We start from the raw sequence: 72,089 nt of genomic DNA, 5'->3' as shown, positions 1-72,089 counted from the left end.
GCAGCTAAAGAGAATTGAAGAGTGTTGTGTGAATAATTTGCACTATTGATCTGAAACACCTCACAGCTCTGGGCTCTTGAGAATATCGATACTGGTGATATACAGTATCCAAATAAGTAGAAAGTGTCTCTTTCTCTTAAAAAACATTCCTGAGAAACTCCGGGCCTGATTTACTAAGGCTGTAATCTGCACCATTGTGCGATAAAGCAAAGAGACCTTACTCTGGTTTACTGCTAGCTAACGTGATACACACATGGAAGACTATGGGTACATTAATTCACTAAAGTTGATCAATAAAGTTGATTGCACATTCCTAAAGTCATAACAGACAATTTCATTGTGTATGCCTCCTTATGACATATTAAAAACTGAACCCTGGGCATATACATTATAGGGAAATGGATTTTAGACACATGACCATTACACTTACTCTATATTGTCAAAAGTATTGGGACACCTGCCTTTTAGACGCACAAGAACTTTAATGGCATCCCAGTCCGTAGGGTTCATTATTGAGTTGGCCCACCCTTCGCACAGCTTCAACTCTTCCGGGAAGACTGTCCACAAGGTTTAGAAATGTGTCTATAGGAATGTTTGACCATTCTTCCAGAAGCGCATTTGTGAGGTCAGGATCTGATGTTGGACGAGAAGGCCTGGCTTGCAGTCTCCACTCTAATTCATCCCAAAGGTGTTCCATCGGGTTAAGGTCATGACTCTGTGCAGGTCAGTCAAGTTCCACCACCCCAAACTCGCTCATCCCTGTCTTTATGGACCTTGCTTTGTGCACTGGTGTGCAGTTATGTGGAAACTGTTCCCACAAAGTGAAATTGCCAAAAATGTCTTGGTATGCTAAAGCCTTATGAGTTCCCTTCAATGGAACTAAGGGGCCAAGCCCAACCCCTGAAAAACAACCCGCACCCTATAATCCCCCCTCCACCAAATGATTTGGACCAGTGCACAAAGCAAGGTCCATAAAGACATGGATGAGCGAGTTTGGGGTAAAAGAACTTGACTGGACTGCACAGTCCTGACCTTAACCTGATAGAACACCTTTAGAGCTGAGACTGCGAGCCAGGCCTTCACATCAGTGCCTGACCTTACAAATGTGCTTCTGGAAGAATGGTCAAACATTCCCATAGACACACTCCTAAACCTTGTGGACAGCCTTCCCAGAAGAGTTAAAACTGTTATAGTTGCAAAGTGTGGGCCAACTCAATATTGGTATCCCAATACTTTTGACAATATAGTGTATATGAGCTTGTTGGACTTCCTGTACTGTAATTATTGGCATAAACATGGAGCTTGTCCCCCTTAGTGGCTCTAATAGCCTGATTTACTAAGGCTGTGATCTCAACCTTTGTGCAATAAAGAAAAGAAACCTTTTTTTGGCTTACTAATAGCCAACAGGATGCACACATGGAAGACTATTTGTATGTGAATTCACTAAAGTTGATTAACAAAGCTGATTGCACACTCCTGTAGTCATAACAGCCAATTTCCAAGTGTATGCCTTACCATGTCATATTTAAACCTCAACTGGGGGTATATACAGTACACTGTATGGGAAATGGTTTGTAGAAACCTGACCACCCCACTGATTGTGGCTGGTTGGACTTCCCAGTCTATAATTATAGGCGCTAGCATAGAGCTTGTCTCCCTTAGTGGCTCCAATAGTCTGATTTACTAAGGTGGTAATCTCAACCATTTTATGATAAAGCAAAGAAATGTAACATTGTCTTACCAATAGCCAACATGATCTACACATGGAAGGCTATGGGCACGCAAATTCACTACAGTTGAACAGTAAAGTTTATTGCATTTTCCTAAAGTCATAGCAGCCAATTTCCAAGTGCATGCCTTCTTATATCATTGTTAAAGTGGAGTTCCACCCAAAAGTGGAACTTCCGCTCATTTGTCTCCTCTCCCCCTCTGGTGCCACAATTGTCACCTTCCGGGGGGAGGGGGGACAGGATACCTGTCTTTGACAGGTATCCTGTTCCCATTTCCAGGAGTCCGGGCCGCGGCCCGTGACATCACCACGGGGCTCCCTCCTCTTCTCCCTGTCGCCAGTAGGAGAGAGGAGCGGGGCCTCATGCATGCGCAGTAGGGTTCCCGGCGTGAAGCCGCAAGGCTACACTGCTGGGTACCCTTACCTGCAATGGTGGCGGCAGGACCCGACAGCTGATAGAAACATCAGCTGCGATGCCGAGATCGCTGGACTCCAGGATAGGTAAGTGTCCTATTGTTAAAAGCCAGCAACTGCAGTATGTATAGCTGCTGGATTTTTTTTTTTTTTTGGGCGGAACACCGCTTTAACTGAACTTTGGGCATGTGCACTATAAGGGAAATGGTTTGTGGGCACCTGACTATCACACCTATAAGAGCTTGTTGGACTTACTAGTCCATAATCATAGTCATTAACATGGAGTTTATGGATAATGGTTATAATGGCATCCAATCTTCTGGGGAGACTTTCCATAACATTTTGCAGTGTGTCTGTGGGAATTTGTGACTATTCAGTCAAGACAGCATTTTTAGGTCAGGTACCAATGTTGGAGAAGAGGACCTGGCTTGCAATCAGCTTTCCAATGCATCCCAATGGTGTTTAGTAGAGTTGAGAACAGAGCTCTGATAACAGTCTCATCAAACCATGCCTTTATAGAGCTAGTTTTGTGCACCTGAAGTCAATAATTATATATGTATAATGCCCATTATGTCTATGCTCCTAACCACTTCACTACTGGGCACTTTCCCCTTTCTGCCCAGGCCAATTTTCAGCTTTCATCGCTGTCGCACTTTAAATGACAATTGCATGGTCATGCAACACTGTAACCAAATTAAATTTGTATAATTTCCTTCACACAAATAGAGCTTAGTAAGTACTAGTCTGGGGAATAGATCAGGATTTATTTTTTTTACACATTATGATTTTTTATACCAGTGAATTTCACTGATATAAGCAACCATTTTTACTGACTGAAACTAATCCATTCAGTGTATTTTGTTGTGATTAGCTGTAATTGGCCACAGCTAATCACATGGTACAGATGGGCTGTGATTGGCCCTCTCTGCACTGTGTAATCACTGTGACCAAATACAGCTAGCAACACAATTGTAAACAATGAATGGCATGAAAGAAGCCATCCATTGTTTACAATTGTCATGTGATCTTCTGTGATTGCTCACAGTGATCACAAGGTACCGACACAGCCAGTGACAAATCGCCCCCACACGAGCACGAGGCATGTTCCTGGGAGGACGTCATATGGTGTCCACCCAAAACAACAAAAGCTCCGCCCGGTCATCATTTGATTATAGGCAGGAACTAGTTAAGAGTATGGTATTTTAGCAAATAAGAGGTTGGCAATCTGCAAGATTGAGGGACTGGACAGACAGGGATCACTTTGATAACTTGAACATGTATTGGAATATATATAAACTAAGAATCACCATTTTAATGCATGTATTGGAATATATGTAAACTAAGAATCACCCTTTTTATGCACAGATAATGAGAGTTTTTATGCAAGAGTTTGAAAAAATTGGACAATACGGAAGGCTGAATGCTGAAGAATTGATGCTTTTGAACTATGGTTTCGGAGAAGACTCTTGCAAGTCCCTTGGACAGCAAGTACATCAAATCAGTCAATCTTGAAGGAAATCAACCCTGAATATTCACTGGAAGGACAGATCCTGAAGCTGAAACTCAAATACTTTGGCCCCCTATACAAAAAAAGGTCACTGCCCCCACCTAGGGGGCACTGGAAGGGCAAACGCATGTAAAATAAAACCAAAGAATTTCCAAGCTCAACTTACCAACCAGCCTGTGACCAACCGAACTGACCTGCCTAACAGTATGCGTTAAAAACCAGGGGTTTAGTTACACACATTTGCAAATACATGCATAAACTGCAGGCCACGACAAGGCACCCTGTATCCTGCAGACCCTAACTCTAACTCTGAAGAGTCTCCACAGTGGGAGCACATGCATTCTAATAGATAGATGAAGGGCAGATGACTGGAGGGAGCCCAACCCTCCTTAAAGGCGCAGGAGCACACTGGACACCCAGCACATTGCACAATGGCAGCAAAGGTGTCAGTGCATTGCCTGACCAATATGTCAACAATACAAAAAAAGGTCACTGCCCCCACCTATAACTGGTCTTCACAGCAAGGAGCACTGGAAGAGCAAACACATGTAAAATAAAAGCAAAGAATTTCCAAGCTTAACTTACCAACCAGTCTGCGACCAACTGAATTGACCTGCCTAACAGGTAAGTTGAGCTTGAAAATTCTTTTGAAAATATCTCGATTTCTACTTCTCAGCACAGGTCAATAATTTGAAGAACAGGGATGCCTGCTGTAACCCTTTTTAGTAATATATATATATATATATATATATATATACTGTATTATATTTTTTTACAAAACCATCAGTCTTAGTTGGCCACACTGACACATTAACTCCCTATAGACACAAACAAGAGAGAAACCTTTACAGAAAACATTTGGCTATAGATCCACTTAATACAGTAGTTATTTTGAAAGATTGCTGACTATATTGTCAGATATACAGATGGCTATAAGAGGTAGGATCTATGAAACTGTAAATTAAATACAGTAATGTAAAAATGAAACAGCAAGCAAATGAAATAAATCACATCTTTTTTTTTTCCAGGCAAGTGTTAATAACTCTAAATGTCTATTATATAAAATACACCTTGGTTTATCTCTAATAGAAATGGAGAATCAATAGAACTCGATTCCGGTCTAAATAAATTCTATATAACGCGGGTTATTCTGGGTCACCATCCAGACAGCATACAAACCATAAATGTAAATTCTCCAAAATGTCATAGAAAGTAATTGCGTTCAACTTGGCAAAGTTAAGAATTGATGGCGAGCTACAGCGCGGCAGTTCACCATGTCACATTGACTACTGAAAAATAACAGATGGCAGCATTAGTTGTGGTTTTGAACTAGGAGTCATAAGGTCAGCAAAATTAAATTGGAAAGAAAGAGAAATAATTGAAAGAGAGAAAAAAATATAGCAAAGTAACTTTTAATACGAAACGGTTATCTTGGTAATTTTAACATATTTTGACATGTTGTTACCCTTCAAAAACTGCTGTTCCAAGCCTAATTCAGAACATTCATGATTAAGACAAAAAAAAAAAACGTTGTCTCTGAAAAAAAATATGACAACTGTTATTAAAAAAACAAAAAGAGAGAAGGAAAAGTAACTATTCTTGAAAAGAAAAGTAACTAACAAAAAAAGACATTGTGCAAGTAGCATTTATACCCAAACTAAGCCCTTAAATCATTTGTTTTGATCAAATTAAAATTCCGAATAAAGGATCTCCCTGTAAAAAAATGATAGTTGGATCTCCTGCTGCCTTTGCTGCTAAACACTTTAATCAAAACATTTTCCACTTGAAACCTGCTGAGAAACCACACTTTTGGGATTGTCAAGTGCCTTGTTTCCCTGCTGAGCTCTGTGGTTCCCTTTGTTGACCTCCACATCACTACCATGTCTTGTAGTGGCATGGGGTCGGAGAGGACAACAACTGAGCACAACGGGGGACCACGTGTTGGTTTCTCAGCAGACTTCAAAGAAAGATTTACATTTTGTACTCATAAGTAGGGATGAGCTTCGTGTTCGAGTCGAACCCATGTTCGACTCGAACATCGGCTGTTCGATCGTTCGCCGAATTGCGAACGTTATGGGCCGTTCGCGCTAAATTCGTGTGGCGCGTCACGGCCCATAATTCACTGCGGCATCGCAGTGCATTGCTGGCTGATGATTGGCCAAGCATGCACTATGACCCGCATGCTTGGCCAATCACAGCGCTGTCAGTAGAGAGAGCTGTAATTGGCCAAAGCCAGGGTGGCTTTGGCCAATTATGGCTCAGGGGATTTAGTACACACCCCACACTATATAAGGCCGCCTGCACGGCGGCCCTGTGTAGTGTGTGTTCCGGTGTGCTGAGAGATAGAGAGAGAGAGAGACAGTGTCATTTGATTTGAGTTAGATAGATTAGGCAGAACAGTCAGTCAGTTAGCTGCACTTACAGTGTATTGTGTATATATATGCATCCCAGGTGTTGCATATATATATATACACTGTATTCAGTTTAGCTAGATCTGTTCCTGTTATCTTCTATCTAGACTATTTACATTTAATGCAGTGCGTCCTGCTCACAGTGTTCAGCTAGATCCGTTCCTGTTAAATTCCTACTGACCGGCAGGCTTGTCTGGTTACAGTATATAAAGCTACCTGAAGAAAATTACAGGTGTTCTATTTGATCCTATTAGTACCACGGTCAGGCAGCTAGACTATTTACATTTAGTACAGTGCGTCCTGCTCACAGTGTTCAGCTAGATCCGTTCCTGTTATCTTCCTACTGACAGGCAGGCTTGTCTGGTTACAGTATATAAAGCTACCTGAAGAAAATTACAGGTGTTCTATTTGATCCTATTAGTACCACGGTCAGGCAGCTAGACTATTTACATTTAGTACAGTGCGTCCTGCTCACAGTGTACAGCTAGATCCGTTCCTGTTATCTTCCTACTGACAGGCAGGCTTGTCTGGTTACAGTATATAAAGCTACCTGAAGAAAATTACAGGTGTTCTATTTGATCCTATTAGTACCACGGTCAGGCAGCTAGACTATTTACATTTAGTACAGTGCGTCCTGCTCACAGTGTACAGCTAGATCCGTTCCTGTTATCTTCCTACTGACAGGCAGGCTTGTCTGGTTACAGTATATAAAGCTACCTGAAGAAAATTACAGGTGTTCTATTTGATCCTATTAGTACCACGGTCAGGCAGCTAGACTATTTACATTTAGTACAGTGCGTCCTGCTCACAGTGTACAGCTAGATCCGTTCCTGTTATCTTCCTAATGACAGGCAGGCTTGTCTGGTTACAGTATATAAAGCTACCTGAAGAAAATTACAGGTGTTCTATTTGATCCTATTAGTACCACGGTCAGGCAGCTAGACTATTTACATTTAGTACAGTGCGTCCTGCTCACAGTGTTCAGCTAGATCCGTTCCTCTTATCTTCCTACTGACAGGCAGGCTTGTCTGGTTACAGTATATAAAGCTACTTGAAGAAAATTACAGGTGTTCTATCCCAGCTTAGTGCAGCTACAGGCCATTAGTATGTCTGGAAGGCCAAGAAGGAGAGGCAGACAGTCACAAGCCAATAAGAGAGGGCAAGCAGGCTCTGTGTCTAGTGCTGGTCGTGGAGACGGTGCATCCTCATCAGCACGTGGCCATGGGACACGCTTGGCCTTTTTTTCGGCAGCTGGCCATGTTGAGCCGCAACATGCGAAAGACTTGGTCGAGTGGATGACCAAGCCGTCCTCATCCTCCTCATCCTCTCTCACCCATGCCCAGGGTGCTTTGTCTGGCAAAGCAGCGGCCTCTTCCCTCAGCTCAATGTCATCAGTGACTCCTTCCCTAGCTCCACCATGTCCTCATGAGGATTCCCTCGAACTGTTTGACCACAGTGTTGGGTACATGCTCCAGGAGGATGCCCAGCGTTTGGAAGGCTCTGATGACGATACTGAGCTCGATGAAGGCAGTAACATGAGCGCGGACAGAGGGGGTGCCCAAGAAGGACAGCAATCTGGCAGTCATGCTCCCCCTGCTGCAGCATACTGCCAGGTTTGCTCCAGTGATGAGGAGGGAGGGGATGATGAGGTCACTGACTCAACGTGGGTGCCTGATAGGAGAGAGGAGGAGGAGGAGGAGGAGGAGGAGGAGGAGGAGGCGGCAGCACATCACCAACGAGGCAGGATGCCCTCCAGGGGCCAGCCTAAGGGCAGCACATTGACTGCATCACACCCCAAAGCTCCACATGTGCAGGGCGCTGCAGTCTCTGCGCGTTATTCAAAAAGTTCTTTGGTGTGGGCCTTTTTTGAGACGAGTGCATCAGATCGCACCGCTGCTATTTGCAACATATGTCTCAAGCGTATCTCGCGTGGCCAAAATATCTCCCGCTTGGGTACCACATGCTTGACCAGACATATGTTGACCTGCCATGCAGTTCGTTGGCAAGCGTATCTAAAAGACCCACACCAAAGAACAAAGAGGATCTCTCCTTGCTCCTCATCAGCTGAGATTTCCAACCCCACTAGACCTTCAGTCCTCTCTGAGACCTGCAGTGAGAGGAATGAAGGTGTAGAATTAGGTGTGTCACAGCCAAGTACTTGTGGGCAATCTGCTTTTGGTACACCGACGTCAGATTGTACCAGGCAAATTTCCCTGCCCCAGCTGCTGCACCGCCGAAAGAAGTTTGCTCCCAGCCATCCACATGCCCAGCGGTTGAATGCTAGCTTGGCAAAATTGCTAGCACTTCAACTGCTGCCTTTTCAGTTGGTAGACTCTGCCCCCTTCCGTGAGTTTGTGGAATGTGCGGTTCCTCAGTGGCAGGTACCCAAACGCCACTTTTTCTCACGGAAGGCGATTCCGGCTCTCTACCGGCATGTGGAAGGCAATGTCCATGCCTCGCTGGACAGGGCGGTCAGCGGTAAGGTGCATATTACCGCTGACTCATGGTCCAGCAGGCATGGACAGGGACGTTACCTAAGTTTCACGGCGCATTGGGTGACTCTGCTGGCAGCTGGGAAGGATGCAGGACAAGGTGCAGTAGTGTTGGAGGTTGTTCCGCCACCACGCCTCCAAAATGCTGATTGTGACACACCTCTCTCCTCCACCCCCTCCTCTTCTTCTTCCTCCATGGCCTCTTCCTCGGAACCAGCGGTGCTCCGTAGGCGTTCAAGGGGCTACGCAAGTACGCAGGCCAAAAGATGCCATGCGGTGCTTGAGCTGGTGTGCTTGGGGGACAGGAGCCACACTGGGGCAGAGGTTCTGTCAGCTCTGCAGGGGCAGGTTCAGAGGTGGTTGACGCCACGCCAACTTAAGGCAGGAATGGTGGTTTGCGACAATGGCACCAACCTCCTCTCTGCCCTCCGACAGGGACAAATGACCCATGTGCCCTGTTTGGCTCACGTCCTTAACTTGGTGGTGCAGCGGTTCTTGGGCAGGTACCCGGGCTTACAGGATGTCCTGAGGCAGGCCAGGAAAGTCTGTGTGCATTTCCGCCGGTCATATAATGCCAGTGCTCGGCTGACGGACCTCCAAAAGGAGTTTAACCTGCCCAAGAACCGCCTAATCTGTGACATGCCCACCAGGTGGAACTCAACGTTGGCCATGCTGCAGCGGCTGCACACGCAGCAGAGGGCCATAAATGAGTACCTGTGCGACTATGGCACCAGGACAGGGTCAGGGGAGCTTGGTTTTTTTTCCCCACGCCAGTGGGCCATGATCAGGGATGCATGCACTGTCCTGTCACCATTCGAGGAGGCCACGAGGATGGTGAGCAGTGACAGTGCATGCATCAGTGACACTGTCCCCCTTGTCCACCTGTTGGAGCACACGCTGCGTGGAATAATGGACAGGGCACTTGAGGCAGAACAGAGGCAGGAAGAGGAGGACTTCCTTAGCTCTCAAGGCCCCCTTTATCCAGACAGTGTTCCTGCGTGCCCGCCGATCACACAGGAAGAGGACGAGGAGGAAGAGGAGGAGGAGGAAGATTGTGTCAGTATGGAGGTGGAGCCTGGCACTCAGCATCAGCAGCAGTCTTTAAGGGATCAGTCCCAAGAAACACATGGACTTGTACGTGGCTGGGAGGAGGTGGCTGCGGACCATGTCGTTCTTAGTGACCCAGAGGACTCCGGACCGAATGCCTCAGCAAACCTACGCTGCATGGCCTCCCTGATCCTGCAAAGCCTGCGTAAGGATCCTCGTATTCGTGGTATCAAGGAGAAGGACCAATACTGGCTGGCAACCCTCCTTGATCCACGTTACAAGGGTAAGGTTGCGGACCTTATCTTGCCATCGCAGAGGGAGCAGAGGATGAAACATCTTCGGGAGGCCTTGCAGAAAGGTCTGTGCAACGCGTTCCCAGAGACTGGGAGGTTACAAACTCCTGTTTCTGGACAACGTGTTGCTGAGGCTTCGGTCAGTCAAAGAAGGAGCGGTGGAGAAGGTGGCCGTCTGACCGATGCGTTCAGACAATTTTTTGGTCCGCAGCCCCAAGGTATGATCGGTTCCAGCAACCATCGCCAGCGTCTGTTTTACATGGTGCAGGAATACCTAGGGGCAAGATCAGACTTGGACACCTTTCCCACCGAAAATCCTCTGGGTTACTGGGTCTTGAGGATGGATCACTGGCCAGAGCTTGCACAGTATGCAATTGAGCTACTGGCCTGTCCTGCATCCAGCGTTCTTTCGGAACGCACATTCAGTGCTGCTGGAGGCGTGGTAACCGATCACAGGGTGCGTCTGTCCACCGACTCGGTCGATCGGCTGACCTTCATAAAAATGAATGAGTCTTGGATCACCACCAGCTACCAAGCACCTGATGCTGATGTAACCGAATAATTTTTTTTGAAATCTCAGATCCCTTCAAAGACTGCCTATGCTGATGCTGAGTGACTATCCCTGAGTAATTATCCTCTTCCTCCTCAATCATCACGCTGATAGCTTGTTGCAGTGTTGTGGCACCAGCACCAGTGCCTAAGGCCCAATTTTTCTGCCCCTGTCTAACAGGGGCGTGTAATTACAATTTTTGATGCAATACTTTGCAGCAGGGCTCGTTCCTGCGTTCCAACTAGAGTGTCTGTGAGGGGTTGCAGTGTTGTGGCACCAGCACCAGTGCCTAAGGCCCAATTTTTCTGCCCCTGTCTAACAGGGGCGTGTAATTACAATTTTTGAAGCAATAATTTGCAGCAGGGCTCGTTCCTGCGTTCCAACTAGAGTGTCTGTGAGGGGTTGCAGTGTTGTGGCACCAGCACCAGTGCCTAAGGCCCAATTTTTCTGCCCCTGTCTAACAGGGGCGTGTAATTACAATTTTTGAAGCAATAATTTGCAGCAGGGCTCGTTCCTGCGTTCCAACTAGAGTGTCTGTGAGGGGTTGCAGTGTTGTGGCACCAGCACCAGTGCCTAAGGCCTAATTTTTCAGCTCCTGTTCAACAGGGGCATGTAATTACAATTCTTGATCTAATATTTCACAGCAGGGCCCTGTGAGGGCTTACAGTGTTGTGGCCACAGCAACACCTAAGGCCCAAATTTCTGCTGAGTATATAGGGCAGGACCCTACTTTCAAACATCTAACTTACAAACGACTCCTACTTGCAAACGGAAGGAGACAACAGGAAGTGAGATGAAATCTACCCCTAGGAAGGGAAATTCTCTCCTGTAAGAGTTAATATGGGAAAACAAGTTCTCCTTTCCACTGATGCTTTCCAATCCTTGTTCCACAAAAAAACCCAAATTTTCAAAAAACATTTTTCATTGGGACAAAAAAGTGAGGTGAAATCTTCTGAAGAGGAGGAAAGACAGCAAAACAAATGTCACAGGGGTGATAACCCTTCCCTATGTTTTCCAAAAAGCTTAGAAAAGATTTTTTGGCTGGAGCTAAACACGTTAAAAATGTTCAAAATTACAAACAGATTCTACTTAACAACAAACCTACAGTCCCTGTCTTGTTTGCACCGCCTGTATACTGCTGTTCAGAGTATATAGGGCCTGGTGGCCCCACACCTTTCCTTATTTTAATTTGGGTGCGGGGTTCCCCTTAATATCCATACAAGACCCAAAGGGACTGGTAATGGACTGGGGGGTACCCATGCCGTTTGTCTCACTGATTTTCATCCATATTGCCATGACCCGACATGACATTAAACCCGCAAGCAGTTTTAAATGAGATTTTTTCCTTTAAAAATGACATTTGGTGCAGGGACTGTTCTAAACATGGGAAACACGCGTCACTTTACAGGCATACTATAGACACCCCCCAGGTACGATATTTAAAGGAATATTTCACTTTTTTTTTTTTACTTTAAGCATCATTAAAATCACTGCTCCCGAAAAAACGGCCGTTTTTAAAAGTTTTTTTTGCATTGATACATGTCCCCTGGGGTAGGACCCGGGTCCCCAAACCCTTTTTAGGACAATACCATGCAAATTAGCCTTTAAAATGAGCACTTTTGATTTCGAACGTTCGAGTCCCATAGACGTCAATGGGGTTCTAACGTTCGTGCGAACTTTCGGTCCGTTCGCGGGTTCTGGTGCGAACCGAACCGGGGGGTGTTCGGCTCATCCCTACTCATAAGTTTATTATACACCTGGTGAAATTTATACAACGTGGACCGGTTTTTCTTTTTTTTTTTTTTTTAAGAAAACAATGAATAATCAGACCAAACACATTTCTTTTATATTTAATGTGATTCCATTTAACCCCTTGTCTACAAGGGCAATTTTTTTAATGTTTCACACATGCAGTTTTTTATGTTGCACCATATTTGCGCAGCTTTTTATCAAATGCATATTTTCAGGAAATAATACATGAAATAAATTGTAGTGCCCGCAAACACAATATTATACCCAATTTTTCTGTAAAATATAAAATATGGGGTTGCCTCAAATAAATAGTTATCAAACACATGAAGCCTTAAAAATGCATGGGCCTGTGAAATTGCAAAAAGACTATGGTCCCCAAAATTCTCCATAGGCAAGGCTTGTAAAGCGCTTACAGGTTCTCATTCCAAAATTCATAATACCTCACATGTGCTAAGCACTTGCATTGGGATATGTATGGGGGTGACAGGGGTGCTTTTAATTTTTTTAAAAAATATTTCTTTATTTTTTTGTATATTCTATATTTTATTTTAAACAATTTTTATACAAACATAATTCAGTTGCGTGCGTACCACAAAATATATCATAGCGCAATTCAGCTCTATTTTTAGTAGATATTTTTAGTAGATATACAAAGTCTTGAAAAAAAAAGAACGCTCTATTCCCCTTCCACTATGCACAGCCATATTCCCTAGAGCAGACAAAGTGGGACCATTGTGTCCATTTTTTAAAATTTCTCCTCTTTACCTTGCATAATTGCGATACCTTTTTCCATAGCATGTATGTCAGCTATTTTTTTGAGCCACAGCGAGATCGAGGGAGGTGATTCCTGCTTCCATAGGGCTGGAACACATGCCTTTGCTGCATTCAAAAGATGAATGATCATTGAGTTTCTATATTTACACTTTGAAAGGTCTGAGAGATGAAGAAGATATCTGGCAGGATCGGATCCCAGATCAGTTAGCTGTCCTATGATATCTCGCACTTTAAGCCAGAATTCCTCCAGTTTCTGACAAGACCAGAAAATATGGAGCATATTACCCTCTGCCTCTCCACAACACCAGAAATTCATTCTACCAGAAATTCATTCTATTCATCCTTTCCAGATAGATTTTCTGGCAGCAGTGATGGGACTTTATACCACCATGTACTAGCCATTGAGGAGTAATGGGCAAAGTATAGAATATAACTCCGCTGCTCTTTGGAAAGTGTAATATCCAAGTCTCTTTCCCATTTCTGGAGGAATCCCAGGATAGAGCCATCAGGCGGATGTGTTAGCAATTTATATACCCATGGGCAGAGGGTGCTTCTATCAAACATAGATTTTCCAAAGGTGTGTTTGCACGGTCTGACCTCTCCCCACGAAGAAGAGAGATAAGAAAATGAGTAAGTTGCTGCATCCGCCACAGATCCAGTGGTGGATTAAACAGCAACTGTATATCCGCTCTAGTCTTCAGCCTAGATTCTTCAAGGTAATCGCCTAGACGAAATTTACCTTGTTTCAAAGTTTGTTTAAAATGGCTATCTGTATGGCCTGGGGGGAATGCTGGATTTCCCAATACTGGGTAAAGCTGAGTAATTTCCCCATCTGTCTTGGAAAAAAGATGGCTTTGTTGCACTGCTCTCAAAGTTGCCTCTATAAGGGGATGATGTCGTAGGGTTCCAAGTGATCTTGACCTTAACCATGGCACACATTGAAGTGGGATCTCAGTGCAAGATTGTTCAATCGCTACCCAGGCTTTATGTCCCCCATCTCTACACCAAGCTAGTACCTTAGCAAGGTGCACTGCCTGGTAGTACCAGATCGGGTCAGGAAAAGCCATACCTTCCTGGGTTTTGGGCATAGCCAAGTAGTGGTAGGATAGTCATGGATGCTTTTTTGCCCAGATAAATCTGATGAAGACACTGCGTACTGATTTAAAAAAAGACCCTGGAATGACTATTGGTAGAGTCTGAAAGAGATACAATAGCCTTGGTAATTATTACTATTAGTATTATTATTATACAGGATTTATATAGTGCCAACAGTTTGTGCAGTGCTTTACAACATAAGGACAGTACAATTGCAATACAATTCAATACAGGAGGAATCAGAGAGCCCTGCTCATTAGAGCTTACAATCTAGGAGGGAGTGTCAAGTGATACGAAAGATAATAACTGTGGGGGATGGGCTGATGTAGAAAATAAATGTACAGTTGTTAGGTGGGGGCTAGAAAGGCTTCTCTGAAGAGAAGGGTTTTCAGGGATCACCTAAAAGTGAGCAGAGTAGAAGATAGCCAGACAGATTGGGGTAGGGAGTTTCAGATGATGGGAGAGGCTCGGGAAAAGTCCTGGAGGCGAGTATGGGAGGAGTTGACATGGAACTATAGAGTAGGAGGTCTTGGTAGGAACGAAGGGAAAGAGTAGGTTGGTATTTTGAGACTAGGTCAGTGATGTAGTTGGGGCAGAGTTGTGGATGGCTTTATAAGTAGTTGTTAGAATTTTGAATTTAATTTGTTGGGTGAGTGGAAGCCAGTGGAGGGATTGACAGAGAGGGGTAGCAGACACGAAACGGTTGGTAAAGTAATCTATTCTATTGTTCTAATCTAATCTAATCTAATCGATTCTAATCTTTTAGACCCCCAATGTCTCCTTTGCTCTCCCTTGCAGCTAATCAAGCACAGATTATGACAGCGGTGAAACTGGAAGTGATGAAATACACAATGGGGTTGATTTACAAAAACTGGAGAGTACAAAATCTGGTGCAGCTGTGCATGGTAGCCAATGAGCTTCTAACTTCAGCTTGTTCAATAAAGCTTTGACAAAAAAAAAACTGGAAGCTGGTTGGTTTCTATGCAGAGCTGCACCAGATTTTGCACTCTCCAGTTTTAGTAAATCAACCCCAATGTTTCAGGATTTATTAGCCGAAGGGGGGATTGAGGAATCACCAATCACCTTGTAACGTACCTGGGATGTGAGCCTGACGTGTGGAGGTAGACCTCCCGTACCACCCTGGCTCGGAGACCACTGGAGTGGGAACAGTGGCGGTAAGAGCACAGCGGGGTAAAGGTGCCTGAGTCCTTACAGTCTGGAGTGGTCGTAGATGCAGGTCAGCCGGTACAGGTTTGCAGAGCAGCAAATGCAGGTCAGCAGGGGCAGGTTTGCAGATCAGCAGATGCAGGTCAGCAGGTGCAGGTTTGCAGAGTAGCGGATGCAGGTCAGCAGATGCAGGTTTGCAGACAGAAGCGGAGTCAGACGAGCCGGGTCATACACATCAAGGAATACAGCAGAAACGGCAAGCAGAGAGTAGTCAAAGTCCAGGCTGGGTCTTGGCAACAGGCAATCAGGCAGGTAACAGAGCTGGGTCAACTAGCCGAGGTCAGGATTGGAGACATAAGCAGGGTCAGGAAGCCGGGTCAGAATACAGGAACAGAGTACTGGTATAATCAGGGACACAGGGAACAGAAGCAGATCAAACCGCAAGGAGGCAGCGCCACTGAGCATCTTTTAAAGGCTATTGGGCGCCAAAGCGCGTCTTAACGAACGCGCATGCGTACGTTCGTACGAGCGGTCCGTGACTCGCGCATGCGCCTAGGCGTACGCCTTCTGGAACGGGACATACGTTCGTGACAGTGCCCCCCCCTTAAGGGCAACCTCCGGGTGCCCAAGAGAACTCTTTTCTGGGGATGATTACGGAAAAAGGCCTGGATCAATTCTTGAGCGTGAATGTTTCGCTGGGGTTCCCAGGAATTTTCTTCCAGGCCGTAACCTTTCCATTTGATCAGGAACTGTAGCTGATTCCTTCTTCTTCGGCAGTCTAACACGGCCTCTACTTCAAACTCCTCATCTCCGTTAATGATCACAGGTTCGGGTGGTCTTGATCCTCTGTCAGGAAAGGGGTCCGGCACTGTGGGTTTCAATAATGAGACATGAAATACCGGATGGATTTTCAAAGACTCCGGTAAGACAAGTTCATAGGAAACATCATTTAATTTCCGTTTTACTGGAAAAGGACCAATGAATTTGGGTGCCAATTTCCTTGCAGGGCAAGCCATTTTAAGATTAGTGGTGGATAACCATACTTGATCGCCCTGTTGCAGACATAACTCCCCCCTCCTCTTCCTGTCAAACATCTTCTTATTGGTTGCCTGTGCCCTGGTCATGGCTTCCTGTAATATCTTGCTATTACGGGTCAGGAAATCGACAGTACTCTGGACTGCCGGTACTGTTGAATCCGGGATGAGATCAGGTAGGAAGGTTGGATGGTACCCGTAATTGGCAAAGAATGGCGACTGACCTGTAGCTGAATGACTGGCATTATTAAAGGCAAATTCTGCCAGAGGTAGTAATGACACCCAGTCGTCCTGAACAAAGGAGGTAAAGCATCGGAGATATTGCTCGAGCATTTGGTTTGTCCTCTCAGTTTGCCCATTCGTCTGAGGGTGATAGGACGAAGACATAGACAGTTCAATCTTCAAAGCCCTGCACAAAGCCCTCCAGAAACGAGAGGTGAACTGCACCCCTCTGTCCGAAACAATGTCCGCAGGAACCCCGTGTAGCCTCACTACCTCTCTAATGAAGACTTGGGCAGTTTCCATGGCGGAGGGTGTGCCTTTTAATGGAACAAAGTGGGCCATCTTGGATAAACGGTCAACCACGACGAAGATCGCTGAATAACCCTCTGACGGAGGCAGTTCCACTACGAAATCCATGGCAATCATTTTCCAAGGACGGTCGGGAACTGGTAAAGGTCTGAGTAGACCCCAGGCCTTGCTTCTAGTGGTCTTGCTACGGGTACAGGTGGCACAAGAGCTTATATATTCCCTGCAGTTCTTCTCAAGATCCGGCCACCAAAACGTACGTTGGACTAGCTCCAGGGTCTTATGCATTCCGAAATGGCCTGCCAGAGGATGATCATGACACAACTTCAGCACTGCGACTCGGACCTCTTCAGGCACAAAGATCTTGCTGTTCCTCCACAGGAGACCATCCTTGAGTAGTAGAGTAACTCCGGGAGGGCCAGACACACTTGTAGAGGCTTGCTTCAAGCTGGACATGAGATCAGTTTGCAGAAGAAGAAAGTTACCTTCCGATAGAATGGTGTCTGGAGCTGGTACTTCCTTCGGATCATCAAACATGCGAGAGAGAGCGTCCGGTTTGGTGTTCTTGGAGCCAGGCCGGTAAGTTATATGAAATGAGAACCTAGAGAAAAACAATGCCCATCGTGCCTGGCGGGGTCTCAGACGTTTGGCAGCTCTCAGATACTCTAAATTCTTATGATCTGTATAAATGAGTATGGGGTGCGCTGCTCCTTCCAACAAATACCTCCACTCCTCAAGAGCTGATTTAATGGCCAGTAGTTCCCTGTCCCCAACGTCATAGTTCTTTTCAGATGGGGTAAGTTTCCGAGAGAAGAAAGCTATGGGGTGCATCAAGCCCTTGAGACCCTGGCGTTGGGAGATGACAGCTCCAACCGCTGTCTCGGAGGCATCTACTTCAAGTAGGTAAGGGAGCGCAGGGTCAGGATGACTCAGAATAGGAGCTGATGTGAAAAGTCTTTTTAAGTCTGTGAAGGCGGTCTGTGCCTCGGGGGTCCACTGGAACCGGGCATTCTGCTTGGTCAGCTGCGTGATTGGGGAGATGATAGCAGAGAAGCCCTTGATGAATCTCCGATAAAAGTTTGCGAAACCAACAAACCGCTGCACCCCTTTCTTGTCTGAAGGTGCAGGCCAATCCAAAACGGCTGCAACTTTTTGAGGATCCATCTTGAATCCCTCTGTTGATATCACGAGACCAAGGAACTGGATACTCTGTCGCTCGAACACGCATTTTTCTGGTTTTGCGTATAGTCCGTGTTGACGAAGGCGACAGAGTACACTCCTGACATGAACTCGATGCTGCTCGAGGGAAGAAGAAAAAATCAAAATATCGTCTAGATAGACAACTACATAAATGTCCAGACAGTCTCTAAAAACATCATTAATCAGGTGCTGAAATGTGGCTGGGGCGTTACATAACCCAAAAGGCATTACTAGATATTCGTAATGGCCAAACCTAGTACGAAAGGCAGTCTTCCACTCATCCCCTGCACGGATGCGTACCAAGTTGTAAGCCCCCCGCAGGTCTAACTTGGTAAATACAGAAGCGGTTCTAAGTCTTTGAAAGAGTTCAGGTACCAGGGGTAAAGGGTAACGGTTTTTAACCATAATCTTATTCAGTTCCCGGTAGTCCACACAAGGTCGGAGAGAGTGGTCCTTCTTTTCCACAAAAAAGATTCCTGCTCCTGCTGGAGAGGTGGAAGGGCGGATGAAGCCCCTCTTAAGATTCTCATCAACGTATTCCTTCAGTACCCCTAGTTCCCGTTCAGATAAGGGAAAGATACGTCCAAAAGGGATCTCAGCACCGGGAAGAAGCTCGATTGGACAGTCGTATGGACGATGAGGTGGAAGAACTTCGGCCCCACGTTTACTGAAAACGTCCAAGAACTCATGGTAATGTTTGGGCACAGCAGAGCAAGTTTCAGGATCTGGTTCCAGGCATAACAATGGACCAGAGGTACTGGGGCATGATGGCACGCAATGGTGTAGACAGTAAGGTGACTGGAATCTAACACTTCCGGTTCCCCAATCGATCTGGGGATTGTGTGCCTGCAGCCAAGGTAAGCCAAGGATGACTGGAAACAGAGGAGAGGAAATAGCATTCAGGCTCAGAAGTTCCTTATGATCCACAAAGGTGATTACAGGCAAAGGAGGGGTCTCCTGGGTCACTACTCCAGATCTAATGCGGGACCCGTCTGCCAAGAGGATGGAAAGTCCCTGGGCCTTGGGCTGAAGGGGAATGCGCTGTTGGGCTGCAAAGTCTAAATCGATAAAACAGCTGCATGCCCCTGAGTCTATTATTGCCGTCACTGGTATGGTTCTATCCGGCAGTTGAAATGAGATTGGTATGGCCAGGTGAGTGGTGCTGGTAGTAGAAGGTGCATGATTAGACGAAGAGGAAGCCAGGAACTTGCGCATCTTAGCAGGACAAGAGGAGATGTAGTGACCAGCCTCTCCACAGTATAGGCATAGAAAGTTCTGCTGGCGACGAAGTCGTTCTTGGGCGGACAGGGAATGTTTCATCAATTCAGGCTGCTTTGATTTGATGGAGTGTACGGAAGTTGGCATCCGGGGTAGCATCCGAGCTGGGCGGAACTGCTGAGAAGACCTCTCTGCTCTGCGTTCCCGAAGTCGTCGGTCTATCTGGATGGATAGCGTAATTAAAGTCTCTAGAGTATCAGGGACGTCAACCCGTGCCAACTCGTCCTTTAAACTCTCAGAAAGACCGAGACGAAACTGGTGTCGGAGAGCCGCCTCATTCCACTGGGTGTCCGCGCTCCAGCGTCTGAAATCGGTTACATAGTCCTCTGCCGCGCGGCGGCCTTGCTGGAGCGCGTGGAGGGCAGCCTCGGCGGTGGAGGTCCGCTGGGGGTCGTCATAAAGTCGGGCCAAGGCATTAAGGAAGGATGATAAAGAGTTCAAATCCATATGGCGGACTTCGAGTAGGTGGTGGGCCCAGGCCTGGGGTTCCCCTTGCAGCAGGGTAATAACAAAACCTACTTTGGTAGTTTCGGATGAAAAAGTCCGTGGCAGCAATGAAAAATACAGTTCGCATGCATTGCGAAACGCCCGGAATTGGTTACGATTTCCAGAGAATTTCTCAGGAACAGGCACCTTAGGCTCGGGAGATGGGTCTGCCAAGATGGTCAATTCTTGTGTCCGCTCCTCCATTCGGACGAGACTGCTTTGCAGGGTCTCCATGACCTGAGTGAGGGCTGTGAGAGTTTGACAGACAAAGTCCATAGGCGAGGTCCCTCCTGCAGGCTCAGACATGGCGGTTTGATACTGTAACGTACCTGGGATGTGAGCCTGACGTGTGGAGGTAGACCTCCCGTACCACCCTGGCTCGGAGACCACTGGAGTGGGAACAGTGGCGGTAAGAGCACAGCGGGGTAAAGGTGCCTGAGTCCTTACAGTCTGGAGTGGTCGTAGATGCAGGTCAGCCGGTACAGGTTTGCAGAGCAGCAAATGCAGGTCAGCAGGGGCAGGTTTGCAGATCAGCAGATGCAGGTCAGCAGGTGCAGGTTTGCAGAGTAGCGGATGCAGGTCAGCAGATGCAGGTTTGCAGACAGAAGCGGAGTCAGACGAGCCGGGTCATACACATCAAGGAATACAGCAGAAACGGCAAGCAGAGAGTAGTCAAAGTCCAGGCTGGGTCTTGGCAACAGGCAATCAGGCAGGTAACAGAGCTGGGTCAACTAGCCGAGGTCAGGATTGGAGACATAAGCAGGGTCAGGAAGCCGGGTCAGAATACAGGAACAGAGTACTGGTATAATCAGGGACACAGGGAACAGAAGCAGATCAAACCGCAAGGAGGCAGCGCCACTGAGCATCTTTTAAAGGCTATTGGGCGCCAAAGCGCGTCTTAACGAACGCGCATGCGTACGTTCGTACGAGCGGTCCGTGACTCGCGCATGCGCCTAGGCGTACGCCTTCTGGAACGGGACATACGTTCGTGACACACCTCCTGCTCCCAATGGTACAATGATTCTAGGTTTCCAGGAGGAGCAGGAGAGTCCAGGAGTGCGGGGGTGGGTGAGCACATCTTGAGAGTCCCGTAAAAGTGAACAGGTGGATTTAGAGCCTTCTGGATACTTTTTACCTGAAAGCCCTTTGCTGACACTGATAAGGCGGCACTGATGGGCATTGATAGATGGCACTTATATGCTGCACTGATGGACACTGATAGGCGGCACTGATGGGCACTAATATGATGCACTGATATGCTGCACTGATGGACACTGATTGGCACTGATGGGGCTCAACCAAAAATTAGTGTAAATGTCCCCTGTCACATGAAAGTCTGTTATCAGCTTTCCTTTCCTCACACACTGACAGTGCTCAGGAAAGGAAATCTGATAACCAGAATTTATTTACTTGGGATTAGCTGTGATTGGACACAGCTGATCATATGGTAAAGAGCCATTTCATTGGCTCTTTACTCTGATCAGTGATGCGCTGTGTCAGAGGGACACGGCTCACCAATGACCACCGTGCTGTTCACCCCCGGGGGGCCCCGTGCGAACGGCGTGACCGGGAGGACGTCCGGAAGGAGGAGTGTCTATAGCAGATTGACGGCTGGGTGGGAACAAGTTAAAAAAATCATAGCAATGAAAGAAAATATTAAAATGGCCTTGTTCAAAAGTTTTCATACCCATTGTTCTTAATATGATGTATTGCTTCCTTTAGCATCAATGGTGGTCTGCAGTATTTTGTGATAGTTGAGGATGATGTTCATTATTTTCTCATCTGGTTAAGATGCCCCTTGCCTTCTTGGCAAAAGGCCTCCAGATTCTTGCTAATTCTTTGGGTGTCTTTTGGCTTAATGATGTTAGGGTCAGGGGATTGTGATGGCCACTCCAGATCCTTCTTTTTCTTCTGCTGCAGCTAAGGAAGGCTCGATTTCGGATAATGGGGGTTATTTACTAAAGGCAAATCCACTTTGAACTACAAGTGCACTCAGGGCCGTCTTTAACCACTTCAGCCCCGGAAGGATTTACCCCCTTCCTGACCAGAGCACTTTTTACAATTTGGCACTGTGTCGATTTAACTGCTAATTGTAATGCTGTACCCAAACAAAATTTGCGTCCTTTTCTTCCCACAAATAGAGTTTTCTTTTGATGGTATTTGATCACCTCTGCGGTTTTTATTTTTTGCGCTATTAACGGAAAAAGACCAAAAAAATTAAAAAGAAAAAGAATATTTTCTACTTTTTGTTATAAAAAAATACAATAAACTCAATTTTAGTCATACATTTAGTCCAAAATGTATTCAGCCACATGTCTTTGGTAAAAAAATGTCAATAAGCGTATATTTATTGGTTTGCGCAAAAGTTATAGCGTCTACAAACTAGGGTACATTTTCTGGAATTTACACAGCTTTTAGTTTATGACTGCCTATCTCATTTCTTGAGGTGCTAAAATGGCAGGGCAGTACAACCCTCCACCCAAATGACCCCATTTTCGAAAGTAGACACCCCAAGGAAATTGCTGAGAGGCATGTTGAGCCCATTGAATATTAATTTTCTTTGTCCCAAGTGATTGAATAATGACAAAAAAAATGTACAAAAAGTTGTCACTAAATGATCATGCTCACGCAGGCCATGGGCATATGTGGAATTGCACCCCAAAATACACTTAGCTGCTTCTCCTGAGTATGAGGATACTACATGTGTGGTACTTTTTGGGAGCCTAGCCGCATACGGGACCCCGAAAACCAAGCACCACCTTCAGGATTTCTAAGGGCGTAAATTTTTGATTTCACTCCTCACTACCTATCACAGTTTCCAAGGCCATACAATGCCAAGATGGCACAAACCCCCCCCCCCCCAAATGACCCCATTTTGGAAAGTAGACACCCCAAGCTATTTGCTGAGAGGCATGGTGAGTATTTTGCAGCTCTCATTTGTTTTTGAAAATGAAGAATGAAAAGAAAAATGTATTTTTTTTCTTTTTTCAATTTTCAAAAGTTTGTGACAAAAAGCGAGGTCTGCGAAATACTCACCATATCACCATACCTCTCAGCAAATAGCTTGGGGTGTCTACTTTCCAAAATGGGGTCATTTGGGGGGGGGGTTGTGCCATCTGGGCATTGCATGGCCTCTGAAACTGTGATAGGCAGTGAGGAGTGAAATCAAAAATTTACACCCTTAGAAACCCTGAAGGCGGTGCTTGGTTTTTGGGGTCCTGTATGCGGCTAGGCTCCCAAAAAGTCTCACACATGTGGTATCCCCGTACTCAGGAGAAGCAACAGAATGTATTTTGGTGTAATTTCACATATTTCCATGGCATGTTTGAGCAATATATCATTTAGTGACAACTTTGTGCAAAAAAAAAAAAATGTGTCTTTTTCCCGCAACTTGTGTCACAATATAAAATATACCATGAACTCGACATGCCTCTCAGCAAATAGCTTGGGGTGTCTACTTTCCAAAATGGGGTAATTTGGGGGGGGGTTGAACTGTCCTGGCATTTTATGCACAACATTTAAAAGCTTATGTCACACATCACGCACTCTTCTAACCACTTGAAGACAAAGCCCTTTCTGACACTATTTGTTTACATGAAAAAATATTTTGTTTTTGCATGAAAATTACTTTGAACCCCCAAACATTATATATTTTTTTAAAACAAAGGCCCTACATATTAAAATGGTGGGTGTTTCATTTTTTTTCCACACAGTATTTGCACAGCGATTTTTCAAACACATTTTTTGGGGAAAAACTTTTTTAAATTTTAATGCACTAAAACACACTATATTGGCCAAATGTTTGATGAAATAAAATAGATGATCTTAGGCCGAGTACATGGATACCAAACATGACATGCTTTACAATTGCGCACAAACGTGCAGTGGCGACAAACTACATACATTTTTAAAAGCTTTTAAAAGCCTAAGACCCTAGATCTCTGCTCTGCCCTCAAAGCATCTGACCACACCAAGATCGGTTTGATAAAATGCTTTCCCAATTTCCCAATGGCGCTGTTTACATCCGGCGAAATCTAAGTCATAAAATGCTCGTAGCTTCCAGTTTCTTAGGCCATAGAGATGATTGGAGCCATTCTGGTCTCTGATCAGCTCTATGGTCAGCTGGCTGAATCACCGGCTGCATTCTCAGGTTCCCTGTTGGGACAGGAGAGCCAGAGAAAAACATGGAAGATGGTGGGGGGGGGGCAATTCCCTCCCACTGCTTGTAAAAGCAGTCTCGAGGCTAATTAGCCGCTAGGATTGCTTTTACATGAAAGCCGACCGCTGGCTAAAAAGAATGATACCAAGATGATACCTAAACCTGCAGGCATCATTCTGGTATAACCACTCAAAGTCCAGCAACATATCAGTACGATGCTGGTCCTTGTTGGGCATATATTGTAATCTTTTTTTTTTTTATGCAGCCTGTGGGCTGAATGAAAAAAAGAGATTGATTGGTGGGTATGCCCACCATTAGAATACCTCCCTTCATCCACCCACTTCTAATGATGGGCATACATGCATCATTTATATATGCCGAAGCATGGGGGCATCTGCCCCAAAAGTTAGGAGCAAATCGCTCCTCCGCCCCTGCTGCTCCCATGCTTTGGCATATATCACCTCCGCTGGAGTCACTGCTTTATATATCGTGGGAGCAAACGCTGTTGCTGTCAAGATAAATAAATCCGCTCTGCAGCTTAATGGCATACCTGAAAACAAAAAAATGGTTAACAATAAAACACGGTAAAGTATAAAAAAATTGCATACCTGAAAAGTAAACATGATAAAACATAATAACAATAAAACATTGCAGAATAGAATACAGTAAAAAAGAGCAGAACAATAGAGAGAGAATAGAAAGAGAGAACAATAAAACGACAACAATTTTTTTTTTTTTATATATTTTTTTGTGTTTTTTTTTTTTTACACTTTTTTTGTAACTGTAACTTTTATAACTGTAACCGGTTCCAGGTTCGGGTCTCTCAAAATGCGATGGCATCTTGGGAGACCCTGTGAAAGTGTGCCTAGTCTGTGCAATGCTGTACCCTACGCTAATACTCAACTAGTGAATGGTAGCGTTCAAAACATTCACCAATGCAAAGACCAGGATTGTCAGGACAGGAGGGACAATAATAGCGGGTGTCACGCCTATATCCACGCTTGCTGCAGACACAACATATTTTTGGGGGGATTCGTTGGGTAGGGGTACTCGGGAGGACACAACTGCATTTGGTTGGGGATGTGAATGGGGGAAGTACGGGCGCTACAGAAGTGGTGGGTTCCCAATTAGGATTGGCGAATGCAGCAGGAAGGGCATTATGGGCACAACGGGCCTGTGTTTGTCTTCTTCTTGGTGGCAGTGGGACACTACTTGTGCTTGCCACCTCACCAGGTTGAACTGCACTTATGGGACTCGCCACGTCACCAAGTGTTACTGCAGTGCTGGTTTGACTACGACCGGGGTGTACTAGGCCGCTGGTGCTTGCCAGTTCACCAAAACGCTACCAAAAAAACTGTTAGCGATCGCAGGGATCAGGCCTGACTCTGCGAATGCTGCAGTTATGTGTTTAGTGTTTTGTAAGTGACAGTGATCGATCGATACTGCACTTGGTTGGGCTGGGCCGGGCGGAGGGGCAAAACGCAGGTGCTAGCAGGTATCTGGTCTGAACCCGCTAACACATGCGTTTTTGGGAACCCTAAACTGCTGGGGATGCTAGTATAAATCTGATCAGATCAGATATTGATCCGTTCAGATACTATACCACTAAGGGAGGTGTACGGTGCGTGTGTGCGTGGGTGTTAGCGGTACTGGCGCTAACCTGACCCTGCCTGGGGCTAGTGCTTGCCAGTTCACCAAAATGCTACCAAAAAACTGTTAGCGATCGCAGGTATCAGGCCTGACTCTGCGAACGCTGCAGTTATGCGTTTAGTGTTTTGTAAGTGACAGTGATCGATCGATACTGCACTTGGGTGGGCTGGGCTGGGCCGGGCAGAGGGGCAAAACGCAGGTGCTAGCAGGTATCTGGGCTCCCGCTAACACTGCATTTTTGGGAACCCTAAACTGCTGGGGACGCCAGTATAGATCTGATTAGATATTGATCTGTTCAGATACTATACCACTAAGGGAAGTGTATACTGCGTGCATGGGTGTTAGCGGTACTGGCACTAACCTGACGCAGACCCTATCTGATCCTAAAACCTAAGTTATATCACCGCCGGGCGATCAGGGGGCTAAACCTTTATTAGGTAATAAACGGCAGGTGCCCTGACACTATAAAAAATAAACGAACTAACCAGCGTCACCCGCAACAGTTATACGATGATCACTGGTGAAAGGGTTAACTAGGGGGCAATCAAGGGGTTAAAACCTTTATTATGTAGTATATGGGGGTCCCTGACGCTATAAAACGCTGACGGCGAACCTATATATTTACCTCCCTAACTAGCGTCACCAGTGACACTAATACAGCAATCAGAAAAATGATCGCTTAGTGACACTGGCGACGGGGGGTGATCACAGGGTTAAAACTTTATTAGGGGGGTTAGGGGGGTACCCTAGACCTAAAGGGGGCTAACACTAACTGCCCTACCACTTCTAACTGTCACAAGCTGACACCAATGTAGTAATCAGAAAAAAAAACAGCTTGGTGTCAGTGTGACGGGGAGGTGATCTGGGGGGTTATGGGGGGTGTAAAGTGTGCCTAGTGTGTTTTACTGTGTGTGTTGTATTGGTGCACTTACTCAGATGTCTCCTCTCCTCTGCGCCGGAACGGAAAATACAGAGCCAAGGAGCGATGACATCACTTCCTCTGCCGCTGTTTACTATACAGCAGCAGAGAAAGATTCTCATTCGTTGGGAGCAATCACGAGGGAGTGGCCACAAATGAGTGGTCTCCCCCTAAGCCTGGATTGCTCCCCTAATGAAGCCGACCGCCTCGGGCACCCACGGGAGGCAGATCACGTACCAGGTACGTGATTTTGCCTGCCCGTGCCATTCTGCCGCAGTATATCTGCGTTAGACGGTCCGCAAGTGGTTAATATTGATTGGACCCTGGGCAAACATTTTCTTGAAAGTGCACTTGGAAGTGCAGTCGCTGTAGATCCGGGGGGGCCAGGAAAATAAAAAAACAGAATTTTAGCTTGCACATGATTGGATGATAAAATCAGCAGAGCTTCCCCTCATTTCAGATCTACCCCTTAGATTTAGAGCAACTGCACTTCCAATGGCACTTTCAAGGGCACTTACAGTGCACTTGGAGTGCAAAGTGGAGTTGCCTTTCGTAAATAACCCCCAACCTGTCAATTAGGACTAATGTGATTGAGCAATCTGGGTCAGATTTAGGAACACCATTGATATAATATGTAAAGGCAATGGAGACTTTTTTTGATGTTATAAACTGTTTTTAACATTTGCATTTTATATATCATTATTTAATAAAGCTGTATTTTTAACTTTACTTTGGTTGCCCTTAAGGTCCCATTAGAGGTTTTTTAATATAATTTTTCTCTTTGTAAGTCTTGTTGACTTCTCACCAAATATACTGTATCATTTATAGTTGTGACTATAAAGTTCAATAACTTCAGTTTGTGTAGCAATGTAATGCTATAACTATTTTGCACACCTAAATATATATTTATAAAAAAATATATATACAGAGTATATTTAGGAATGTAAAATAGTTATAGTGTATGCCCTTAAAAATATTTTGATATAGAAAATATTTATAGAGTTATTGTCAAGTTTCCACACATACTGACCCTATTAATCTATATCTAAAGCCATAATGATTAGTTTTATTTAGTACATCGTTTTGGCAAATACACTGATATTTAATACTTTACATAAGTTTGCTACAATGGTCTAGTTGGATAGATGTGATGTGCCCTTCTATTTCTTTTTGTTGAGGATGTTGTACTGATTGTTACTTGTGGGATATTTATTAGCCTGTTAAGTACCATGGAGGTGCATGGGTTGGGTGATATAGTTATTTAACAATGACAATGTGTGGGCTAAGTGCTTTATATTGGTATTTATATATCTATATATATCTATCTATATCTATCCATATATATACATATATACAGCTTGTATAACAGTGTAAATTTGCTGTCTCCTCAAAATAACTCAACACACAGCCATTAATGTCTAAACCGCTGGCAACAAAAGGCATTGTGGTCACAAAGTCCACCTTTTGGACCATGTTACACCTGTATTTAGGGTAACAAGGTGCAAATGGAACCCCCCCCCACCCCCCCAACACACACCCTACACCAGACTGTAACTCCAAACTGAAGGCAGCAGAGGCAGTCTGTAGGAGCCTGGTAGTGCACCCACAAGCCACTGATCACCATTGCAATGCTTTGCAGGCTTATTTAAAAAAAAAAAAAAATAATAATAATAATGCATGCACATATTTTCCTGCAATGATATGTGCATTTATTTATTTATTTATATTTATTTAATTATGTATTTATTTTAGTAAAGGGCAAATTTAAAGAGGTTGTAAAGGCAGAAGGTTTTTTTATCCTAATGGATTCTATGCAGTCAGATAAAAAACCTTATGTGTGCAGCAGCTGCCCCAGCACCCCCTAATACTCACCTGAGCCCCATCTCTCTCCAGAGATGTCCACGAGTTCCTCGGTCAACCAGGACTCTCCTCTAGATTTGCTGAGACACAGCAGCAGTGCCATTGGCTCCCGCTGCTGTCAATCACAGTCAGCTAACCAATCAGGGGAGAGAGGGGGCAGGGCCGGTTCAGGGCTCCGTGTCTGAATGGACACACAGAGCTGTGACTCGGCTCCGGTGCCCCCATAGCAAGCTGTTTGCTGTGGGGGTGCTGAGAAGGAGGGAGGGACCAGGAGAGCCGAAGAGGGACCCGAGAAGAGAAGGATCTGGGCTGCTCTGTGCAAAACAAACTGCACAGAGCAGGTAAGTATAACATGTTTGTTATTTTTAAGCAATCAAAAAAAAAGAGACTTTACAATCACTTTAAAGTATATGTAAACCCTCACCTTGTAAACAACTCATTCAGTGTTTTAATAGAAATGTAAGGCAAAACATTTATGTATACATATAAAAAAAAAAAAAAACATTATAAATACCGTTTTCTCTTTTATATAAGTGATCACATACCCTCTGTCATCAGCTGCATAAGGGGATCAGAGAGCTAGGAGGGGAGAAACAGCAGCACACTGGTCTTGCCAGTGAATGGCTGTGGGGGGGGGGGGCATGTCAGGACAAGACTGATCATCGGAGGAGAGCAGGCTGAGTTTTCAGCACAGCTAGAGAACTGACCATGCTGTCCTCTCATGCCTAGTGTGATCAGTTTTTAATAGGAAAGGGGGGCTAGCAGGAACACCAGGTATTTCACACAATGGAAGTAATGCAAAGAGAACAGGAGACTTTTTCATACAGGTACATGGTACAGCAGGCATATATCAGGAATATGAAATGTTGGGTTTACAAATTCTTTAACATTTAAGCTGGGCCGAACAGCCCCCGTTCGGATCGCACCAGAACATGCGAACAGGCAAAAATTTTGTTTACACAAACACCGTTAAAGTCTATGGGACACGAACATGAAAAATTAAAAGTGCTCATTTTAAAGGCTTATATGCATGGTATTGTCTTAAAAAGTGTTTGGGGACCCGGGTCCTGCCCCAGGGGACATGTATCAATCCAAAAAAAAGTTTTAAAAACGTCAGTTTTTTCGGGAGCAGTGATTTTAATAATGCTTAAAATGAAAGAATAAAAGTGTAATATTCCAGATTCTGATAAGCCCCCCTCCCGCAGACCCCCACAACCACCGGGCAAGGGTTGTGGGGATGAGGCCCTTCTCCCCATCAACATGGGGACAAGGTGCTTTGGGGGGGCTACCCCAAAGCACCCTTCCAATGTTGAGGGCATGTGGCCTGGTATGGTTCAGGAGGGGGGCCGCTCTCTCTCCCCCCCTCTTTTCCTTCGGCCTGCCAGATTGCGTGCTCGGATAAGGGTCTGGTATGGATTTTTGGGGCGACCTCACACCATTTTTTTTTTTGTAAATTTTGGTTCGGGGTTCCCCTGTGGGGTTATCCCATGCTGTTTTTATCAATTAACTGTTATGTGTATTGTCGGACTGACAATTCATTATAGCCGCGAGTAGTTTTAAATTACTTTTAATCCTTTAGAAATGTCATTTTGCTGTCAGACTGTTCTAAACACGGGAAACATGCGCCACTTTACAGGCATAATATAGACACCCCTCAGGTACGAAATTTAAAGGAATATTACACTTTTATTGTTTCACTTTAAACATTATTAAAATCACTGCTCCCAAAAAAAAGTTTTTAAAACTTTTTTTTGCATTGATACATGTCCCCTGGGGCAGGAACCGGGTCCCCAAACACTTTTTATGACAATAACTTGCATATTAACCTTTAAAATTAGCACTTTTGATTTCTCCCATAGACTTTTAAAGGGTGTTCCGCGGCTTTCGAATTTGCCACGAACACCCCAAATTGTTCGCGGCAATGTTCGACCCAAACATAAAGCCCATCCCTGCTCCATACACAGTCTAAAGTGTGTATCTCTGCTGCAAGCAAAATTTGTGTTATAGGATTTATTTCTTGAGAAAACTCTGCGGGTTCATGAGGAAGGAACCCCCCCCCCACCCCCAAGTTTATTATAGCCAAACCATCTGCAAAGGTTTCTGGAAGTCATAAGCTTTGCAGGTTTAATAAATAATAGCTGTTATCAATTCGATGTTGGAGGAAGGATAAGTTAAGCTGTAATCATTTACATTTGGAGCTGCACAATTTAGACAGTCTCTATTACAATTCCTCTGTCTAATGTACATAATGTGATTTTGTTTTTGTTTTTTTTTAAACCCATTTTCTTGTATTATATGAAAATGAGAAAAAGAAAGTTAAGGTTTCATATTTTCTTAGGAGCAACTTTGCATGCCAGAGAAATATTGTATTATTTAGCGCATTGTTGTTTGTTTGGATATATATTTTTTTGGGTACAATATCTATTTTTTTTTTAACAGCATATTAAAATTTTAATGAGATGATGCAAGTTAATGTATTATAGGACTGTTGATTTGAAATTCTTTTATTAGCGCATAAAAAGAATATCGGATAAACATACAAAATGGAGCTTATGAATAATTCTATCAGCAATAACATTTGCCAAAATACACATAATCACCACCCATCATCGGCGCTAATCTGTTACTCTGATTCATGGGACCGCGGTGGCAAAAAACTTATTTTACAGAAGTGAGGAAAAGAATTTAAAGAGTTTGTTTTCTATATTGCAACTAATTATGTTTATCAGATTGTTTGTAAACTTTTTTTTCCTTCTATATTAATTAGCTGTTTTGGTTCACAACAGGAAAATATTTTTTCCGTAGTGTTCCCACCCCCTCCCCCCAGTTTAATTAATCGTAAGATAAATCAAGTTCAGAGTTATTTAAATACAAAGTGTTCTCTGTTATTTCTAGCACTTAAAGGATAACTCCACTTTTGTGGGAAAGAATATTGTAATGGAATGTTATTAAAAATTACCTTTCCTTTTCAATCTGCAGCTCTGCCTTTTTCTGTAAAATGCAATATGGCGTCCTGGAGGCGTTCTATACACAGATGGTGTATGGAACACCTCCAGAAATGTAATTTCCTGCTTATGTGATCGGCTTACTGATTTTCCCTGAAGGCTGCCCTAAGTCAAATTTTGGGCATCCTCTGCAACTGAAAATTAATTTTTAGTGAGATACTCCCAAAGGGAAATGGCGTCCAAAGGGATGCAGACCTTGTGTCAGGAAGGGCATGTCAGTAGACAAGATGGCTCCTCTGGACAGACTTCTGTGATTCTTCACAGACTAATCCATGTTCCTTCTCATGGACATAGTAATTGGGCATATGCTCTTGTGCACATTGGTGCATGTACCCGTCCGTATACACGTGCACATCGGCGTGCTCACGCACACTCGTGACAGACGTTGCTATTTAAACTGTGCCAATGCTCAGGATCAGTGATGGTTTGTCTTCAGCCTTTTGTGTATCCTGAGACCCTGTGATTTTGTATCCTGACTCCAGTTGCTGACCTGGATTGCCTGACTACTGCCTGAAATCTGTCTACATTGAGCTCGGCCTGTCCCCGACCATCTGCCTGCTCCATTTGCTCTGCCTTCCCAGAAGGGTGGAGGCTGTTAGATCAGCAAAGAGTAGGGATTTTGCTTCCCTCTGCCATGGTTTTTGAATGGGATGTCCAGAAGTTCAAATAGGTGTTCCAGCATGACTGTATGCCCGTGCGCAAAGCCGGCTCCATAAAGACATGGCTTGATGAGTTTGGTGAGGAAGAACTCTAGTGACCTGCACAGAGCCCTGACCTCTACCCTACTGATTACCTTTGAGATCAATTGACACACTAATTGGGAGCTAGGTCTTCTTGGTCAACATCAGCACTTGACCTCACAAATATTCTTTTCACTGAATGGGTACAAATGTCCATAGACACACTCCAAAATCTACATAGTTACATAGTTAGTAAGGTTGAATAAAGACACCAGTCCATCCAGTTCAACCTGAGTGAGTGTTTACAATTTTCCCTATCCCTGTACATTGTGTCTCATTAAGTTGCTCCTCTATTATATATTATTTATTTAAGGTACCCATATAGCGCCGTCAATTTACGCAGCACTCCACACATACATTGCACACTCACAACGGTCCCTACCCTCAAGGAGCCCACAATCCAAGGTCCCCAACTCACATTCATATACTAGGACCAACTTTGGACAGAAGCCAATTAACCTACCAGCATGTCTTTGGAGTATGGGAGAAAACTGGAGTACCCGGAGGAAACCCACACAGGCACAGGGAGAACATGCAAACTCCAGCCAGGTAATGTCAGTGGTTGGGATTTCGAACCAGCGACCCTTTTTACTGCAAGGCGAGAGTGCTACTCACTTCACCACTGTTCCCCCCAAAAAAAAAAAAAGCCTTCCCATAAGAGTGGAGGCTGTTAGATGAGCAAAGAGTAGGGATGCAACTGCCCTCTACCATGGTTTTCAAATTGGATGGCTGACACATTCGTATAGGTGTTATGGTCAGGTATCCACTTTTGCCCATATAATGTAAATTTCAAATTTTTCAACAAAATGTGCTAGTAAAATTTGCCCCATGAATGTTACAATACAATCTAATTTATCCAAGCAAAGAACAATTGACCCATGTGTCCTGCTCTTTTTAATCACCATTCATCCTGCTCCATTTGCTTCAGTTCCACTGATCGGTTCTTGACCTGACTTGTACCCTGATCACGCTCCTGCCTGTGTCTCTGCATTTGATCTGCTCTGCCTGTGTATGACCCGGCCTTCTCCCGGGCTCTGCTACTCTTCTGGTACCTGCTTACCATCCTGCTGTGCCTGCTGATCTACAGTCTGCTACCAGCATATGACTCACCCGCCCGCTGTTGCCAGTACCAGTCTGCTTCCTACCAGCTGTCTGCCCTCTCGAAAGCTTCGCTGAAGACCACTGAAGACTTCTCCTGCCTGCCATGGACACCTGCTCTGCTACGAGCAAGACTTACAGTTGCTCGTGCCACTCTGCACTCCTGTGCCTCCTGTTCACTCTACCAGGTTCTCTACCAGATGTAAGGGAGGACTTCCTAATCATATCAGGCTCTGCACATGTACATGATACCCTGCCATTTTCCTCTTTAGTGCAGCAGCTGATTGATAATTATAAAGTCACTCCTATTCACATTCACTCACACTCCTATGCACATTGACACAGACAAAACAAACAGCTATTTCTTCAGAATAACAAAAGGTAGGAATCTGCAGCAAAGTTTCTTAAAATTTAACGCACATTAATCACCCAGAGGGAATTGTTTTTTTTCCCAACAAAAGTCAAGGCTGCCTGCCGTAATGGGTGAAGATTGGATGCCTGTTGTTAGAGCAGGGATTCATAAGTGATTATTTTATTTTTAGTGGGGTCCCTTTAAGAAATGTATTGGCTGCCTGGTGCCCTTTCTCTTTTGTCCACTAGGGGCAGGATAGTTCTAAGCACCCATTTGTGGTGTGAAACATGTACGCCTTGTCTTGTCCTGTTCCTCTGGGATTGATGTGATCGTTTGCGACTATTTGGATTTTACCTGGCTTCAATAAAGATGTCTTAATGGAGTGCGGCTGTCCAGCCATTTCTTGCTCTTTCCAGGGCAGGATAGTTACTATAGCTCAATTATTAAACTTGGTGCAAGGCTTCAGTGAGGCTCTGCTGATTAACGGATGTTCTGTGTGTACGACCTGCTATGAAGCTGTGTTTCACCTGTGGTTATCTGTGTCTGCCTCCTCCAGAGATCGGTGCATTTGGTATACACAAATGTATGTTCAGGCAAGTTTCATAAAAATAAATTAGAATGAATAAACACTCAGCACATAATTAAATTCTCTCTGACCCCTAGCCACTCAATACATTTTTTGGGAATGAAAAGAAATACTTAATACTGAGTATGGGAAGCATGGGTATGGAAAGCATGTGACTCACGCCTCTTCTCCCATGTTACAATGGACTTTGTTTATGATATATAGTGCACAGAGCAAATTAAATGTCATCCAGTTAAGGTTTTTCTTCTACTTTTTTTTTTTTACATTCTAGATTATGTAGAAGGTATTTCGGCAAGCAAACAGTCAAATTTCAATTAAAAAAAAAACTAAACAAAATCTTACAAATAAACATAGGAAATATAGTGGGAACTTTGGCCCTTCTGCCCTTAGGGTCACCTTCCTGCAGGCTAATGAATCCACATAGAGAGAGCGGTCACCAAAGTCTCATCATTTTCATCAAATAATGAGATGAATTACGAAGAACAACCATATATAGAAAATAAATATCACTGAAAACCATGACTTTTTCCTGTGTGCAGATGACAAAAAAATTATTCCGTTTGTGGAGCGCTGGCTACATCCTCGGACTCTAAAAGTTTATGGCCCTATTGTCATCACATTACTAGATGGCCAAATGTATGTAGACACTGCTGTAAATTATTGAGTTCAGGTGTTTCTGGTGAAGGGTACTGTTAATGCACCAGCATGCCAAGACATTTTAATCAATTGCGGTAGTTTGGGGAAGGTATTTTTCTGTTCCAGCATGACAGTATCCCTGTGTACAAAGCCAGCTCTATAAATACATGGTTTGATGAGTTTGGTGTGGAGGAACTCTAGTGAACTGCACAGAACCCTGACCTCAACCCTACTGATCACCTTTGAGATCAATTGAAACACGATTGGGAACCAGGTCTTCTTGATCAACATCAGCACTTGACCTCACAAATGTCCCTTTCGCTGATGGGGTACAAATTCAAAAAGACACACTCCAAAAGTTTGTGGATAGCCTTTCCAGAAGGGTGGAGGCTGTTAGATCGGCAAAGGGTAGGGCTTTTGCTGCCCTTTACCATGTTTTTTAAATAGGATGTCCAGGAAATTCAAATAGGTGTTCCAGCATGACTGTATCCCTGTGTGCAAAGCCAGCTCCATAAAGACATGGCTTGATGAGTTTGGTGAGGAAGAACTCTAGTGACCTGCACAGAGCCCTGACCTCTACCCTACTGATCACCTTTGAGATCAATTGAAACACTGATTGGGAGCTACGTCTTCTTGGTCAACAGCAGCACTTGACCTCACAAATGTTTTTTTCCACTGAATGGGTACAAATTTCCACAGACACACTCCAAAACCTTGTGGAAAGCCTTCCCAGAAGAGTGGAGGCTATTAGATGAGCAAAGAGTAGGCATGTAACTGCCCTCTACCATGGTTTTCAAATTGGATGGCTGACACATTCATATAGATGTAATGGTGAGGTATCCACTTTTGGCCTTACAGTGTACATTTCAATTTTTTTAAGAAAATGTGCTAGTAAAATTTGCCCATGGATGTTACAATACAATCTGATTTATCCAAGCAAAGAACAATTGACCCATGTGTCTCGCTCTTTTGAAACACCACTCATCCTTTCAGAAAGGGAAATGATGGGGTAGGTCAAAAACGTCATGTTTTTAACAGTGTTATTTTTCAAAAATTTTGTTTTATTCTAGCTTTTTTTTTCTGCTTTAGCTAGAGTAGGGACGCATTCAAATCTCTGTCACATTTTCTGTGTATATCCAATCTGGAACGTTTGCTGAAAACACAATGTTAAGTGACAGAAAACCTTCCCTCACCCTACCCGGTTGACAGAATTATACTCACTTGCCCCAATAAAGCCCCAAACCCTGATGAGGCTACAGAGCTACTTGTGGGGCAAGCCCACGCATGTGCTGTGCACTTTCCATTCAGCCCTCAGGTAATTTTGTACATTTGGGTGCGTATGGTGACAAACTCTTCACAGAACTAAATATAATCTAAATGGTAAACTTAGACATAGACACGTGTGGACAACCAAGAGAAAGAGAATTAAAGATCTACAATGCCTTGAAAAAGTATTCATACCGCTTGAAATTTTCCACATTTTGTCATATTACAACCAAAAAACGTAAATGTATTTTATTGGGATTTTATGTGATAGATCAACACAAATTGGCACATAATTGTGAAGTGGAAGCAAAATGATAAATGGCTTTCAAATTTTTTTGACAAATAATATCTGAAAAGTGTGACGTGCATTAGTATTCAGCCCCCTTTACTCTAATACCCCTAACTAACATCTAGTGAAACCAATTGCCTTCAGAAGTCAGCTAATTAGTAAATATAGTCCACCTGTGTGTAATTTAATCTCAGTATAAATACAACTGCTCTGTGAAGCCCTCAGAGGCTTGTTAGAGAACCTTAGTGAGCAAACAGCATCATAAAAGGTCAAGGGACACACCAGACAGGTCAGGGATAAAATTGTGGAGAAGTTAAAAGCGGGGTTAGGTTATAAAAAAAATATCCCAAGTTTTGAACATCTCACGGAGCACTGTTCAATCCATCATCTGAAAATAAGAGTATGGCACAACTGCAAACCTACCAAGACATGGCGGTCCACCTAAACTGACAGGCCGGGCAAGGAGAGCATTCATCAGAGAAGCAGCCAAGAGGTCCATGGTAACTTTCGAGGAGCTGCAGAGATCCACAGCTAGGGTGGGAGAATCTGTCCACAGGACAACTATTAGTCGTGTTCTCCACAAATATGGCCTTTTAGGAAGGGTGGTAAGAAGAAATCCATTGTTGTAAGAAAACCATAAGAAGTCCCATTTGCAGTTTGCGAAAAGCCATGTGGGGGACACAGCAAACATGTGGAAGAAGGTGCTCTGATCAGATGAGACAAAATTTGAACTTTTTGACCTAAGAGCAAAACGTTATGTGTGGCGGAAAACTAACCCTGCACATCACCCTGAACACACCATCCCCACTGTGAAACATGGTGATGGCAGCATCATGCTGTGGGGATGCTTTTCTTCAGCAGAGACTGGGAAGCTGGTCAGAGTTGATGGGAAGATGAATGGAGCCAAATACAGGGCAATCTTAGAAGAAAACATGTTAGAGTCTGCAAAAGACTTGTGACTGGGGCGGAGGTTCACCTTCCAGCAGAACAACGACCCTAAACATACAGCCAGAGCTACCATGGAATTGTTTAGATCAAAGCATATTCATGTGTTAGAATGGCCCAGTCAAAGTCCAGACCTAAATCCAATTGAAAATCTGTGGTAAGACTTGAAAATTGCTGTTCACAGACTCTCTCCATCCAATCTGACAGAGCTTGAGCTATTTTGCAAAGAAGAATGGGCAAAAATGTCCTTCTCTAGATGTGCAAAGCTGGTAGAGATATCACCAAAAAGACTTGCAGCTCTAATTGCAGAGAAAGGTGGTTCTACAAAGTATTGACTCCGGGGGGCTGAATACAAATGTACCCCACACTTTTCACATATTTATTTGTAAAAAAAATGTAAAAAACATTTATCATTTTCCTTCCACTTCACAATTATGTTACACTTTGTGTTGGTCTGTCACATAAAATCCCAATAAAATACATTTATGTTTTTGGTTGTAACATGACAAAATGTGGAAAATTTCAAGGGGTGTGAATACTTTTTCAAGGCACTGTACTTAAACATTTAGATTGGATAGTATTACCTAAAAATATTTGTACACATCTTAAATGAAAAGTATATTCCTCTACAGTGTGTACTACCCTCAATCCAAAGCACAAAGTGTGGTTGTTCTCTGCCCTCTGTCCCTCTGTTATCTACATGAGTCACTTCTGACAGTCTACGCTGACACCACAAAATCTCAGGAGACAGCTCCACCCCCCTCCGGCACACAACAGGCTTTTGACAATCAGCTATGCATATTTCCCTATAAGCTCATGTGGAGGAGGATTTGTCTATTCCCCGCCCCCCACACTCAGGTCTCTAATTACACTCAGCTCCCTGCTCTATGCTGTGCATTGAGTGACTTCAGATCCCTGCCCCCTGCCTTCTAAAGATTGGAAATAGCATTTGATCTCTGTACTTTAAACAGCTGTAGAGGAGAGAGGACTGCAGATCAACAGGTACAACTTATGTAGGATAACTAGTTTCATCTCTGTGTATCACCTGAGGCCAGTCACTTCACTGGGTATATGTAAGTGTTTACAACCACAATTAAGTGTATCTTGCAATACAAAATTATTCCATATATTATAGCACCCAGCTGTAACAAGGTACATGTTAGTACCCTATAGAAACCAATCCAAGGTTATTCTGTCATTGTTCCTTTTACAGTAAACCAACATTTAATTATGTGTAAAGGGATAATCCCCATGTCTCTCCAGATGGGGAGATTATGTCAAATGGGGATTTTTTGGTGCCCAAAAACAGTAAACAACGTAACACAGTATGTAGAATGCCCAAATTTTTATTTATACAAAATTCTGACAAAAAACTGACTGTATGTAATGGAAAGGGGCGCTCGGGTGTGCTGCAGGGTCTCTTGATGCACACTGCTGGGGGATCTATTGTAGCTGGAGGGGATTTTTTTTTTTGCAGGGGGGGCTGTTGTTGCTGAGGAGGTCTATTGTTGCGGGTGGGGGACTTTTTGTTGCTGGGGGTGGGTCTTATGTTGCTGGGGGTGGGTCCTATGTTGTTGGGAGAGATCTACTGTTAAGGGAGGATTCTAATGTTGCTGGCTGCCAGAGAGTCTATTGATGCTGGCTGTGGGGAGATCTGTTGCTGCTGCCAGGAGTCTATTGTTGCTGGGGGAAAATTTTGTTGCGGGTGGTCCATTGCTGTAAGGGGGATCTATTGTTGCTGGCTGCAGGGGATCTATTTTACTGCTTTTCTTGTTATCATTACCAGATTCCATACAAACTACTTAGCACCACAAAATGAAGCTTGGTTCTGTATTATCTAAAACGGAGGTACTGGGACGTGGGTAGGGGATGGAACCAAGGAATGGTGCTCAGGAGGTGAGTAGGGGTGGAGAAAAGGGTAGACCTGGAAAGGGGGGGTTCCTGGAACTATTCTCTGAGAAAAAAAGCCCTGCATATAATACAGACATCTGTACATTAATGGATAACAGAAAGTACTCTATATGGATCAACGTGTTTCTCCCAAATGAAGGGCTTCTTCAGGACCCGTTTCAATGGTTTTAGACTTTATAGCTCAAATTATAGCCATAAAGCACCAAAGATGCAATGTGCATACATATTGAGAGAGGGCATCACACTATGATCACCGGCGTAGTATATGTCAAATGTGTATAAATAGTCTCTGAGGGAAAAGGTCACCACCACATAGCAGCCACCAAGTGGATTTTAATTAAAATAAAATTTTTAATAAAATGTGGGTATTTTATATACCGCGTTACATTGTTTACTGTTTTTAGGCACCAAAAGATCCCCATTTCACATAGTCTCCCCATCTGGAGAGGCGTGGGGATTACCCCTTTACAAAGTTTTTCTTTATATAGGGGATCGTTCCAGCTTTTTTAAACAAAGTCCTCCCACCCAATACCAACATTTTATTATATTATGAATTTATTTTCTACTATGCCCCAGCCTGTACATATTTCACAGCCATTGTAACGCAATTCCCCTCTCCCTTTTTTAAAAAAATTTTACAGGGAAAGCGGCAAAAACAGCGAGACTTCCCCGAGTGCAGCAAAAGAAGTGAGACTCTAAGGTAGGCGGAGCAGAGGCACACAGCTCATCTGAATCAACCTATAAATTATTTTATTTATTTTTTTTAGTAAAAATAACCCTATAAAGAATATTTTATGTTATCGCGGTGCCTCCAGAGATTCAGTATAATAATAAGAAGTAATATTTTTTTTCCGCTGTAAACATAATGAGAAATTCCACTCAGCCAGTCACTCACAATAGCCGCAGACGGCGTTAGAGAAATCAGGCCTTTCTCAATCTGACATCAGGGAAAAAAAATGAATTAAAACAGCGCAGTAAGGATGGACAACGTGGCAAAATATTATACAAATCATTGCATTTGCCATAATGAATTTCACATTGTGAGCTCTGAAAGGACCTTGTTTGAATACATCGCTTGGTATACTGGAGCTAACTATTAAATAGAGAAGGTGAAAGGCTGCTTTTCAAAAAAAGAAGACGGGGCCAAAGAAATGCTGAATCCCCCTTCTTCTGTTTTTTTTTGTGTGTGTTGAAATGTGTGTTGAAATGTTCGAGACAGAATGTAATAAATCATCTTTCATTTCTTAGCAACTCATTAGGACTGTGGCTTGAGATAAGAAGAAAATGGCACCCAATCAAGGTCACTTTAGGAGAATTTCTTTCTTTTTTTTTTAAATTTTAAATTAGAGCTATTTGGTACAACTTTCTAAAATTTAATAGAAGACGTTTGGGCTGCTTAGTACATTAGTACAGTGAAAAGTCTTCGATAGAGTCCTCTATTCAGGTGTTGAATAATGTAGGGGGATACCACATCCCAAATAACAGAGAAAATGTATAATAGGCTCTTGAAGTACCCCAAAGATACATCCAACATAGGTTTAACTACTTCAGCCCCAGAAGGTTTTGCCCCCTTTCACTACCAGGCCATTTTTTGCGATACGGCACTGCGTTATTTTAACTGACAACTGCGTGGTCGTGCGACGTTGTACCCAAATAAAATTGATTTTATGTTTTTTTTTTTTCTCAGAAATAAAACTTTCTTTTGGTGGTGTTTGATCACCTCTTCGGTTTTTATTTGTAGCGCTATAAACAAAAAAAGACTGACAATTTTGAAAAAAAAAAACATTTTTTTTTTACTTTCTGCTATAAAACGCATCCAATAAAAAAAGTAAGGCGCATGCGTGCCGGCCCCCGAGATGGTGGCTTGATTAGGGAGCTCCGTCCCGCTCCAGCCGTGTAACAGCCTCAGCGCCTCACAACCTGCCCGATCTCCGGACACGTCAGAGCTCCCTCCCGAATGTCGGGCAAGCAGCATAAGAGCGAGGTCTCCCGCCAGCTCTGCTTTGGGGACCAGGCTCAGGGAACTTCCAAGATGGCGGCCGCAACTGACACAGGAGGAGAATCTGCGGACACAGATTCCAATGTGGACCCTATCCCTGCACCTCAGCCACACCAGTAAGTGCTCTTCTCCTCCCAGCAGCCTCCCCCGCTTCCACAGAATCACTCCTGGGAAGGTCCTTTCATGAGCTCCTGAACACACCAATCCATAGCCCTGCGGACTTATACACTCTGCAACAGGCTTCTTCCTTCACCCCAGGCCCGCTACCTGACATGAACCAAATCCTCATTAAATTCTCTGAAATGCTGGCGAATGGTTTAGCCCAAACTGCAGCCCAGATAACTAACACTATTAAAATGGATCTACAGAGCCTAGGCACACGAATGGAAGCCAATGAGCAGACTGTAGACCAGACAGTGTTATAGGCGAACCAGAACACAGCTCGTATTCAAACACTACAGGAACAACTGGACTCAACGTTCTCTAAAATTGATGACATGGAGAACAGAAGCAGACACTATAATTTTCACGTCCGGGGTCTTCCAGAATCAGTTAAGTCCCTCATTAGCGACTTCATTCCGGGTATTCTGGACCACAGGTTGGAGCTAGATAGAGCTCACAGAGCTCTCCCACCCCCTCGCCAGGATGGTCTCCCTAGAGATATTGTGGTGAAACCACATTTCTATGCGGTAAAGGATGAAGTCATGAGGAAGGCTCGGGACTCTGACAAGCTATCTATACAGGAGAACCCGGTTCAAATTTTTGCGGATTTGTCCCCTACAACTATTCAACGCAGGAGGTCTCTCAAACCCCTCCTAGGGGAAGAATTATCACAAAAATCTGTGAAATATTGGTGGTCGTTCTCTTTCCGTCTGCAGTTTCAATTTCGGAATAAAACTTATGGCTTTGCCTCCTTTCCAGAGGGTGAACATCTACTGCTACAACTGGGCATCATCTCCCAAGAATCCACTTCATCTTCTGCAAACCGCCAGAGTTCTTCCAAGTGACCTCTTCTGGTCATACCCCTGGCCCCTGCCTGGCAGAAGCAGAAACAAAGAAGGCATCGGAACTCCACCCCCCCTGATGAAGAACTTTCTCCCCAGATTTTCCTTTGACCAATTTTGGTCCACTTTTGGTTGTAAGTACATCTTCCCAAGTTACAAGTTCCTGACTGTGTCCCCACATATTTACACTAATTTGGGGGCAACATGACTTGTGTTTCTTAAAGTGTTTCTTTAATACTCCTTTAATGGTTATTCTCTTCCTTAGGTTTGGGTTGGACATCAGTCGGATCTACAGTTCAAAAATTTTAATTATGATCTTGCTCTCCTCATCTGATATTTGGCCCTATAGGGCGAGCCTCTGATGGGAACCAAGCTCTGCTATTGATAATCTTCCCTATGGACATTTATGGGGGGTCGCCTGCTCCAGACTTAAATTCCCTCAGGTTTTCCACTCCTTATTGTTTTATGCACCAACAACTTACGGTTCAGTGGTTATTTTACTTTGACATGTCTAATTTACTAAGTTTTAGTTATTTTCAATTTTGTGAGGGCCGGCCTCTGGCCCAATGATCCATGACATATTTCAGATAAATTTGTATATCATCTACTGTTCTGTTTAATAGAGGCTTATAGGCTGGAGTGGTATTAATGCTCTTCCCCCTGTTGAAACTCTAGTTCTACTTGGCAACAACAGGACAGCACCCTGAATATTTCAGAACACCCAATTACTTTTATATTTCTATCTAATTTGTTAGGTTGACAGGATCAGGCAATGCCGATCTTGTGCTCGGAGAACACAGAACATCTCCAGTTCTGGGTTCTATCCTCCTCCTCCTCTACAATTTCTCTTCCCGTTTTTCTCTTGCTTTCTCTTTTTTTCCAGAGGACTGTGCGGGGACCTTGGCATCCTAAGATGAGTCAAAAATACATATCTATTTGGAAAGGTTGCTCCGTGGTCTCCTGGCCGGCTGGGTGTGTTTGTATATACATTATGGCAGAGTACTTCTCCACCCCTATTCATGGCCAATTTGGTTCAGCAGGGTGATACTCTTAAAGTGGCATCTCACATCACCCAGGGCCTTAATTCCCAGATAAAGAGACACAAGGCATTTCAGCATTACCATTCCCAGGGTATTGTTTTCCTCCTGCCTCAGGAGACTCATTTCCAACAGCAGTTTAATCCAGTATTTTTGCACCATAAATATCCCGCTCACTACTTAGCAAATGCAGAGGCCAAAAAAAGGGGAGTGGCCATCCTTTTTTCCAAAAAAGTCTCTTTTGCTCATTCCCAAACGATCAAGGACCGGGAAGGTCGATACATTCTAGTCAAAGGACATATTGACGGCTGTCTATATACATTCATCTCCTATTATGCACCAAATAAGGGTCAGGCAAAATTTTACTTAGAAATGCTACAAACCCTCTCCCCTCACTTCGAGGGAAAGTTAGTAATGGGAGGTGATTCTAATATTGCATTTGACCAGCTTTTGGACAAAACGAGCACAGGGGCACCCCAGCTAAAAAGGCCCCCTAAACAAAGCCTCTGCATAACCCAGCTTCTCCATACTCTAGGTCTGGTGGATATCTGGAGAGAGATGAACCCTTTTTCATGGGACTACACACACTACTCAGCCCCACATAAGACATATAGGAGAATAGACCATATATTTCTCCCCACCTTAGACATTCGTACGGCATCATCCGAGATGTAGCTTGGTCGGACCATTCCCTAATTTTATTAAAACTTAGTAAGGCTCCTTCTCCTTCAGGTCCACACCCGTGGAGACTCAACGAATCCCTTCTGAGCAATCCGGTTAGATGCACCATGTTAGAGAAGGAGATGAAGGGGTTTTTCCTTCTAAATGATGTGGAGGAAATCTCATGGGAGCTTTATGGGGAGCTCATAAGGTGGTGATCCATGGTAAACTTATTCAATTAGCCTCTCAGTTAAAACAGGAACGTCAGGTAGACATAGACAAGCTCGATGAGGAGTTCAAATCACTCAGCATAACCCACAAACGTAACCCCACTATAGCCATGTTAGCCAAACTTGATACAGCTAAACTAGCTTTAAACCTAGCCCTTACCATGGCCGCTGAAAAAAGTCTGAGATGGCAAGGTGCCCGTTTCTATACACAAAAAGACAAAATAGGCTTGAAACTAGCTAATAAACTGACCCCTAAATATCATGCGATCTCCATTCCTAAAATTTGGGCTCTGAAGGGCAATTTTACTCAAAATCCTAGCCGCATTATGGAAACTTTTCACTCTTTTTAGTCCAAACTATATACTGCGGACAAAGATGAGGACCCTAAAAGCATCGAAGCCTTCCTGGAGGGGATCCCTCTTCCCACTCTCACGGATGACCATCGCTCCCTTCTTGAATCTCCTGTTTCAGAATCTGACTCTTAGAGGTTATTAAGGGGCTCCGTAATGGGTCAGCACCCCGACCTGGCGGATTCTCTAATTGTTACTATAAAGCCTTTGCAAGCACCCTATCTCCTTATATGGTACGTTATTTTAACGCCCTAAGGAAAGGTAAACCTTTAGACCCTGCCACCAACCAGTCATTTATCTCCATTATACCAAAACCAGGTAAAGACCATAGTGCAGTGGAAAACTACAGACCTATATCTATGGTCAATAATGACTTGAAAATCTTATCAAAACTCTTATCCAACCGTTTAGCCTCTTTCATAGGTAATTACATACATAAAGACCAGGTGGGTTTTATACTGGGTAGGCAGGTTCCGGACCAGATAAGGAGAGCTATAGATGTGATTTCTCTAATGAAATCGGGTTGGGATGGGGGCCCTCCCCAGGAGGGATACTTATTGTCCTTAGACTTTCAGAAGGCCTTTGACATAATTTCTTGGCCCTTCCTATTCTTCAACAGATAGGGCTTTGGTCCTAACTTCACTAGAGTGTTGGAAGCTTTCTACTTTCACCCTTCCGCTCAAGTCAGAATGCAAGGCATTTACTCTGAACCCTTTTCTATAGCTAGAAGGACTAGGGAAGGATGTCCTCTATCCCCTCTAATATTCGCTATAGCGATAGAGACCTTGGCTATAGCGATCAGAAATCACCCTGATATCCACGGCGTCCGTTGCGGTTCGTTTACACATAAACGTGCCCTTTTCGCGAACAATATATTATTATACGTTACCTCTCCTCACATCTCAACTCCTGACATTTCTAAATTGCTACATGATTTTGGCCAGGTCTCCGGCCTCAAAGTCAGTGTGTCCAAATCTCAGGCCCTGAATGTATCGACCTCTCCCGCTCTGGTGGACCGCCTGTGGGACCATTTCTCGTTCACCTGGGAGAATAAGTCAACCCCCTACTGTACTTGGGTATTAACTTGGCCTCTTCTATAGACCAGCTATATAGCATTAATTACCCACCTCTTATGAAGAAACTCACTTCTAACACTGGTCATTCCTAGGACTTTCCTGGCTAGGCAGAATCAATGCTATCAAAATGATAATATTACCCGGTATCCTTCCACTCCCTTTCTATCCCAGTTATCAAGGCCCAGATCTCTAAACTGCAATCATACATAGTCCGATTTGTGTGGGGGAAAAAAAGGACACCGTTTGTCTAAACATATACTATCCAAATTCCAGGGAGGATTAGGACTCCCCAATCTCTGGTGGTATTACCAGGCAACTCATTGGCTCAGATCTCTATTGTCTATTCTAGAGGTGCTAAACCTGATTGGGTTGCTATGGAGAAACAATCAATCCCTAACTTCACTATAGACTAATATGGAGTGACCCTAATTTCCCGACCCCAATACGCTCCCCAACTTTGTCTCACTCAATAGCATTATGTGATTCCCTACATAAGCTACCTAAAATTGCATTAGTATGGCACCCGCTAGCACATATTTTCCACAACCCGTGCTTTCTCCCCGGGACAGACAAAGTCTTATATAGGATTGGCACTTCATTAACGCTTCAGGTCCACTTTATTTTAGCTACTGTGTTACTAAATTAGAGATGCCACTCACGGAGAAGTTTCGCTTCACCCAAATTTCTCACCTTCTAAATTCGATTTGGGTTACAAAACCCAGACCTTTAACAGTGACACCTTATGAACAGTGGTGCTCTAAAGTCTTGGAGATGAGAGGAGGCATTTTTTTTTTATCTATTCGGCCTTAGCGGAGACCACGGATAAAACCTCTTATATGCTAGGATGGGAACAAGATCTTGATTTTGACTGGGATATAAATACATGGCATCACTGTTTCAAGCATACCTTTAAGGGTATCCAAAATATATCTCTGATAGAAGCTAACTTGAAAGTCACTACCCACTGGTACATGGTACCTACTCGCCTTGCAAAAATATATCCTGCAGTTTCCCCTTTATGCTTTAGAGAATGTGGGCATTCTGGTTCCCTGCTGCACATCTTTTGGCAGTGCCCCAGAATCAGAGGGTTCTGGAATCAAATCTTCCATTTAATCCGCAAGATAACTGGAGTTTCGGCGCCCCAGGACCCCAAGACAGCTCTTCTCAATCTATGAATTGCTAAAACTTCTAAATCTACTCAAAATTTGATTAGGTTTATCTTAATCGGAGCTAAAATTACAATAGCTTGAGCATGGAAGAGCCCTCTTATATCATTTAGTATGGCAAAGCGGAAAATATTTTGGATAATGTCACAAGAAAAGATGACAAGCATCCTGCAGAATTCTGTCGAGAAATTTGAGTTGACTTGGGAACCCTGGACTACCTATATGAAAGCTTGGTGTCATCTGCAAAGACAGAAATGTTACTTTCGATCCCAGACCCAATATCATTTATAAAGATATTAAAAAGTAAGGGTCCCAGCACTGAACCTTGGGGTACACCACTGATAACCTTAGACCATTCAGAGTACGAATCATTAACTACTACTCTCTGAATTCTGTCTTTTAGCCAGTTTTCTATCCATTTACAAACTGATATTTCCAAGCCTGTAGACTTTACCTTACACATGAGCCTCGTGTGGGGAACTGTGTCAAATGCTTTTGCAAAATCCAAGTATACCACGTCCACAGCCACTCCTCTGTTCAAGGTTTTACTTACCTCTTCATAAAAAGAAATCAGGTTTGTCCGACAACTTCTGTCTTTCATGAATCCATGCTGTCTGTTGCTTAAAATGTTTTTTTCCAGCAAGAACTCGTCTATGTGGTCTTTTATTAAACGCTCCAGTATCTTCCCGAGTATAGAAGTTAAACTAACAGGTCTATCGTTACTTGGTAAAGACTTTGATCTCTTTTTAAATATAGGCACCACGTTTGCCCTGTGCCAATCCAGTGGTACTATTCCCGTCATTAATGAGTCCCTAAAAATTAGATACAATGGCTTTGAAATTACAGAGCTCAATTCTTTTAGGATCCATGGGTGGATGCCATCAGGTCCAGGCACTTTATCCACCTTTATTCTGTCTAAATAATTCTGGACCATATCACTTTTGAGCCATTGTGGATCATTTGGGGCTGTGTCACTGCCACCCCCATTATGGACATGAGCTCCCCCATGCTCTTTTGTATACACAGAGCTGAAGAAAGTATTTAATAAATTTGCCTTCTCTCTGTCCCCAGTCACCCACTCTAGATTATTTTGTAAAGGGCCTACATGCTCAGACCTGGCCTTTTTACTATTAATATATTTGAAGAATTTTTTGGGGTTTGTCCTACTATCTTTTGCAATCTGTTGTTCGTTTTGAATTTTTGCATCCTTGATTTCCTTTTTACATATTCTGTTAAATTCTTTGTAACATTTAAACGACACTAGTGTTCCTTCATTTTATATTTTTTAAAAACACTTTTTTTATTGTTTATAGCTTCTTTAACTTTGGCCGTGAGCCACATAGGTTTTGTTTTTAACCTTTTAAACTTATTGCCCATGGGAATATACTTTGCAGTGAGGTCCCAAACAGTCTTTTTGAAGAAATCCCATTTCTGTTCTGTGTTTATCAATGCAAATATTCCCTCCCAGTCTAAATCCTGGAGAGCAGCCCTCATCCTTGGAATATTTGCTCTCTTGAAGTTAAGTGTTTTTATCTTTCCCGTATGTATGTCTTGTTTACAGCTAACATCAAATGAAATCATGTTACGATCACTGCTACCCAGGTGTTCCTTTATCTGGACATTAGTAATAAGCTCTGCATGTTTTGAGATAACCAGGTCCAACAGAGCTTCATTCCTAGTTGGGGCCTCAATAAACTGGACCATAAAATTGTCCTGTAATAGGTTTATAAATTTTTGCCCTTTAACTGTCCCAGCAGTGCCATTACTCCAGTCAACTTCTGGGTAGTTAAAATCCCCCATTATTATCACTGTCCCAGCCCTTGCAGCCCTTTCCATCTGTGCAAGGAGCGGAGTCTCCACCTCCTCGTTAACATTGGGTGGTCTATAACAAACTCCAATGATTAACTTTGAACTACGCACATCTATATGCAGTTCCACCCAAAATGCTTCAGATTCATCACACTCTCCATCAACCAGGTCCTCTTTCACACTTTCTTTGAGATCACTTCTCACCCCCCCCCCCCGGTACCGCCACCTTTCCTTTTTACCCTGTCTCTCTGAAAGAGTGCATAGCCAGGAATATTAATAGCCCAGTCATGTGAGGATTGAAGCCAAGTTTCAGCAATACCGATTACATCATAGTTCACCTCATGCACCAGAGCTTCCAACTCACCTATTTTGCTTGGCAGACTTCTGGCATCGGTGTACAAACACTTTAATGCATTATTACATTTTGCTCTGGTGTTTTTCATATCATTTTTAGTAGTACAAATGGCACTATAGTTTCCAATGGCTGTTTGTAACATGGGAAATTTCTTGTCACCTGCCATAACCCTCCCCCCATCTATCCCCATTCCACCCTCCATTAATGCCTGACCCCTAACTGACCTGTCTGCCCGATGTAATTCTAGTTCACCCTCCCCCTTCAATCCTAGGATGTTGTTCCAGAACTGTGAAGGCTTTTTTAGATGTTGTTTGGCAAACTCTAATCTGGCCTTCCTGTTTTTGAGGCTCACCAATGGTTTACATTTTGTGGTGAACCCTCTGTATTCACTCTGGTGAAGTCTTCTCTTGATTGTTGACTTTGACACACATACACCTACCTCCCGGAGAGTGTTCTTGATCTGGCCAACTGTTGTGAAGGGTGTTTTCTTCACCAGGGAAAGAATTCTTCGGTCATCCACCACAGTTGTTTTCTGTGGTTTTACGGGTCTTTTGGTGTTGCTGAGCTCACCGGTGCGTTCTTTATTTTTAAGGATGTTCCAAACAGTTGATTTGGCCACACCTTATGTTTTTGCTATCTCTCTGATGGATTTGTTTTGTTTTTTCAGCCTAATGATGGCTTGCTTCACTATTAGTGACAGCTCTTTGGATCTCATATTGAGAGTTGACAGCAACAGATTCCAAATGCAAATAGCACACTTGAAATGAACTCTGGAACTTTTATCTGCTGCTTGTAAATGGGATAATGAGGGAAAAACACACACCTGGCCATGGAACAGCTGAGCAGCCAATTGTCCCATTACTTTTGGTCCCTTAAATAATATACAAACTGTTGTGATTCCTACACTGTTCACCAGATTTGGATGTAAATACCCTCAAATTAAAGCTGAAAGTCTGCAGTTAAAGCATATCTTGTTCGTTTCATTTCAAATCCATTGTGGTGGTGTATAGAGCCAAAAAGATTAGAATTATTGTGTCGATGTCCCAATTTTTATGGACCTGACTGTATCTTTAAAAAAAAATGTTTTTCCTTTTTTTTTTTTTGTAAGCTGTCTCCCGCACAGGTATCTCCCCCTTCTACTGTTCTCTTATATTCCAACGTCGCCTGCCATTGCTTCCCTTCCTTTCCATCAACGCGTTCCTCTACCAACTCCTTACTGACTACAAATACCTCAGAGTTTTGGGAACCTTTCCCGTTTCTCTGGCAAAGAAGTAGGTTGCCTATTATGTTGGAGGTTTGCAAACCTATTGCAATACTCAATTTTTCCAAAGGTTGCAGGCCTCCTACTATTATTGGGCCTGGACTGCGCAGCTATGTTCAATATTGTGCAATTGGGTCACAATACCCATTTATGTTTGTTCTTTATCATCTGTTCCCAGGTTGTGAACAATAATTTGGATGTTCAAAATTTCAAAATTCGACCCAACCAATTTCACCTCATGTTGCTACAGAAAATGCATTTTGTAGCTCAGAATATTCCTTTCTTTTTGGGAATTTTCATTTCCTGCACCCATGTGCATTTCTTTTTCGATAATATTTCTCACACGATTCTCCCATCATTGATTAGAAAATTGTTAATTTTTCAAAAAATTTCCAACATGACCGATCACTCAAATTCGAGGGCCGCACGAAAATCAGCCATTGCTGCAGCCCACTAATGGTGCAAAATGCAAATGAAAATTCTTAGATAACATTTGCGAGAGAAGATTCTTTTGAAATTTGACCCATGTATGGCCAGCCCAAAGGGATGCAGACCCAGCAGTTTCTCATTAGAGCCCTGCAGGTGCAGCAGCTGATTGATAATTAAGAAACCACTCCCATTAGACTCACTCAGAACATAGGTATAGACAAACACACAGGGGTTTCTTCAGAATTGTCAGGGCTGGGCTCTCAGCCCTCCTTTCTCAGTGCTCAGGTTGCTCAGCTGTTGGTTAATTGCCAGCACTCATCGTTCCACAGTGGCTTACCTAGTGATCATTTCCTGCTCATCAATCCAGCCTACAGCCAGACCCTTCTGGCTATTTAAACTGCCTGGTTCATTCCTTCCATGCCTTTGCCTTGGTCAAACATATCTGGAGACTCTCTGCTGTGTTCCTGTTAAAGACTTCCTTGGCTGACGTCCCTTCTGGTTCCTGATCCTGTCTGCTGCCCCCCGACCATGCTGATCTCTGGCTTCCTGATTTACTGGCTTGTTCTAACTACCCGCTTTGGCTACCGAACCCCGGCTATGTTTCGACTACATTTACTATTTGTACCATTTTTACTATTTTATTGAAAGGTGTGATTTTTACTGCATTTTTTGTCTCTGTCTGATTAATGGTTCAGTAGGCAAAGGGTATGAATTCAGAATCTGCAGGCAATCCACCTAGTGGGAATATTTTTTCCAGATTGAATGAGCAGGACCACCGAATGGATCAGTTTGCCATAGCGTTACAGACGCTCCTGAATCACACTGTTCACCTGGATCCTCCCACTGTGGCTGTTCTGGTACAACCTGTGTTGCAGGCCAACCGTGCTGCTGCTCCAGTCTCTCTGCAGGCACCCACCTTGAATATTACCTCTGTAAGTGGTATGTCTGGGTCCGCTTTGCTTCCCCAGCGATTTGGGGGTGATCCAGTTCAATGCAGAGGGTTTCTCAACCAGGTTGGGATATACTTTGAGATGCTGCCCCAGGCATTTCCCATGGACAGAAGCAAAGTAGGCTTCATTATTTTTTTGCTTTATGATAGAGCCTTGGCCTGGGTAAACCCTCTATGCCAGATGAAAAAAAAAACATTGTCCTGAGTTACCTTGAGTTTGTGACGTCCTTTTTAAAAGGGTATGTGATGTTCTTGCATGCCCCACTTCTGCTGCCAAGAGCCTCATATCCCTCAGAGTATGAGAACTGTTGCCGATTACGTCATTGAATTCTGTACATCAGAGGTCGCTTGGAACAATGAGGCCCTCATGGCTGCTTTTTCTCATGGTTTCTTGGATATCATTAAAGATGAGATAGCAGCCCAAGACGGAATTCCGAAATTGAATTATTGGAACTCAGATCCCATCCTATTTTCCCAGCTCTTTTGGTATTCTGAAGAATACCAAAAGAGCTGGGAAAATAGGATGGGATCTGAGTTCCAATAATTCCATTTTGGTGTCCTTGGATGTTTAATGATCACCCATGATTTTTAAATCTGAGTCTATTTGTCAAGCTTTGGAGGGCTATCTCCGTACAGGCTTCCCCTGATCCTCTATAGTGGGGGGTCATGGGGCTCTGGTAAGCAGCAAACCTTATCACTTGTGGTGGATTGAACACAATATTTTCCACGTCATGGAAGATCTCATATATTTCACAATTTGATGGACTTTTTTCAATATTTTATTTTATTCATTTACCTGTACACGGGTGTTTAATTATTTATTTTTGGCTATTACAATTTATGTCATATATAATTTTATATTACTAGTTCTATTTCTGGCACTATATCATTTTGTGGCTACTTGCTCACGTTATATATAATTATGTCTCATACACTATTATTGATTAATATTTATTATTGGGTTAATGTTTTAGCATGATTATATTATTATCTTTATATTTACACTGTTTTTGTTGTGTAGAATAATCGCTGCTTATACCATCTAGACTGTTCACTATTTGTTAAGATTTAACTTGTGATTTGGCACCTTATTTTGATACACCTTGGCGCAGTTTTTTCTCTTTTTCCTCTTAATACATTTGACACCTCCTCTTTTGGGTCAACATAACTGTAACCTGACATTCCACTGCAGTCTGAGACATTGCAAAGCATCAGGTGTTGTAGAAACCCTTCCTTGTCATCCTGCTTACTTGCCTCCATCCACATAACTTTTTAATTCATTTCTTTGTCTATGCCTTCTTATTTATTTTACTTCTGGCTGTTTTTTTTTGAGCACACTGCTCTCTTCCCCATTTCAGAACTCTGCTACAGTATCTATCCCTTCAACTGTCATATTCAAAATTGGATAAACTGGTTCTTTCCTTTATGACTCTATTATACAAGGCAGAAAACGTCTTGCGCAACGGAAAAGGTCACTTGGGAAATATAGATGAAATCCATACCAAGCAGCTTAGTCAAAGAAAACTAAATTTTCTTTTGTCTAATGCTCTTGGAAAAGTACAGCGTACCAAGTCCAGAGCAAATTGATCATAAATGTTGTCTAATATTGATAAACATGAGCTTAGCATTGAGATTTTCATCCATGTTTTATCAGTATCATTTATGAATTATTAAAACTGAATCCTGGCCAAGAAACGAAATACTTATTTCAAATACATACATGTAAACTATAGTTTACTTGTATTTCACAATATTTGTAATTCTGCTCAGCTTGTTTTGTAATTTGCTGCTACTTTCACACTGTTACACCAGGACAGCCATGTCACTTTTCTCTTTTATGGTTAAGAAATACTATTTATTTGAACATTAACAACTTCCCAATCCCACCCCCGCAAGAGCCACTGGTATTAGTTGTCCCATATCCACACTTGGAGCTCACACAGCCAGGCACACAGCATTTTTTCTCTTTGTCTTGCTCAAATAAAAAGTCTAAGGGTGTCTTTTGTATTTTTCTTGCTAAGAAGAACTTGGATAGGTAGGGGAAGGGCATGGGATACCCCAAAAGAACTGAAGTAAATAAGGACTCTTCTCACTATCCTGACAGAGGACCCCCACAAAGCCTCTACTTGCTAGGGGAATACCAATATCAGGGTGCCCCCGATGATGTCAGATGCGACCAAACGCATAGGGAGGAACTACATACACATGCTTCCACACATGCGCAACTGATTTTTAGCCATTTTGGTCATTGGAGAAAGTTTATCATGCTGGCGTCTTCCACACTTGTTTACATGCTTGTTTTTAACGTTGGATATGCAAGTACAACTTTTAAATGTAATAAAGTTTTCCTAGCTTCACAGTATCACACTATTTGGAGCATTTTCTTTTGTTTCATATTCGGCACAACACCCTATTGATGGCAACTTAAGCCAAAATATTTGAAGTCAATGATAAACATGGATACGTCTGGAACTATTACTCCTATGGTGGTGTTGTTTTGTTACTCTCCCGAAAGGACTATTTCTGCATTTATGATGTTGGGGCTGCTATCGTAAAGAAAGTGTATATGGACTGCTCTTAGTAGGGAGCCTCATTCATTCTGGTAAGCTTAGCACGAGATTGGATGATGTCACCTTGGCTATCTTGAAGATCCTTGTTCTGACCACGGCTTGCGGGACTACACATCTTGACTTCTTTTCTAAATTAGGACTTTTTGGTTATATATATTTGATCAAACATTTATACATATTTTTTCATGCATTATATTTGATATTTTATTCAGTCATTATTTATATTGTAGCGCTGCACTATTAGATTTTGCAATACTAACACTTGCTTCTGTTTAAAGCTGAAGGCTGCTTACAGTCTCCGGGACATATATATGGATATGTTGTTGGCACGTGCAATCAATATTACTCTGCTATGAATTTACTTACTATTGTGCAAAATCTAATATTGATTCATTGTTATTATATTAATCACATGTTTTATGTAACCTAGATGAAACTATAAATGCATGCGGTGCCTTGAAGAAGCAGGAATCTGCGAAACATGTCGGCTCCTCTGCATATTCAAGAATTTTGTTTCATATATTAAGTATCAATTCATGGTGATGATTTTTTTATCTGCTACGTTATAAATACAGTGGGGATGGAAAGTATTCAGACCCCCTTAAATTTTTCACTCTTTATATTGCATCCATTTGCTAAAATCATTTAAGTTAATTTTCTTTCCTTATTAATGTATACACAGCACCCCATATTGACAGAAAAACACAGAATTGTTGACATTTTTGCAGATTTATTAAAAAAGAAAAACTGAAATATCACATGGTTCTAAGTACTCAGACCCTTTGCTGTGACACTCATATATTTAACTCAGGTGCTGTCCATTTCTTCTGATCATCCTTGAGATGGTTCTACACCTTCATTTGAGTCCAGCTGTGTTTGATTATACTGATTGGACTTGATTAGGAAAGCCACACACCTGTCTATATAAGACCTTACAGCTCACAGTGCATGTCAGAGCAAATGAGAATGAGGTCAAAGGAACTGCCTGAAAAGCTCAGAGACAGAATTGTGGCAAGGCACAGATCTGGCCAAGGTTACAAAAAAAAATTCTGCTGCACTTAAGGTTCCTAAGAGCACAGTGGCCTCCATAATCCTTAAATGGAAGACGTTTGGGATGACCAGAACCCTTCCTAGAGCTGGCCGTCCGGCCAAACTGAGCTATCGGGGGAGAAGAGCCTTGGTGAGAGAGGTAAAGAAGAACCCAAAGATCACTGTGGCTAAGCTCCAGAGATGCAGACGGGAGATGGGAGAAAGTTGTAGAAAGTCAACCATCACTGCAGCCCTCCACCAGTTGGGGCTTTATGGCAGAGTGGCCCGACGGAAGCCTCTCCTCAGTGCAAGACACATGAAAGCCTGCATGGAGTTTGCTAAAAAACACCTGAAGGACTCCAAGATGGTGAGAAATAAGATTCTTTGGTCTAATGAGACCAAGATATAACTTTTTGGCCTTAATTCTAAGCGGTATGTGTTGAGAAAACCAGGCACTGCTCATCACCTGTCCAATACAGTCCCAACAGTGAAAAATGGTGGTGGCAGCATCAGGCTGTGGGGGTGTTTTTCAACTGCAGGGACAGGACGACTGGTTGCAATCGAGGGAAAGATGAATGCGGCTAAGTACAGGGGTATCCTGGACGAAAACCTTCTCTAGAGTGCTCAGGACCTCAGACTGGGCCGAAGGTTTACCTTCCAACAAGACAATGACCCTAAACACATAGCTAAAATAAGGAAGGAGTGGCTTCACAACAACTCAGTGACTGTTCTTGAATGGCCCAGCTAGAGCCCTGACTTAAACCCAATTGACCATCTCTGAAGAGACCTAAAAATGGCTGTCCACCAATGTTTACCATCCAACCTGACAGAACTGGAGAGGATCTGCAAGGAGGAATGGCAGAGGATCCCCAAATCCAGGTGTGCAAAACTTGTTGCATCTTTCCCGAAAAGGCTCATGGGTGTATTAGATTAAAAGGGTGCTTCTACTAAATATTGAGCAAAGGGTCTGAATACTTAGGACCATATGATATTTCAGTTTTTCTTTTTTAATAAATCTGCAAAAATGTCAACAATTCTGGGTTTACTTCCTCTTTGTTTCCCTGCAAAGTTAAAGCATAATGGGCTCAGTATCACATAGTAGCCCATTATGTGTCACTTACTGTACCTGACACAGGAGCCTGCGATGTCACCGCTGTCCCCTCTGCTATGGAGCGTCCATGTTCTTTCCGGGTATCGTGGCTCCGGAGCTGTGATTGGCTGGAGCCATGATGACGTCACTCCCACGCATGCACACGGGAGCTGCCACTAACGGCATATCGCCGTTAGCAGCGGCATGCTCAGTTCGCCTGCGCGCCTCTGTCGACGGAGTATGCGCCATAGACAGCAGTGCCTGTCTTTTTGCAAATATCTCTTAAACCGTGTAGGTTTAGGAGATATTTCTTGGACCTACAGGTAAGCCTTAATCTAGGCTTACCTGTAGGTCAAAGTGGTCTGTAAGGGTTTACAACCACTTTAAACCATACTCTGGTGTATATGTGCTCATCTTGATAACAGACGTTTATATCTTCAATTAAAATCCCATCATTTTTAAGGGAGCAGTGTCTCTCTCCTACTCTTCCTCAGTCTCCGGGACATAGAAAATAGGTCAGTACTCACAGGCCTTAGGATTATCAGCTGCCACCTTCTGATATTCGCTGACAGGTTCTTACTAAGATAAGCAAAGACTTACGTTACCACCAACCACTGGACGTTCTTCCATCTAGCCTTCCCCTGGTATCCTTCCAAGTGCCTCTCCAGGCTGAAAAAAGCCAGGGAACCCCAGACTTTGGGTAATAGGCCCGCCCCCAGGCAGAGCCCCTCAGACAGAAGTCTCTTCCAGCATAGCTACCCCTGATCCATAAAGACCTCTGTTCTAGTGCTCCAGACTATTTATGGGCCCTCAAGGCACCCTCTGGTTACACCTCTCCAGGGATTAGGCGAGTCCCCATGAATATTCAAGCTGCTCTCTAATTCTTACTCCCACTGCACTTCTAAAACCTTCCAGAAGGCAGGGGGAAGCAATCAGTCCAGCAACACTGAGCAGGCTAGAACAATCAACCCCTGCACCACAGATTACAGAGGAGCTAAAGTAATTTTACCTAGCAACCTGTTCTGATTGAAAGGTGCTACACTAGTTTTGAAAATTTTGTGTGAACCCTTTAATTTTGCTGTGAAATCAAGAGCAGTCCATTTATCCCTACTACCTGTTCACAGCCTGTTGATTGAACAACAAAGGAAGGAAATGTGGCAATCCACATATGTACTTTGCCAATAAAATTGAGGCATAGTCAAAGCAAGACAGCTACCTAAAGGGTTGCCATGAGTTGATAATGAGTTAACAGCACAGACTTCTAATGTTTTTTTTTTGTATTTCAGTACTGACTGGATGGATTTGAAGACCTTAGGTAAGTGTTTAATTGTACCTTTGCATTGTTGATGTTGATCCACTACTGGTTGTAATTTTTGTGAACAGCAAAGTTAGAGGATTTGATGTACCCTTGTGAAAACTTTCTGTAGGTCAAAGTCATAGCCAGTCAATTGAGTTGGAATTCATCCAATCTGCAGGACTAATTGTCTTCTTACCCCTGCTGCTCTATCTATGGGTGTTCCACCGTAGTTATAACTTTATCTCTTTGCCTCCCACAGCTAGGTCTCATAAATTCTTTTACCATGACTATCTAACAAAAAAATCAATTAAAGTAATCATTTACAAAGGTTTGATGTCACCCCACAAAAGGAAGTTAAAAAAAAAAAAAATTTGATGAGTCCCTGTAGACAAAAATATTCTCATCTAAACTGTATAAATCGGTATAATTTCATAGATTATTATTTTAACATTATGATCCATTACATAATTGGCTTTTTCATTGAAGGAGAGTGGGTTGAATAAAAAGTACTAAATAAGGGAGTATACCAGCTTAATATTCATGGTGAGATCTTATGCATTAAATGCAAAAGTCCATTACCATTAATGGACCCACCATAGCCATCAATTTCATGGGTCATAGAGAATTGCACTTGAGTTATTTATTGAACTTCACTGTCGTATAAAGTTTATTGATTAAATAGAGACACCGATGTGTAAATTTTTTTCACAGCGGTACCTTTAATTAATCAGCAAATTTCAAACCAGGCAACTCGAGAATTTTCATTTAATACCAACCATCTTGTTTGTGCAAGTGAACCAAATTGGTAGGAGACTAGTAATGCGCAAATCAGTTCACTCTGAGCCGGGCATCGCTGGCAATATTTTTCACCAGAATGCTTAATTTGTTCAAGTGAACTGGCAAAGCTAGGCAAGAGATTACTTGTCAGTTCCTTCCTGGCTTGCAAAGTATGCACCATGCTTCCGCAAAGATCTTCACCTATGTTAGCAGCCTATGTTTATGTGAACTGAGTTTATATCAAAATAATATATACATACATACAGTATCTCACAAAAGTGAGAACACCCCTCACATTTTTGTAAATATTTTATTATATCTTTTCATGTGACAACACTGAAGAAATGACACTTTGCTACAATGTAAAGTAGTGATTGTACAGCTTGTATAACAGTGCCAATTTGCTGTCCCCTCAAAATAACTCAACACACAGCCATTAATGACTAAACCACTGGCAACAACAGTGAGTACACCCCTAACTGAAAATGTCCAAATTGGGCCCAAAGTGTCAATATTTTGTGTGGCCACCATTATTTTCCAGCACTGCCTTAACCCTCTTGGGCATGGAGTTCACAAGAGCTTCATAGGTTGCCACTGGAGTCCTCTTCCACTCCTCCATGATGACATCACAGAGCTGGTGGATGTTAGAGACCTTGCGCTCCTCCACCTTCCGTTTGAGGATGCCCCACAGATGCTCAATAGGGTTTTCGTCTGCAGACATGCTTGGCCAGTCCATTACCCTCACCCTCAGCTTCTTTAGCAAGGCAGTGGTCATCTTGGAGGTGTGTTTGGGGTCGTTATCATGTTGGAATACCGCCCTGCGGCCCAGTCTCCAGAGGGAGGGGATCATGCTCTGCTTCAGTATGTCACAGTACACTTGTCTTTGTACTCCTCATCTGGTTGCTGCCACACACGCTTGACACCTTTTGAACCATATAAGTTTATCTTGGTCTCATCAGACCATAGGACATGGTTCCAGTATTCCATGTCCTTAGTCTGCTTGTCTTGTCTGTTTGCGAGCTTTCTTGTGCATGATCTGTAGAAGAGGCTTCCTTCTGTGACGACAGCCATGCAGACCAATTTGATGCAGTGTGCAGCGTATGATCTGAGCACTGACAGGCTGACCCCCCACCCCTTCAACCTCTGCAGCAATGCTGGCAGCACTCATACGTTTATTTCCCAAAGACAACCTCTGGATATGATGCTGAGCACGTGCACTCAACTTCTTTGGTCGACCATGGCGAGGCCTGTTCTGAGTGGAACCTGTCCTGTTAAACAGCTGTATGGTCTTGGCCACCGTGCTGCAGCTCAGTTTCAGGGTCTTGGCAATCTTCTTATACCCTAGGCCATCTTTACGTAGAGCAACAATTCCTTTTTTTCAGATCCTCAGAGAGTTCTTTGCCATGAGGTGCCATGTTGAACTTCCAGTGACCAGTATAAGCGAGTGAGAGCGATAACACCAAATTTAACATACCTGCTCACCATTCACACCTGAGACCTTGTAACACTAACGAGTCACATGACACCAGGGAGGGAAAATGGCTAATTAGGCCCAATTTGTACATTTTCACTTAGGGGTGTACTCAATTTTATTGCCAGCGTTTTAGACATTAATGGCTGTGTGTTGAGTTATTTTGAGGGGACAGCAAATTTACACTTTTATACAAGCTGTACACTCACTACTTTACATTGTAGCAAAGTGTCATTTCTTCAGTGTTGTCACATGAAAAGATATAATAAAATATTTACAAAAATGTGAGGAGTGTACTCACTTTTGTGAGATATTGTACATGTGCCTTTTGAAGATATTTTCTATGTAAATAATAATTGTTAAATGTAAACATAAAGTGATGCGCTAAAAAAAAACTTTGTAGTCACTATATAGTAATTAATTAAAATCCAACGTGAAGACGGTCCACAAATGAAAAAAAGGGAAAAAAGTATGATTCCAACAGCCAAAATATCGAAGATGGATGTTGTCTCCTTCCCTTCACCAAAGGAAGCAATCACCAACATCCTAATGAGATGTCCTCTTACCAGAGTTTTCGAGCCCCCTATATGCAGGCGGGTCTAACTGGCTTTTAGGGATTCGCTCCCTCCATCGGTGCTTGAACCAGACAGCACAATCTCAGGGGTGGTATCTCAGGGAGTACATCCAGGAAGGTACCTTCAATTCCTCATGCATTGTACATAGAAATAAAAAGCACTAAATAGTTTAAAACCTTTAAAACAAACTTTTATTTAGAAGTGAGTGCTACTCACATAAGTATAAAAAACATGCGCATGTCCTGTAAACAACTCCCAATCAAGCAAGATGGCACCCGCCTCCACTTCTGGGTAATGCAATGACGTGACCAAGCCACTCCGCCTTACGCGTTACATTGCCATAGGACTTCTACTGGGGTAACATCCATCTTTGATCTTTTGGCTGTTGGAACCATACTTTTTTCCCTTTTTTTTCATTTGTGGACTGTCTTCACAATGGATTTTAATAGATTAATATATACTGACTACACAGTTTTTTTCAGCGCAACACTTTATGTTTACATGTGTATTTTTGGTGATGAATATCTCACTCGTGTGTTTGCAGCTTTTAGTCATATCATTTTTACACAAGTGCAGTCATTTTTGGTTCTCACAGTGATTGTTATATGTCTACTTCTAGAAGCAAACATACCTATTATCCCCTGAGAAAGGACTAAAAGTCAGAAACATGTTGGGTTTCACCACAACAATTCACCTGGGCTGACCTGAAGTTTGAACACAAGTGGCTCTTTGGATAGATTAGATGGTTATAGGGTATTTAGAAGCATTGGCTTATGAGATGTTTATACATGCATGTTTATATGTTGTTATGTTATTTTATTAGGACCTTTGACCTTTTTATGACAGTCTTTAAAGTGGAGTTCCACCCCCCCCCAAAAAAAATAGTAATGTTCTTAAAAAAAATAAAAAAAAACATTTGGAGAAAATTTTTTTTTTACTTACCTTTAAATGCCTGTTGCTAGGGGGTCCCTCGTAGTCTGCCTCCTTCGGTGCCTGGGCTCCTGACATCACTTCCCACGGCGCAGGAAGGGAGATCACCTTTCCACCCTCCCTCTTGTCAATCATCTGGGACACGTGACCGGTCCCAGATGATTTCGGGGTCAGTGACGACGGCACGGCTTGCGCATGCGCAGTGGGTGCCCGGCTGTGAAGCCACAGCCGGGCGCCCACAGTTGAAATGCCGGCGCCGACGAGCGGAGGGAGGGGACGAGCGGGGCTTCGATCCCCCGCATCGCTGGACCCTGGGACAGGTAAGTGTCCAATTAAAATTCAGCAGCTGCAGTATTTGTAGCTGCTGACTTTTAATTTTTTTTTTTAAATGGGAACCCCGCTTTAACTGCTTGCCAACCAGCCGCCGTCATTATACTGCGGCAGGTTGGCAGGGCTGCACAAATCGCCATAGGTGAATGGAGGCTGCTTTAAGAGCTATAGGAGGCGCATGCACGCAGCACAAGGCTGGAGCTGATGCACGTAGCTAGTGGCCCTGATGTCTGCTGGTGACCCGTGATTGCTCCTCAGAGAGCCAGAATGGGGATCTGTCAATGTAAACAGACAGATCCCCATTCTGTCTGGGAAGGAGAGACAGATCTGCTGTTCCTAGTAATCAAGAACAAAGATATTTCTCTACTCCCAGTCAGTCCCCTCCCCCCACAGTTAGAAACACTCCCAGGGAACACTTAACCCCTTGATCACCCCCTAGTGTTAACCCCTTCCCTGCCAGTGACATTTATACAATAATCAGTGGCGATTTTTAGCTCTGATCACTGTAGAAATGTCAATGGTTCCAAAAAAGTGTCAAAAGTGTCCGATCTGTCCGCAGTCCCCACTAAAAATCGCTGATCACCGTCATTACTAGTAAAAAATAATTAATAATAAAAATGCCATAAATGTATGCGATTTTTTTTTTTACCAAAAATATGTAGAAGAATACAATTTGGCCTAAACTGATGAAGAAATTCATTTTTTTTTTATTTTTTAGCAAATGGTAAAAAATGTTGGTGTTTTTTAAAAAATTGACGCTCTTTTTTTTGTTTAAAGCGCAAAAAATAAAAACCGCCGAAGTGATCAAATACCACGAAAAGAAAGCTCTATTTGTGGGGAAAAAAAGGACATAGTTCTTGTTTGGGTACAACGTCACATGACCAGGCAATTGTCAGTTAAATCGACACAGTGCCATATCGAAAAGAAATGCCCTGGTCATTAGGTGAGTAAATCCTTCCGGGGATGAAGTGGTTAAATAAGATAAAAATATTTTCATTCAAATTAATTTCTGAGTCTGTGTCCAAAGTCTGCGAGGTTTCCTTGGTGCACGACATGCACATACAATGATTGATGTCTAATAGGAAATTATGTCATACAGTATAAGCTTCCTGTTGGATGAGCTCACTGGAACACTTTTTTTTCCAGTCTACCCTTATGGCAATTAACCACCTTAATACAGGGCACTTTCACACCTTCCTGCCCAAGCCAATTTTCAGCTTTCACTTTTTAAATGACAATTGCTCAGTCATGCTACACTGTATCCAAACTAAATTTTTATCATTTAGTTCCCACAAGTAGAGCTTTCTTTTGGTGGTATTTGATCACCTCTGCGTTTTTTATTTTTTGACAAAAAAAAAAAAAATTTTTGAAAAAAAAAAAGTTTTTCTTTGGTTGTGTTATAAAATGTTGTAAATAAGTATGTTTTCTCCCTCACTTATGGGTACTGATAAGCTGCACTGATAAGGCGGCACCTATGAGGTGGCACCAATGAAATGGCACTGATGAGGTGGCACTGATGGGCACTGACGATAGGCATTGATAGGCGACACTGATGGGCACTCATAGGTGGCACTGGTGGTCACTGATATGCGACATTGATGGGCACTGAAAGGCTGCACTGATGGGTACTTATGGGTGGCACTGATAGACGGCACTGCTGAGCACTGATGGGCACTGATAGCCGGCAATGATGGGCACTGATGTGCACTGAAAGGCGGCACTGATGGGCATTGATGGGCACTGATGGCTGGCACTGATAGATTTCACTGATAGGTATCACTGGTGGCACTGGCACTGGCAGGCATTTTTCATTGGCACTGATTGGCAGCTGCCTGGGCACTGATTGGCATTTCCCTGGTGGTCTAGGGTGGCATACCTGGTGGTCCAGTGTGGTGGCCATCCCTGGTGGTCCTGGGCAGGCATCTGAGGGGGGGGCTGTGCTCATAAATTATCAGCACAGACCCCCCCTGTCAGGAGAGCAGCCGATCGGCTCTCCTCTACTCGTGTCTGTCCGATCAACGGCTCTTGCTGTTTACATCGTGATCAGCCATGATTTGACACGGCTGATCTCGTGGTAAAGAGCCTCCATCAGAAACTCTTTACCTAGGTCGGAGTTGCGGTGTGTCAGACTGACACGCCACAACAACTATCGCCGCGATGCGCGCCCCCAGGGGAGTGCAGTGGCTTGTTATCCTGACCGCGTCATATGACGTCCGGTCAGGATAACACAATCACTTTGCCGACATCATTTTGCTATATGGCGGGCGGCAAGTGGTTAAAGACAATATTCACCCAATGGGGCAAATAAAAGGTCCATTCTGGCGAATCACTAGCCGGGTAGTTTTCCATTATTCACTTATCTGTTGTAGTGACTTTACACAACAACAAAAACAACAATTTAATAGAATAGTAGGCACAGCAACCCTCCATTATATAGCATTAATATGAGTGCTAACTTTCTGAAAATTGGAAGCAAGGCTGCAGAAACACATTGGAGTTCATTCACTAAAGACAAAAGGGCTGTTCACTTTGCAAGGTCGTTTTCACTTTGTAAGGGAATTTTCTCTTTGTTTTGTGAATAAAGTGAAGCTCCTCTGGCTTTCATCATCCAATCATGTGCAAGCAAAAATATTGCTTTTCTTTGCATGTAATTGGTTATTCTTTTCATAGCAAATTTTTTTTTGAACACCCTATTTGCCTTCAGTAAATCAACTTCATTGAGAATTCTGGTCATTGCCACCTAAAAATACAGAATATGACCAGCCTATTCTCCAAATATATTGCGTAGCTGGGGTACTATTGTATATACTCTATACCTTATGCTGCATACACACGATCGGACATTCCGACAACAAATGTTCGATGGGAGCTTGTTGTTGGAAATTCCGACCGTGTGTAGGCTCCATCGGGCAAAAAATTTGAGAGCTGGTTCTCAAATTTTCCGACAACAAAATCCGTTGTCGGAAATTCCGATCGTGTGTACACAATTCCGACGCACAAAATTCCACGCATGCCCGGAATCAAGCAGAAGAGCCGCACTGGCTATCGAACTTCATTTTTCTCGGCTCGTCGTATGTCTTGTACGTCACCGCGTTCGGAATTTCTGACAACATTTGTGTGACCATGTGTATGCAAGACAAGTTTGAGCCAACATCCGTCGGAAATAAATCCAGTATTGTGTTGTTGGAATGTCCGATCATGTGTACGCGGCATTAGAGTACTGTCATCCTTAAATTCTAAACATTTGTTCCAGATTTTAAAGTGGTTGTATACCCATTCAGATGACTTTTCATTACATGTTCAAGTGGAGGTTTTACAAATAGAGGAGCTTGATGATTTTCTCCTTACCGGCATGATTTGCGTGTTATCTGTATACTTGTTTCTGATGACGTCGCCCGCGCATGCGCCATATCTTATAATCTTATGGCAAGCAGAGACCCTGCCAGAAAAATGCAATGTCTATGTCGGGGCTGCGTCATTTCCTATTGTCGGCGTCTGCCCCCCGATGTCCCACAATGCTTCCTCCTAATTCTACAGCATTGAGAAGAGGATCGCTATGTCACAGCATACAACAGGATAGTATCTGATTTGCTTTACTTTGTTTCCGTAATAACTGGAAACGAAGAAGAGGCTTGGATAGATGCTATTACTGCGCATGCGTGGGATTATGGAGAGGAAAATATAATGCGGGCCGAAATAAAGAATAATACAGACGTGGAAGACCACAGTTGAGATGGCGCCGGTTATTATAGAGAAGCAGCGTTTCTGATAAAAAAGAATGTTTACAGTAAGAACGAATTGTATGCTTACTCTTATTCTGCGTACACACGGCCGGACTTTTCGACCGGACTTGGCCGACGGACCTAATCCGGCGAACAATCCGATCGTGTGTGGGCTTCACCGGACCTTCAGTGGACTTTACCAGTCGCAAATCTGACAGACTTTAGATTTGGAACATGCTTCAAATCTTTACATCGTAACTCCGCCGGACCCAGAAATCCGCTCCTCTGTATGCTAGTCCGACGGACAAAAACCCCACGCTAGGGCAGCTATTGGCTACTGGCTATCAACTTCCTTATTTTAGTCCGGTATACGTCATCATGTACGAATCCGTCGGACTTTGGTGTGATCGTGTGTAGGCAAGTCCGGTCGTTAGAAAGTCTGTTGAAAGTCCGCCGAAAGTCTGTCGGACGAGCTGTCGGACTTTTGTAGCTGAAAAAAATGCCGTGTGTACGCGGCATTAGTGCCCAGGCTATTCTAAATAAATAGGTTGTTTATAATATTGGTAAAATCGTTTTTATTTTGGAGGGTTTACTATCGCTTTAAGTTGGACTTTTAGATACAGTACCCTGGCACTTATTGACAAAACAACCCAAAAATACAGAAATATGTAGTTTATTGGTACAAAAAGTATAGCAAATATCATCATAAATAACACAAAATTAAAACTTTTTCCTTGGTACATAGAGGAATATATTACAACCTTCACACATAGCACATAATTAAAAAGTTGTAATATACATCTCTATGTGCCAAACAAAAACATGTTAATTATGTGCTATATGTGATGATATATGCTAGATTTCTGTACTAATAAACAGCATATTTTTGTAGTTTTGTCAATAAGTTCCAGGGTACTTTATCTTAAAGGGCGACTTAATATTGGAACAAAAAGCTGACAGAAATCTTCTCCACAGTACCAATTTTTTTGCTTCATTAGATCATCTTTAGTATTCAGAACACATGGGGGATGATTTACTAAAACTGGAGAGTGCAAAATCTCGTGCAGCTCTGCATGGTAGCCAATCGGCTTTTAACTTCAGCTTGTACAGTTAAGCCTCGTACAAACGATCGGAATGTTGGCAAACAAAACCGTGGAATTTTGTCCGAAAGGCATTGGCCCAAACTTGTCTTGCATACACACGGCCGCACAATTGTTGGCCAACAAATACGAACGTAGTGATGTACTACGTTGTTTTTCAGCTCTTTAGCGCCACCCTTTGGGCTCCTTCTGCTAATTTTGTGTTAGTAGAAGTTTGGTGAGTGTTGATTCGCGCTTTTCGTTTCGCGCTTTTCATTTCGTCACAAATGTTAATTATTCATTATGAACGCTAGTTTACAAGACCGACCTCTTCTGGCTCGTCCTTGCTTCCGAGCATGCGTGTTTGTAGTTTGGACTTTTGTCCGATGGACTTGTGTACACACGCTTGGAAAATCCGACAACAGACATTTGTCCGCGGAAAATTTTCAAACCTGTCATCCAACATTTGTCCATGGAAAATCCAACAACAATTGTCCGATGGAGCGTACAAACGGTCGGATTTTCCGCCAACAGCCTGTCATCACACATTTCCCATCGGAAAATCCGATCGTGTGTACGTGGCTTTAGGCCCCTTTCAGACAGGTGCCTCCGTTTGCCGGACTCTGTTTGCTCAGTAGGGTGATTGCTCCGCTGATCCCCTCTGAGCAGGTGGATGACAGGTCCGTCTCCACTTACTGAGCAGAGCAGAGCCGGACCTAGTCCCACTCTCCTTGATGGGGACATCGAATGAAAACGGACCGCCTGTCCATTTTCATCCAATTATATCCGTGGATGGTGTCACCTTAGCTATCTTGAAGATCCTTGTTTTGATCACAGCTTGCGGGACTACACATATTCACATCTTTTCTAAATTAGGACTTTTTGGTTATATACTGTATATTTGATCACGCATTTATACATATTTTTTCAAGCACTATATTTCATATTTTGTTCAGTCACTATTTACATTAGATTTTGCAATACTATCACTTGCTTCTGTTTAAAGCTGAAGGCTGCTTACAGTCTCCGGGACATAGAACATAGGTCAGTACTCACAGGCGTTTAGTCCGCACGCATTTGCAAACGCATGCGTAAGCCACAGAGCCTCGTCACGACACCCTGGTATCTGTGGTCCTAACACTAAACTATAAGTGTCCCCACAGTGGAGCCACATGCATGCTGAGGGATAGATGAGTGCAGGTGGACCGAAGGGAAGCCCACCCCTTCTTAAAAGGTACAGGAGGTTGTCTGCGAGTTAGTTGGTAAGTAGGCTTGGGATTTTCCTGGGCATTCCCCAGGCTTTGTTGTTACCTGTTTCAGCCCTCCAATGCCACTTACTGCAATAGACAGCTATAGATGGGAGCGGTGGCAAGTTTTGTTATTCATACCACATTGGTGTTTGTATTGGTCCAGCAATGCACCAACACCTGTGCAGCCATTGTGTTACATGCTGGGTGTTTGGTGTGCCTCTGTACCTTTAAGAAGGGGTGGGCTCCCCTTCAGTGCACCTGCCCTCACCTATCCATCAGAATGCATGAGCCTCCACTGTGGGGACACTTATAGTTTAGTGTTAGGACCACAGATACCAGGGTGCCGTGATGAGGCTCTGTGGCTTACGCATGTGTTTGCAAAGACGTACGGACTAAACCCCTGTTTTTAACGCATACTATTAGACAGGTTCATTTGGTTTTCTGTAAGCTGGTTGGTAAGTAGGCTTGGGTTTTTTCAAGGCATTCCCCAGACTTTGTTGTTACCATTACTCACAGGCCTCAGGATTATCAGCTGCCACCTTCTGATATTCCTTGACAACTTCTTACTAAGATAAACAAAGACTCACGTTACCACCAACCACTGGTCCTTCTTCCATCCAGCCTTCCCCCGGTATCCTTCCAAGTGCCTTTCCAGGCCGAAAGAAAAACAGGGCACCCCAGACTTTAGGGAATAGGCCCGCCTCCAGTCAAAACCATGGCTGGGATCCCGACAAGCTCACAGCAGCATCTCCAGCAGACTCCCAGAGCGGCAGTGCCCCTCAGACAGGAGTCTCTTCCTGCAGGGCTATCCAGGATCCATATAGACCTCTGTATTATTGCTCCAGACTATTTATGGGCCATCCGGTCACCCTCTGGATACACCTCTCCAGGGATTAGCTGAGTCCCCATGAATATTCAAGCTGCTCTCTAAAGCCTCGTACACACGATTGGATTTTCCAATGGGAAATGTGTGATGACAGGCTGTTGGCGAAAAATCCGATCGTTTGTACGCTCCATTGGACAAATGTTGTCAGATTTTCTGCAGACAAATGTTGGATGGCAGGTTTAAAAATTTTCCGCTGACAAATGTCTGTTGTCGATTTTTCCAAGCGTGTGTACACAAGTCTGTCGGACAAAAGTCTAAAGTACAAATACGCATGCTCGGAAGCAAGGATGAGCCAGAAGTGGTCGGTCTTGTAAACTAGCGTTCGTAATGGAGAATTAACATTCGTGACGTGGCAAATTATGAAATCTCCAAATGCAGCGCACAATTCTCTTCTTCTTTAATGGGGTAATAATGAAGCTGCTTTCCTGGTGATACTGATGGAGTTATTGCAAACAAATTTTCAAAAGCTTTTTTTTCTAGTGTTGGGCAAGTTACCACAACAACATTATCCCGTAGTTTTTAAAATCAAAGATACAACTATGTTGGTGTCCCTTGTCAATTTTACATTGTATTTTTTAAAAAATGTAATTGCCTACTCCCAAACTGTCATTTGAAGTAAAACACACAGCCAAGTATTATTCTACACAATTTTTTTATTGTGCATTAAAAAAAGAAAACAAATAAAATTAGACATGCTATCTGCCAATAGAACTTAACCAAAAAGTGCATTCTATGCATCCAAAAATATAGAAAATAAAGCAAATCAAATCATTATTATTCAACCAAAAAATAAAAGCCTCATGCATGTGTCCTGCTTCTAAATATCGGGGGCCAAGAATGCCAAGAGTTGGTGAAATTAGGAGTCTGTCAACCGGAGATAATTCCGAAAATCATCCAGATTATTCTCCTGGAGCTCCCACAGCAAAGGCATATGACATAATTGGTCACGATTAATAAAGCAACCAATTTTTGGTCAAAGAAATTCTCCTCCTCCTGTTTCTGGATTGGACTTGGGTCAAAGCAATAACTACACGGCCAATAATAAATAACACGTTATCTCCTCCAATTCCACAACATGTCTGGTTGACGAACGGCCGTGAAATGCGCTAAATGATAAGCACAAACTGAAAAGCGCTAAATGAAAAGCGCAAATCAACACTCACCAAACTTCTACTAACAAGAAATTAGCAGAAGGAGCCCAAAGAGCTGAAAAACCACGTAGCATGTCAGTATGTTCGTGTTTGTTGGCCGACAATTCCTTGCCGTTTATATGCAAGACAAAACCCAGGCACACACCTTCAGACAAAAGTCCGAGGTTTTGTCTGCGGAAAATCCGATCGTGTATACGGGGCTTAATTCTTCTTCCTGCTGATCCCCTCTGAGCAGGGAAGCCCAGTCCCACTCTCCTCTATGGGGACATGGGATGAAAACGGACCGCCTGTCCGGTTTCATCCGATCATATCCGATCCAATCCGCCAGAGGGATGGAAAATAGGGCCACCATCTGTCTGGATTTTGCTGATAGAATCAGATAACAGTGGATATCAGCGGACATGTGTCCATGTGAATGGAGGGTCCGATTAGGTTCACCTGAAAAACTGACAGGCAGGCCTGATCGGACAGCCCCTGTGAAAGGGCCCTTAAGCTTTGTCAATAAAACCTGGAAACTGATTGGTTTCTATGCAGAGCTGCACCAGATTTCGCACTCTCCAGTTTTAGTAAATAAACGCCATAATGTCACTGTATAGAGGGACTGTAGTACCGTATTTCACCAGCAGGCGAGTGAGGCAGCACTGGGAAAAAAAAGGATTGGATATTTCGAACCAAAGGGAGCTTTTCATGAATTTCCACTTTAAAAATCAGATAAAATTGTGACCTATAACTGGTAACACGTGGTCTCATTTTGTTTTAGGTTTGATCTGACAAGATTTACCAATCACTGTGTGGGTCTTTCTAACTGCATATAAATGCAATGGCCCTGTTACATAATCTCTCACACTACAAATGTGTTGGATGGAGGCTCTTCATTAGAAATCCAGGTTGAAACCCTAAAACATGGCTGCCAGCATGGCAAAAAAATGTATATTAGATGGAGATTTGGACAAAGCAATTCAGCTCACAAAATGGCCGCTTCGTCTTTTTATCTCTGAAAAAAACAACTTAAGTAATTTCTGTATAAAAAAAAAAAGCCAGAATAAACTTTACTTCTCACCTGTGTGCGAAATGCAGAATGTTCCCAGTGGTTTGTTTTCAACAGGTCCTAATAAAAAAAAGAATCTCTGCTTTGTTATGCGCCGTAATATTGCTTCTCCGGAGCTGAAGAATTAAATGTTTTTCAAGGTTGCTGCCTTACTGAGGGAGCTGTTAATGAAATATTTCCATCATAGGAATACTTCTGGAATTCAAAGCTACAGGAGCTTCATTTAAAACTTACAAAATAAAAAACAGATTTGATCATTTTCAAAGGCAACCCTTTTCTTTCTTTTTTTTTCAGCTGAAAGAACTATAACAAAATAAAACGTCTGCATTAAAAAATAACTATGCTAAGCATTCTTTGGAAGTCTGCTGTCTGTTAAAACTACATTATGTGTGAAACTACAATAGAATGCAGTAAAAGTTCTTTAAAATCAGCATCTCATGGACAAATCTTTAAATATATATTTTTTTGTACTATAAAACTCAGGTTTGAAAAGGTCCAGGCAGGGTCGAAACGTGTAGGGAATTCATTTCCCCTTTTCTATATGAATTGTAGACAATAACAACATTTTTTTTTTCTTGCAAATATAGTTTTAACCATGAATAAAAGAAAAAAGAAAAAATGATTTATTTTTACCTATACGCTTATTAATAACGTTTTTTTTAACCACTTGCCGACCAGCCGGTGTCATTATACTGCGGCAGGTCGGCTCTCCTGTGCAAACCGCCATAGGTGTACGTCGGTCTTTGCACAGGAGATAATGGGCGCTCAGCCGCCGCATGATGGACTCGATGTCCGCTGGTGACCCACGATCGCGGTGTACAGAGGCAGAATGGGGAACTGCTTTTGTAAACAAGGCGATTCCCCGCTCTGCCAGATGACATGTCAGAGATCTTCTGTTCCCAGTGATCGGAAACAGCGATCTCTGTCATGTCCCTGGCAGCCCATCCCCCCTACAGTTAGAACACGCTGAGGGAACACAGTTAAGCCCTTGATCGCCCCCTAGTGTTAACCCCTTCCCTGCCAGTGTAATTTATCGATTTTATTGATCAGTGCATTTCTATTTTAGTTTTATTTTATTGAAATGTTTTTTTTTTTATTTTATTTTATAGAGAATAAAATGGTCGCTTGGCCACATGCTGCGGGAGCGTGCCCGGACTCGATGTCTGCCGACGACCCACGATCGTGGTGTACAGAGGCAGAACAGGAAACTGCCAGATGACATAGTTACATTGTTACATAGTAGGTGAGGTTGAAAAAAGACTCAAGTCCAACCTATGTGTGTGATTATATGTCAGTATTACATTGTATATCCCTGTATGTTGCGGTTGTTCAGGTGCTTATCTAATCGCTTCGATGCTCCCCGCTGAAACCACCGCCTGTGGAATG

Source organism: Aquarana catesbeiana, linkage group LG05, assembly GCF_042186555.1.
Source record: "Aquarana catesbeiana isolate 2022-GZ linkage group LG05, ASM4218655v1, whole genome shotgun sequence".
NCBI lineage: Eukaryota > Metazoa > Chordata > Amphibia > Anura > Ranidae > Aquarana > Aquarana catesbeiana.
This window is presented reverse-complemented; position numbering follows the sequence as displayed.